This window comes from Hibiscus syriacus, unplaced genomic scaffold (genome assembly GCF_006381635.1).
Source record: "Hibiscus syriacus cultivar Baekdansim isolate YM2019G1 unplaced genomic scaffold, ASM638163v2 tig00110065_pilon, whole genome shotgun sequence".
Lineage (NCBI taxonomy): Eukaryota > Viridiplantae > Streptophyta > Magnoliopsida > Malvales > Malvaceae > Hibiscus > Hibiscus syriacus.
The window spans coordinates 2,805,908-2,877,996 of NW_024062585.1; the positions used below are offsets into that span (position 1 = coordinate 2,805,908).

Here is a 72,089-nt window from a genome sequence, read left to right on the forward strand (position 1 = left end):
TGAATATTTGAATGTTAGAAAATTAGCAGGTTAGTTTGTACAATAAAATAAAATGGTAGTAAGTTAGTAAGAACAATAAAGTAAAAGTTATAATGTTAATATGAACAATAAAATAAAAGTTAGAATGTTTGTAAGTTAGGAAAGTTAGCGGTTAGTAGAGTCCAGACCATAATAATGTGGATCATACCACGGATCGGGTCACCATAAGGTCGAGTAATAAATCAAACGAATTAATAAAAATAAAAAATAAAAAATAAGTAGGAGTTAGTAGAGTTTAGATCATAATAATGTGAATCGTACCCCGAATCGGGTCACCACAAGGTTGAATCGAATATGAGAAACAATAAATAAATGAATGAATGAATAAATAAATAAATAAATAAACAATGGTTAGAATGCAAGAAAATAAAAGTCAGTGGTTAATGTGCGATAAAATAAAAGTTAGTAAATAATACGAAACATACAAAGCATAAACCAGTGACCAAAACGTGAAGTAGTGCTAAAACTCGGGGGGCATATGAGTGATTAACCTAAAAATTGAAAATATACAATTTTTCCCATTTTTCTTTTTCTCTCGTTATTTTCACGCGACCAGAATGCTTGAAGCCCAGCCCCACACGTCGACGCCGGTCCTTGCACATCGGCTACCGCCCAACGGTGGCCATTCCAACTCCAATCAACTGATGAGGACCCAAAAACGAAGCTCCTAACCCCTAAGAGACTCTCCCTCCTCTTGCTCTCTTTGCGCGGTCGGGAAAGCCTAGTGCTGATTCCCTACACCAACATTGCTTGACCGTGATCCTATCACCCTTGCACGTCGGCCACCGCTCAACGTTGGCCACTCCCTCAGTTACATACTAGCCCAAAAAAGAAAGAAAAAATGCAGAGAAAAACAAAGTTACTTCGTTTTTTTTTTTGGGGGTTTGTTTTTGCTTACTTTTTTGGTTTTTAAAGTCCTAAAATTAAAAAGGTAAAAATACCCTTTTGATCCCTATATTTTGTTCCCTTTTAAATTTTTAGGACAAAATTAGGGTATTACACTAATTGAGGAGAGAGAATGAACTCACAAGGCTGACTCAACATTCTCATGTTTCCTCATACGAACCTTCGAACACCGAGTTTCCCCTCAATTGCACCCTTTCTATGGCTGTTGATTCACATTCCTGACGAATCGCAACCCCCACTTCATCTATGACATTTACTGTTGACAACTCTCTGCTCGTAGAGTTTATCTATTCCGACAACATCGGCTTCACAGGTCCCCTAACTTCCTTCTTCCGAACTTTCAATCATTTCTTTGTCAATCCCTTCAAAGCCGACATTCCTTTAGTAGATTGCTTAGAATTCGAGCCTTGAACAACTTCCCCAGGTCCCCTCCCGTTATTGTCACCTAGCACCCTTCGACGATTCCCCTCCCCTATTTGGATAGTCGTATAATTACCTTCAATCGCACTGGATTTGATTTGGATATTTTTCTTCGTCGATGTGTTAACTGCCAACTCCTTGTTCGCCACCTTTACGATGGAATCTGAATTTGTACCTGAACTTTCATCCACCTTGTGCCATTCCTTTGAAACCATTTCACTTCCTGTAATATTTGTATCCACTTCCTTATTCCCAACCACCTTATTCCCATCTACGACCTTGCCATTGCAGCTCCCCCTTCACCATTTTAAGTTTTTTGCATGGAACTGACTTGCTGGTTCAAACTTTTTGTTGCATTCGAATTCACCTGTTGGCTATCCTCTTCTCTTATAGCTTGAGAATTCTATTGGTTAGCATCTTCATCCACTGGTAAAACATTAAAGCGAGACCCTCCAGACATCCCAGCTACCATCGACCTCTTTCCTTCCTGGTTCGAGGTCTTCATGCTCTATACGATTTTTTCTTCCTCAGAGGAACTTGCATCCAAGGTCCATAAGGTTCAGCATGAGGATAATCGTCTACTTTCGAGTTGTTTTCTTTCGAGTTGTTTTACACCCCATCATATGTATTATTCTCAACCCCACATCCTTCTTTGGCATGGCCAAATTTTCCATAAGCGTAGCATATTGTTGGCAGCCCCTCGTATTCCACCAGCTGATACCGACCATCAATCAAAATATCTGGAACTAGTGGCTTATCCAAGATTACAATAATCGCAAGTCTCGCAAATCTCCCCATTTTCACTTCCGTTGTATTATAATCAATTTGCACTATGTCTCCAAAGATTCTTGCAATTGTTCTCAATAAACTCCTAGTATAATAGTGATAGGGGAGTCCAGGCAGCCGAACCCACACCAACAAACGTCTTTGGGTGATCCTCCAACATAGAAAAGTTTATAGACCATGGTTGCACCGTAAGGTAACACCCATACACCATCCATGGGCCTCATGCCAAAACATTATAGTAGTCATCTTTTAAGGCAAACCTGGCTATGAAGTATTCATTGTCTAAGTCAACCAATTGCATCTCTCCCACCAGCTTCCACAACACCTGGATTCTATTTAACAAGGCTCTATATCCAATCTTCTTACCTAAGAGGCATATCACCACCAAGTTCGACAACTTCTCATCAATGGATTGGCTGTCCACTTTGGTTTTCTCCGTTCCTTCCTAACACCATGTCTCGAAAGGAAGGTTTCTCTATATCCGCAACAGTCTTCTCCCCCTCGGCCATCCTAGATTCAGTCGGGTCCGGTATCACCGTGACATGATTAGGGTTCTCCCATGTAGCATCATCTACATCGCGTCACGAGCATTCAACATCCCCTCTGACGGCTCATTCTCACGGTTTTTCAGTTTTCCCCCACCGATAAATCCTCATCCGACATCGTTTGTCCTGGGCGCTCTAACGACGCTGGCTATTGCATACAAACAACATTATTAAACGAACGTCCGGATGGGATAACATGTTTGCCCTCACTAGGGTTTCCATTTTTATTGAATTATTAAATTTCTATAATTTTATTACATGCTTAATCAGTTTATTTAATGGTAGAAGATATTTTAATATTTTTTAAAGTATAATACTTAATAATATTTAATAAATTTCATTTTTAGAGATTTTAGTAATTTCTACAATTTTCAGTAATTTGTAAAAAAAATGTAGGTTTTTAATATTTAAATTGTTTTCTATAATTTTAATTTTAAATTTTGATAAAATTTAAAACTTTAGAGTATGTTAAATTTTTGAACTTTTATTATTTTTTAACAATTAATGGAATTTTTAAATATTTTAATAATTTTTTTCTTTTGAAATTTTTAAAATTTTGATTTGTTTATAATTATTTTAATTTTTCTACTAATTTTTAAAATTCTAATGACATAACAAAACTGTGACATGAAAGAAAGTCCGTTCCAACTTTATCAAATAACTAGCATGTTTACTGTTTAGTACCCAATTGAGCATAAAAAAGAATAAATAAATGGCATAATCAAATTTTCAAAAACAATGGGACACTTTGACCCCTTAAAAGTTGTTAGAAAAATGAATAAACTAACAGGATAGACAACCATGTGGCAAAGATGGAGATGGGTAAAAATGTCCAAGGATTTTCTTGGTGGACATATATGTGGGTAGTTTAAGACAACTGAGAAAAAAAAACTTCAGAATTTTTAATATTTTGACTTAAGATTACTTTTTTATTCTCCGAATTTATTTTAAATTTTTCTATTTTAAGAATTTACATTCAAAATTAATAAATATTTGATATTTTATTTAAAAAATTTATATTCAATATTCATAACTATTCCTTCCACCTATATATATAAAACAAATCTGACCAATACATTCGACATTTTATACAAAATTATCTTGAGCTTCTCTATTCCTCATTTTCTAATAGCCGATTTCAAACTCTGGGAAGCATCTGGTTATCTAATTCTCAGTCTGCATTTTCTATATCTTTTCGTCCATCATTTCCTTCCGTCGCTCATTCATTTTTCTTAGTATAAAGCAGTTTCTGATCCTAATATTACTAAACATTGACTAACATTTCACCAGAAAGCTTAAAATGTAAATCCGTAAGCTACTATCACATTACAAGATCGACTAATCCAAGTGATACTTGAAATATTAATCAATTAACCAGATATAATTAGGGATGGGCATGAGACCCAAACCGACCTGCTCGGGTTGGATTTAAAAAAATAGGGTTCAAGTTAAGTTTTTAAATGTGATAGTCGGGTTAGGTCGGGTTGGGTTTATTGTGAAAAATACCCGATCTAACCCAGAAAAAAATATAATTTTATCTTATATATTTAGAAATAATTATAATAATACTCATTTATATATTATTATTTTCAATTAAATTACTTTTTTATTGAATAAAAATAATATTTTATTATTATTTCGGTTGAATAGAATCAGATTCGGATTTTATTAACTCCTTGGCGGTGCCTAAGGTATAATCAGCTGAGCTGCCTTACGACTATAAAAGACCGCATAGTCTATTCCCTAAAAAAGTTGCATTTTTGCTTATATTATGACACAATAAATGAATAGCAGTCCGTCCTAATATTAAGTGTCAAAAAGAGTATAAAATCAGTACCGTACATTTTGACTCTGCAATAACTCGACCACAGCATACACCACTCCCTTTCCTGCTACGGAAATATCAAACCAGGTTCCTCAACCTTTCCGTTCAAAAGCTTGTCGAGTTCTCCTCGCAGTTTCTGCATGAAAACGATGACAACGATGATGATGGTAAGCAAAATAAACATAGATAACTATGAATGTTTAAAAGTGTTTTATGATCGCTTAACCTAGGACTAAACACTAACCAGAGATAACCATGTATGTATAGAAGTGTTTGAAGTACTTTTTTATACCAAAGAAAAGCGCGCGAGGGATTACCCGTATTAAGTATAATACACTCTTCGAAGCAGAAAAATGAAGGTACCCTCCAAGCATCTCAATACCCTCCAAGCACCCCGTGATTTGTCTACAAATCCTATGTCTGATAACAGATCAATAAACTGATTTCTCATCTCCTCCATTATCTGCATGGTTACCGGGGACAAAAAGTTTTACCAACAAAATGCTCTCTCTCTTCCATTACGTTTTGCATCTCTATATCCTTCAAATGCTTTCAGAACTGCTATATGGTCGCTACATGTAAAAAAGTTAAATATTTTCCAGTTAGTAACACGATAATAATCAAGTTTAGTTTGCAAATCACATATAACTCAGCAAAGCGACCTAACCTGCAAGAATCACCAGCGAAGGATCTTTTGGCTGCATCAGCTTTCTCTTTCCTATTTATTGGAAGAACAAATGGATCACGATGAGCAAAAGCAGCCGCAATTGTCAAGGCAGGATTCAGGCATTGAAAAATGGCCCCCATCAGAAGCATTTTACCTATGTTTGGGTCCAAAGGTAGAGTGCAAAGATGGCGACCTGCAAAAAAAATCAGTTCGAATAACATTTAGTATTTTTAGAGATGACATATGTTGAGAACAATGATTAAAAAGAGAAGAGATACCAAGAGGTGTAAGCTCCTCTGTATCATCCAAAGCTCCAATTGTTTAAGAAGCTCAATTGCATTTTCAACAGAAAGATGATCCGGCGGCTGAAGTGCCTTCGCTAAAAATGATCCCACAGTTCCAAGCTGCAAGCTTTTGATATGAAGGCATAACTCTTGCAATGGTTTGCATCGTGAATTAATTTTGGGTACAGCCTATAGCAAACTCCGGGTTGCACACGGCCAGCACGGCCTTGTCTCTAAACGACCGCACCAAGTCAGAAAGAAATCTTGGTAACAGATGAAACTAGCCAAAACTTGGAAATGTAGAGAATTACCCATCAACCCCTGAACTAGAAAATAAATAAATACCTGACGTGCTGAAGCCTTTGAAATCCATGATGGTAAAAGACAAGCCAGCTTGTTAAGAGCGTCATAACTTGTTTCCTTTGCCTTTCCACAGTCTATAACATACACAACATCATCTATGGTGATGCTACTTTCAGCAATATTTGTCGCCAAAACAATTTTTCTGAAAGACGGAGCAGCAAATTCAGAATTCAAAATGAGATAAAAGAGAACCAAAACAAAATGATGAAAACATGTAGAAAAGCACTGGCCATAGTGACAAGTTGGAAATATACAGCAAAGAACGGTATATGGATGTTGCAAAACAGGCAATGAAAACATGTAGCATGGCAAAAACAGCAGTTAGGCCATTAACTATGCGAAGAATCTTGGATGCCAATCTCAGTGTTACCATCATTCAGTATCTCCTGCATTGCTTTAGGAAAAGAATCCTTGCTACAGGTAAGGGCATATTAATGGTTTAATGCTTAGTTCTTTACATCATGTAGGATATAACCATGTACTTTGTATTTAGTATTTTGATAGGTCTGATTTATTTGTTTAGATAAGCAAACACCTAGCAGGGCCCTTATGTTGTAAATCCTGGTAGGACTCTACTGTTGTAACCCAGCCTATTTTAATAGGTCTGATTTATTTGTTTATTCGAATAACAGAGGAATAATAGAGAAAAACAAATGTCCTCTTTTCAGTAAATTCACATGGTATCAGGCTAGTTCCCGACCCTGTAATATTATGGCGTACAAACCAACATTTTCCTCTGAAATCAGTTCCAAATCGGACCAGCATTCATCACAAAATACCCTCTTCAATTTCTCACCTATAGCCTGTCATGCTAATACGGCTGGTGTTTCCACCACCAACAGTGACAACAATCACTTCACTAAGGAGCAGATTGGAGCACTACAAAAGCTTCTTGGGGAGATGTCAACCTCTCATGACCAACATTGTATTTTTCTCCTCTCCAACAAGACAAGTTCACACAAGTTGCATATTTAGAGTTTGTTTCTATTTCTTCATTTCGTTCTAATTTTTTTCAAATCCAATTATGTTGTGGCATTTTCACCTTGGTCATCTCAACTTTCAATATCTTTTTTTTTGATAAGATTTGAAGGCCTCATTAAAAACCACCTTCTTGATTAATGGAGCTTATGAATAAGCTCCTTAATCAGCGACAGATGGAAAAGAGCGCCTTAGAACTTTATTAAAATAAAGTAGGATTACAACCTAGATAAAATCCCATAAACCCTTACTAAGGCATAAAATTCAGCCTATACCAGCCTTTGCTAAGGCATCAGCATCCGAATTAGCTGACCTAGCAACCCATCTAACAATCCCCCCACAAACCCTAAGATTATCAACAATATCCTTAACAATAACAGCATACAAAACTGGATAAAAATCAACAATGTTAATCCAGTCCACTGCTATCTTATTGTCGCTTTCAACAATCAGTCGAACATTATCCCTCCCTTGAATAGAAGCGACGAAAATCAGACCCCTTTGGATAGCTTTGAGTTCCTTTAATGTTAGAGGTCCCGGACCATCAGGCTCCTGAAAAGAACCTAAAATTGCTCTCGAATGATCCCTTAAAATACCTCCTAGTCCGCTTTTCAACCAATCACTGGTGGTGGCAGCATCCACATTCAATTTTATGAAGCCTATAGGAGGAGGAAGCCAGGGTAATACAGAGGACTTCATGAAATTGCAGGATGAGTGTAAATCCCCTAAAGAAGGGTCATAAATTAAAGAGTCTTTAGGAATAGAGATGTCTTTATACTTAGCTAAAAACCACGAGGCAAGCCTAACCCTTGCTAAGAAGAACAGTTCTAATTGGTCCAGCTTTCCCCCTTCAAAAACAATAAAATTTCTGGTTTTCCAAATAGTCCAAATAATAGCCCCAGGAATGAAAGACCAAATTGTAGAATTAGACTTCAACTCATCCCAACATAATAGAAACATTTTAGCATCTGCATGAAGAACAGAACTGAAATTCCAAAACTGTAAAAATTTGTTCCATAATAACCACACTACTGGACAAGTAAAGAATAGATGCGAGGAAGACTCTTCAACCTTTTTACAAAGAGGACATAAAACATCATCAATACCTTGAACTCCTCTTTTAATCAATTCAGATTTAACAGCCAATTTTTGCTTCACAATTTGCCACAGAAATGTTTCAGCCTTTGGTGGTACTACTCCTCGCCAAACAATTTTCAACCAGAATTGAGACTCCTTTGAACCTGTAGCACAACTCTTAACACAAGAGCTGACTGAAAATATACCATCCCCCACTACCTTTCCAAAGCAAGCCATCCTTGGAATCTTTAGACAGATAAACAAGAGAAATAATGCTTCATCAAATTACACAATTTTTCCATCTCCCAATCATTTAAATTTCTTCCAACTTGAACATCCCAAAACCAACCCGATGAATGGAATTTCCCAAACTCACAGTTTTCCTGAATTATTAGCAGCAATCGAAAACAGTCTTGGGAATAGGACCTTTAACGGATAATCTGAAGCCCAAACATCATGCCAAAAAAGAATGTGTTTACCATCCCCAACTTGAAAATAACATAAAGAACGAAACTTTAAACCAAAGGAGTCTTGCTTGAAATAGTTATTAGTCACTGATCTCCACTGCCAAGAAATAGAACATGGAAGCTTACTATCGAAAAAAAGCCTTGAGGAATCAAAGTTAAATTTAGAACAAATAAACCTCATCCAAACAGATTTTCTTTCGTTTGCAAACCTCCAAGACCATTTCCCTAACAATGCTCTGTTCATGCAACTCAAATTACGAACTCCCAATCCTCCCTCATTCTTGGGTTTACACACTTCCTCCCAATTAACCCAATGAATTTTATTCTTACCAATGCCACCTCCCCATAGAAAATTAGCCATAATAGAATTGAGAGACTTAAAAATTGAAGTTGGAATCTTAAACATCGACAAAAAAAACGTAGGCAGTGAGCATAAAACAGATTTGATCAAAACCAATCTTCCAGCTAATGATAGAGTAGCTGCCCTCCAACCTGCCAATTTTGATTGAAAGTTCTGCACTACCAGATCCCAAATAAATGAGGAATTCTTTGTTGCACCTAGTGGAAGACCTAGATAGTTAGAGGGGAAACTACCAACATCACAGCCAATTGAATCAACCCAATTTTGAACCTCCTCTTGAGATATGTTTACTCCAAACAGTCAGCTCTTCTTTATGTTAACTTGTAACCCTGACATCCCCTCAAAAACTCTTAACACTCTCTTAACATTCAAAATCTGCATCTTCGAAGCCCCACATAAAATGATTAAATCATCCGCAAACTGTAAATATGATAGATTGACAACCCCTTCCTCCTTACCAACTTTCAATCCGGAAAATAAACCCTCTAAAACAACCCTTAGGATTAATAAATTCAGCAATTCCCCTACTAGATTAAATAATAAGGGATAGAGTGAACAGCCCTGTCGAAGCCCCTTGGCCATTTCAAACTCCTCCGATGGAACCCCATTAACTAACACCGAAATCGAAGCTGTAGTGACACATTTTTTGATCCATCCGATCCAAGTAGAGCCGAAACCCATTTTTTCCATCACCATGAACAGTATAGACCAATCAACAGTATCATAGGCCTTCTTGAAATCAACTTTAAAAACATAACCCTTTAACCCTTTTTTCCTCCAATAATCAATGCCCTCGTTAGCAATAAGAGAGCAATCCAAAATTTGACGACCGGGTATGAAAGAAAATTGAGTCGGGCTTATGATTTCTCCTAAACAACTTCTGAGCCTCCTTGCAAGACACTTGGATAAAATCTTGTAAACTCCTCTAACTAAGCTAATTGGTCTAAAATCATCTAGACTCCCATTATTAGTTCCCTTAGGAATAAGAGTGATGAAAGTATGGTTGATACCATGCTCCCATTCCTTTCCCAAATAGAATTTGTGAAAAAATCCATAATGTTACCCTTTAGCACATGCCAAAACCTTTTGAACAAGCCCAAATTCAAACCGTCCGGTCCCGGGGCTTTGTTACTATCACAAGACTTTAAAGTCTCCCACACTTCCTCCTCAGAGAAATCCTTCTCTAAAAGACCACTTTGAACCAAGGAAATTCTAGGAAAAGTCAGCCCAATGTCTTCAACATCTAAAGTAGAACTCTCATTAAAAATTCTGAAAAAATGATCTTTAACAGTAGCTTTGATAACATCTGGATCTTGAGTAAAAGTCCCATCCACTTTTAAGCCATTCAACGCATTTTGATTTCTCCTCACCGAGGCACAAGTGTGAAAGTATCTTGTGTTTCGATCTCCATCATTAACCCACCTCTGTCTTGAATTTTGATGCCAAATCTGCTCCTCAATTCTATATAGTCTCCACAGTTCTGATCTGCAAACACTTAACTCTTCAATTATCTCCTGTACCGAACTGTCAAGCCTCTGTTGTGCTACCTCCTCAAGTTTTTGAATTTTATTTTCTAAATCTGAAATAGCAGCTCCCGGGAACTTGTTTTTCTTCCCTGCCCACTGTTTGATGGCTAGTTCAGAGTTCTTTAAGATACTAAGAATTCCCGGTTTTCTCCTGAGCTTCTTGCAATATGTGATAGTTTGATTAACCATTTCATCAAAACCATCTTCTTCCATCAAATAGTTGAACAATCTAAAAGGCTTGTTTCCCCAATTAGATCCTCCATTATGTAAAAACACAACATTGTGATCTGAAATTGATTTGGGAATAAGCGACTGAGTAACCTCAGGAAAAGAAGCCAAGAATTGACCATCCACTAAAAACTTATCCAAACTAACAAATGTAGGATCATCTTGGTTATTACACCAAGTGAACCTTCCCCCTTCCATAGGCAGATTAATTAAACCTACAAACTGAATAAAATGAGAGAAAATCCTCATAGAGAATCTATTATGAGCTCTACCTATTTTCTCATCTTCACACAAATAAACATTAAAATCCCCTCCAACACAAACAAGCAGATTCTGTGCAGAAATGAACATACAATATGTTCTTCAAAAAAACCTTCTTTTTCCTCCTCTATTGAAGGTCCATATACATTAATAAGAACACTTCTGAACTGGTTAAATCTGAATTTTCCTGTAATCGCAATGAATCTCCTGTTTATACAATGGTCTTCCATCTCAAAGACTTTATCATCCCAACATAATAACCCTCCCGAGGAACCGATAGCTGGCAATTCAATAACCCCTTGGAAGCCATTTAACCCGTTTCTTCTTAGAAAGGACCTTCGTAACTTCTCATCTTTGGTTTCTTGAAGCCAAAGAAAAGAAGGATGAGAGTTTGAAACTAATCTTTGCACCGCTCTCTATTTTTCCTTTTTACCCAAACCCCTAATATTCCATGAAATTATGGCTATGTTATCCTTCATGATTAAAACTTGAAAAACCTCAAAATCTCCAATGTGGCTCCTCAAACGACCATATTACATCCCTTCTCTAAATTCAAATATTTTTCCAGAAAAGCTTCATTCCCTTTATTAAATGAAACTCCCAAAATCTGACTAACTTGCCATGTAGCGACTGCTTCATCTAATAGATTCAAAAAATCTGGAGATGATGTTGTAGAAATAGTGACTTGTTCTAAGGCATCCCTTAGCAACAATATTTTAACTCTTCTGCTGTTTAAGGCTGAATGAGAGAAAGAACATCCTGCAGGCTCACCATCTGCACCATTAACACCAATTTCCAAAACTGAATTTGGATTCATTCTACCATGTAGATTAGACTCTGTTATTTTATAAATCTGTTGACTAAAAGAGCATAACTGATCTTTAGCCGACTTTGAAACTGAAGCAACCCCATCAAAATTATTTCCTTTCTGAGCCTTCCCATGCCAAAATTTCCTCTCCCTACTTCTACTGTAAACTCTGCTATATCTGGGCATTCTCCTCTTCACTAAAGGCTCACTCTTGGAAGAGAGCGAGCTTTTGTGAACAAACAAGGAGCGACCTCTGGAATGGCTTTTAGAAGACTCTAAATTCGGAGCTAACAACCTAAATTTAGATTCTATAGCCTGCACATCTTTATTGCCATATGAATCAGAATTTTTGCTGGCCCCCTTAAGCTGCTTCTTACCATTGCTTTCCTCTGTTGGTCTTCTAATTTGGACTAGTTTACCAAACTTATTAATTGAGTATGCTGGCCCTGAAGGAAATAACTTAGAAAAATCCAGTCCAGACAACTCATAATCATCCGTTTGGGCCTGTGACCCATCAACCGAAATTTTTGAATTTCTAATACCCAAACCTACAAAGTCTCATTCTCTGTTGTTCCCAACGTTCTGAAAACCTGACAGTCCTTCTGAAAAACCCTTCCCATGTTTGGTAAATCTTGGAGAAAGTGTTTCCCCATCAGAGCCTGCTGAGCCGAAAGAAGCTCCCTCATTCAACCAAAAGTCAACTTTTTGTCTGCCTTTCTCTGCTGATTTGACTGGACTTTCCTCAGATTCTAAGAAATCCATATCTTCCTCATCCTCAAACCTCAACTCACCAAAATTTTCTCCAACTGCTCCGACCACCGGAGAATTTTTGAAAAACGGCTTTGAATCATCACAAATCGATCCAAACTTGATATTAATTCTGAACGATCTACCATAGGATCCAAGATTAATAAATTATGGCACATCAAAAAGGCTATAAAATCTCAAAAGAATTCTCACAGAAGAGATATCATCCCTGTTCTTAGTAGAATCATGAATTTCTACCTTATCTCCCCATCTCCCAACTATTCGTTCTAAGAATGATTCATTCCAGCATAGCAAAGGAATCCCTAATAGCTTAACCTGGCAAAAAGCCATAGGGATGCCATCCTTATTCAGTAATAGATCCAATCTGTCAAACCAAAAGCTTATCACATCTTTCTTCTTTGTCCATGCCTCCATCATCTCTTTATGCGAATTGAATGTCATTATGCATGAGTTCCGAGCATAACCCCAGCTAGCGATCTGAACTTCAAAGCCATCATTAAAGAGAGACTCCTTAACTGACTTAAAATCAATGGAAAGCTTAATAATCCCCGTTAAAGATCTTTTGACCCAACTTGAACTCTCAGACGAAATATACATTTCCAGAATATTCTTTCTTACTTTCTCCCTATGACTCCCTTCAGAATGAAACTCCGTATACCCCGTTGCATAATTAGCCAATAAAGCATCTTTATATGATCTGTCATCCCTAACACTCCTGCAGGAAAAATCTATCTCTTTCAACTTTGAAGGACCAATTGCAGATGAAACTGGAACCAGTTTAACTGGACTGTTTTTCCCCGCTATCAGTGGACGAGCATCATTGTATTTTGCTACTCCAACTGTAATCCTTCTCCCATCTATCAATGATCCATTTAGCATATCTATCGCTTGATTTAAACCAGATTCCCGCTCAAACTGAACAAAAGCAAAAGTCAAAAATTTATACTTAGGATTCCTAGTTTCTTTTGGGATGAAAACTCTTTCCACAGCCCCCTGAGACGAAAAGAGTTCCCTCAGCTCACGTCGAGATACTCTCCTACTGAGATTATCGACAAAGACCTCCCAAACCTCACCGAAAATTATCTTCCCTTTCAACTTATCTCTCTCTTCTTTTCTCTTTTCAACTTTCAATATCTTGCAAAGCTGTTTCGCAAGTTATTTGTCAATAAAGATACCAAAATATTTTTCTTGTGAAATATTCCAACTTGCAAAACATAATCATCAAGTCTACCCTAGTATTGAATGTAAACCCTGAACTCTATTTTCCATAATTCATAGTGACATTTAGGGCACTTCAAGAGTAAAAAATGTTAATGGGGCTGTATGGTTCCTCCCATTTATAAATGATCATCCTAGGACAACATTTCCTTATGAAAGAAAAATCTAAAACTTGTGGTATATTCAAATATTTTATACTATGGTTGAAACCCAATTTAAATCCTCAAAACAAACAAGGAAAGTGAATACTTTACCACAACCTTAGGATTATACTTTAGGGACAGGGATAATTCATGTTAGTTTATGTGTTAACACACCTCAACAAAATGAGAGAGTCGAGAGGAAACATAAGCATCTATGTCAAAATTGGTATATTTCTCAATATATTAACTATATCGTTTGTAGGAAAATACAAAATTTAAATATACACATTGCTGCCTTATTTTAGGTAACTGCTAAGCTAGGTAAGAAATTGATTCTAGGACTAATTCTAATCTCCTAAAGTTAGGGATTCTAACTAGTAGAGTATATTTACAAAGATCCTACACAATCTTCCTAAATTAGGAAGCTAATCTCTAACACTCCCCCTCAAGCTGGGGCATGGATGTCTTTCATCCTCAGCTTCTCTGTCAACTTCTGAAAATACTTACTAGGCAGACCCTTGGTAAGTATATCTGCAACTTGATTTCCAGTGGTCACATAAGGAGTACAGATCAGGCCACTATCAAGTTTCTCCTTTATGAAATGTTTATCCTCTTCAACAGTTTTGTTCTATCATGTTAAACTGGATTATGAGCAATATTAATTGTTGACTTGTTATCACAGTATAGGTTTATTGGTCCATCCCATTTGACCTTCAAATCTTCTAAAGTGATATTCAGCCATAGTAACTCGCAAATTCCCAAGGCCATAGCTCGAAACTTAGTTTTTGCACTTGATCTAGCCACAACATTTTGCTTTTTGCTCCTCCAAGTAACTAAATTTCTTCCAAAGAAAGTACAATACCTAGAGGTTGATCTTCTATCAACTATGAATCCAGCATAGTCTGCATCAGTGTAAGCTTCCAGAGTCAAATTTCCTCCTCTATTAAACAGAATTCCTTTGCCTGGTGTCCCTTTCAAATACCGCAAGTCACAACCCTTAGATGTGATTCCTTAGCATTGTGCATGAATTGGCTCACAACTCCAACAACATATGTTATGTCTGGTCTAGTATGTGACAAATAAATGAGCCTTCCCACAAGTATCTGAAATGCACTTCTATCAGCTGTTGCATCATCATCTTTTGAATATCTAATCTTATGGTTGACATCTATTAGTGTTTCTGCTGGCTTACACCTTAGGTTTCCAGTCTCCTTTAACAAGTAAAGAGTGTACTTCTGTTGAGATATAAAAATTCCCTGCTGTGAGTGCTACTTCAATTCCAAGAAAATATTTTAATCTTCCAACTTCTTTAACTTCAAACTCCCTTATCATATACTTCTTCAAACTACTAATTCCTTCAATATGATTTCCTATGACAATTATGTCATCTACATACACCAAGAGTGCAATCACTCCCCCTGAAGAAGAGTGGTTCAAAAATAAAGTATGGTCACCTTGGCTCTATTTAAACCCTTGTTTCAACATCACTTTAGCAAACCTTCCAAACCAAGCTCTAGGAGAATGTTTTAGTCTATATAGAGCCTTTTTTAACTTGCAAACTATTGTCCAGTACTTGGTCCAAATCCAGGTGGAATATCCATGTACACTTCTTTAAGATCTCCATGCAAAAAAGCATTCTTGACGTCAAATTGCTACAAATTCCACCCTTGAGTAGCTGCTAAAGACATTAGAACTCTTATTGTATTCAACTTTGCAACAGGAGCAAAGGTTTCAAGATAATCTATTTCGTAGGTTTGAGAATATCCATTTGCCACCAACCTTGCTTTATACCTCTCTAAGGAGCCATCTGACTTATACTTAACAGATAACACCCATCTACATCCCACTGTCTTCTTCTCTTCTGGCAGCTTTACTAAGTCCCAGGTTTTATTATTTTCCAGTGCTTCCATTTCATCCTTCACAGCCCTTTTCCAATTCTCATTTTCTAATGCCTCGAAAATAATCTTAGGAATGGTAATGGTGTTTAGGCTGGTAAGAAAAGCTTTGTGACTAAAAGATAGGTTTTTGTAAGTCATAAACAAGTAGAAGGATGTTTAGTGGTACATGCTCTTTTTCCTTTTCTACTAACAATGGGAAGTTCAAAATCAGAATCAGACATTATTGTCGATATTTTGATCAGGAAGAGTTTCAGAGTGTACCTCAGATTGTACAGGAGTAGGAGAAGGGGATGATTGAATCTGCATAAATATCTTCCTCTTTGAATAAACCAGTGTAGGACGAGTAGTGTTCTATATGGTTGGTTGTGGTGGTGGTGTACTGGGTTTTGGTTGTGGAGAATTAGGAACAATAGCAGGCTGAATAGACTGTATTTGTTGTGTTTGGTCGAAGTGTGTAGGTGTAGGGAAGTCAATGAGGGGTTGAAGAAGGAAAAAATCAACATCCTTATCTCCCTTGAATGTTATCTCCCCTGAAGATAAGGAACAATAATATAGCTCTCTTTTTCAACAAAGGTGACATTAACAGAGGTGTAGTATTTTCTTGTAGATGGGTGATAGTATTTATAGCCTTTTTGAGTAGAAGAGTACCCAATAAATGTGCACTTTAGTGCCCTAGGATCAAGTTTACTCCTTCCCTATGAGTGGATATGAACAAAAGCAACACAACCAAATATTCTATGTTTTAGGTTAAAACATGGGCTGAAATTTTGATAGAATTTTGTGAGGACTTGAAGAGGACTCTGGGATTCAAGGACTTTAGTGGGTAGTCTATTTATCATGTAAGTGGCATTTAACACAGCATCTCCCCAGTAAAGTTTAGGAACTTTGTTTTGAAAAAGGAAAGCTCTTGTAGTGGCAAGGATATGTCAATTCTTTCAGCTACACCATTCCGCTGTGGGGTGTTAACAAAAGATGATTCATGGATGATACCCATTTCCAGAAAGTGTTGGAAATTTGGTCATTGAAAGCCTTGATTTAGTCATAATCTGTGAGATATTCTAGGATATGTTTTCTATATAAATATAGAAAGTAAATGATGTAAATTAAAAAAAAGTAGGAAAGTAAGTAGAAGTTGTCAAATATTGGCTCTAATTAGTTTTCTTTTTTAGTTGTAATTTCCCTCTTATAAAAGGAGCCTTGTACTCATTCAAGAAATAAGACATTATTTCTTCATTATTTTCTAATTTGGTATCAGAGTCATAATCGTATATTAACTCTAAAACACAACAATTCCAAATTCACCATAGCCATGTTCGAAGTCGAGTCGGAAATCACCTCAACCCCTGCTGCGGCCACTATGCAACACCACTCCAATTCTCATTCCGTCCAAATCACCACCATCCGCTTAATTGTGACAACTTCCTCCGATGGTCACAATCAGTCTGGATGTATATTCGTGGGCAAGGGAAAATCGGTTAAATCACTGGTGATAAGAAGGCTCCTGCTGTTGATGATTCGCTGTACGCCACTTGGGATGCTGAAAACTCCATGGTTATGACATGACCGGTCAATTCCATGGAGGAGGACATAAGCTCCAATTACATGTGCTATCATACTGCAAAAGAATTGTGGGATAATGTTAGTCAAATGTATTCTAACCTGGGCAACCAATCTCAGGTTTTTGATTTGACTTTAGAATTGAAGATTCGTAAAGGAGATAATTCTGTCACCACATATTTCCATTCGTTGAAAAGGCTGTGGCAGGATTTTGATCTCTTCAACACATACGAATGAAAAAGTACCGAAGAGACTGTAATCACCATAAGAAAACTGTAGAAGATAGCTGTATTTACAAGTTTCTTGCTGACCTTAATGTTGAGTTTGATGAAGTACGAGGAAGGATTATTGGCAGACCTCCTCTTCCATCCATTGGCGAAGTATTTGCCGAAGTTAGAGAAGAAAGCCGAAGGAATGTCATGCTCAAAAAGAGGAGTATTGGTGAGTTAATTAAAAATTCTACTTTATTGAGTGATATATTTCAGCCTACAAGGCAGCAAACTACCAGCACAGGTTTGATGATAAACCACGGGTCTGGTGCAATTTTTGCAACTAACCCCGCCATACACGTGAGACATGTTGGAAATTCATGGCAAACCTGCTAACTGGAAAAGCAACAAGCAAGGAGAGAACAATCGTGGAATTCCTAATGCAAGTGAAGCTGGCTCAGGTCCCTTCAACAAAGAGCAGATTGATCAACTCTTGAAACTGATAAAATCCAATTTCTCATCCGGTATTCCTAGTGTTTCTTTGGCACAAACAGGTAGTAATCCTAAAGCACTTTCTTTTCCAAATTCCTCTCCGTGGATAATAGATTCCGGAGCCTCAGATCACATGACTAGTTTTTCTCATTTATTTAATACCTATTCACCTTGCCCTGGAATTGAAAAAATTAGAATTGCCGATGGTAGTTTTTCACCTATTGCAGGAAAATGACTCATTAAACTGATAGAGAAAATTAATCTCAATAATGATCTTCATGTCCCTAAATTAGCCTGCAATTTTTTTTCTGTCAGTAAACTATCTAGAGATTCTAATTGTTGCATTACCTTCTTTGAATCACATTGTGAATTTCAGGATTGAAACTCGGGGATGATGATTGGACGTGCTAGGATGATTGAAGGTCTTTATTACTTTGATGAAGTATCTATCAGTAATAAAAAAGTTCAGAGCTTTAGTGGTACTAGTTCAATTTCTGTTCGAGAAAAAATAATGTTGTGGCACTATAGACTAGGACATCCTAGTTTTCTTTATTTGAAACACTTATTTCCAGAATTATTTAAAGGGATTGATTGTTCTTCTTTTCATTGTGAAAATTGCATTTTATTCAAAAAACTCTATCATTCCCCTTATTTACCAAAAGATTATCAGGCCTCCAAACCTTTTTATTTGATTCATAGTGATGTTTGGGGCCCTTCTAAAATTACTACTATTTCTGGTAAAAGGTGGTTTGTTACTTTTATTGATGACCACACAGGGTTATGTTGGATTTATCTAATTAATAAAAAGTCTAACGTGAAAGATTTATTCAAAAAATTTTACACTCTAATTGAAAACCAATTTCAAACCAATATTAATATTTTACATTATGACAATGGAACAAAATATTTTAATGAGCACTTAGGTGCTTTTTTGAAAGAGAAAGGGATTTTTCATCACTCTACATGTCGGGATACCCCTCAACAAAATGACATTGCAGAATGAAAAAATAAATATTTACTTGAAGTAGCACGTGCCATAATGTTTACATGTATGTTCCCAAATACTTATGGGGTGAAGCAGTTTTAACAACCGCTTACTTGATAAATAGGATGCCTACTAAGGTGTTAACATACAAAACACAACTCGATTGCCTAAAATCATCTTTTCCTGGAACAAGGTTGTTTTCTGATTTACTTGTCAAAGTTTTTGGATGTACTGTCTATGTTCATGTTCCATGTCAATTTCGTTTAAAACTTGATCCACGTGCTATTAAATTCATTTTTTTTGGGTACTCTTCAAATAAAAAGAGGTATAAGTGTTTTGATCCTCAAACAAAAAAATTTCATATGAGTATGGATGTGTCATTTTTGGAAACTAAACCTTATTTCACAAAAAATTCTCTTCAGGGGGAGACAAGTGATGTAGAAGACAATTTTTGGGACATTTCTATCCCACTACCTAATGTCATTTATCCTACACAAAAACCACGTATTTCTGAGAGTGGTCGCTTTGAAAATACAAACTAATCAATGTGATTTGAATTCTGAGCTTCTGTTTTATACTAGGAAGAGATTTCATCTGAGAAATAAAGACTCAAATATCAACCCTACACGAAACCAATCTGAAGATCTGAGTTCTGGTGTCAAAACTTCATGTAATCCTATCCCTAATACACCTTTGATTTACTCCACTTTGTCCAACAATTCACCTAGTATTCCTGATCTTGATGTCCTTATAGCACTTAGGAAAGGTGTCCGAAATTGCACTCAACATCCCATTGCAAAATATCTTTCCTATCACAGACTATAAAAAAACCATAAAGCTTTCACATCTAGGATTTCACATTTGTTTGTTCCAAGGAATATACAGGAAGCATTGGATGATCCGAATTGGAAATTAGCAGTCATGGAGGAGATGAATGCTCTAAGGAGAAGTGGTACATGAGAGATTGTTGATCTACCCAAAGGTAAGAAAATAGTCGGGTATAAATGGGGTGTTTACAATAAAAAGTAAAGCTGATGGAAGCGTTGAAAGATACAAGGCGAGATTGGTGGCTAAAGGCTTTACTCAGACATATGGGATTGACTACCAAGAGACTTTTTCTCCTGTTGCTAAAATAAATTCTATTAGAGTGTTGTTATCTCTTGCAGTGAACTCCGATTGGCCTCTACATCAACATGACGTTAAAAATGCATTTCTCAATGGTGATCTGGAAAAGGTGTATATGAGCCTACCGCCGGGATTTGAGAAGAAACTTGGCAGTAACAAAGTATGAAGATTACATAAGTCACTATATGGACTCAAACAGTCACCAAGAGCTTGGTTTGACCGCTTTGGAAAGACAGTTATCAGTTATGGCTTCTTGCAGAGTCAAGCTGATCACATAGTATTTTATAAACATTCAAAAGATGGTAAAATTGCAATTTTGATGGCTTATGTTGATGATATTATTCTCACTGATGATGATGAAACAGAATTAGCTATTCTGAAGAAAAAACTAGCAAAGGAGTTCCAAATTAAGGAACTGGGAGCTCTTAAGTATTTCCTTGGGATGTAATTTGCAAGATCTAAGAAAGGCATATTTGTCAAGCATAGAATATATTCTTTATCTCCTTGGAGAAACATGTCTACTTGGTTGTAAGATGGTTGAAACTCCGGTTGAGCCAAACTTGAAGGTACAAGCTGCTAAGGTTGAAGAAGTAAAGGACAGGGAACAATATCAAACTTGTAGGGAAGTTGATTTACTTGTCTCATACACGACCTGATATTGCTTTTGCAGTTAGCATGGTAAGTCAATTCATGCACTCACCAGGGGCGGAGCATTTTTGAGGCCGTCTATAGGATCTTAAGATATATGAAAGGAACTCCAAGAAGAGGCTTACTGTTCAAGAAACATAGACATCTTCAAGTTGAAGTCTACACAGACGCAGATTGGGCAGGAAGTGTTACAAACATAAGATCAACATCTGGATACCGTTCCTTTGTTGGAGGAAACCTAGTTACATGGCGGAGTAAAAAACAAAATGTGGTAGCTAGTAGTGCTGAAGCAGAATTCAGATCCATTTCCCATGGAATCTGTGAGGTGATGTGGATAAAAAGGATTCTTGAAGAATTGAAGTTATCTTACTCGACTCCAATAAAGGTCTATTGTGACAACAAAGCTGCTATTGCTATCGCTCATAATCCAGTTCTTCATGATCACACGAAACATATAGAAGTGGATAAACATTTCATCAAGGAGAAAGTCAATGAGGGAATAACATGCATGGCATATCTTTCAACTGATGAACAATTAAATGATGTACTAACGAAGGGACTACACAAGATGCAATTTGGTAAGCTGACTAGCAAGCTGGCTATGGAAGATATCTTTAAACCAGCCTGAGGGGAAGTGTTGGAAATTCGGTCATTGAAAGCCTTGATTTAGTCATAATCCGTGAGATATTCTAGGATATGTTTTCTAGAAAGTAAAAGCTATAAATTAAGACAAAGTAGGAAAGAAAAAGCTGTCAAATATTAGCTCTAATTAGTTTTGTTTTTTGTTATAATTTCTCTCTATATAAAAGGAAGCTTTGTACTCATTCAAGAAATAAGACACATTATTTCTTCATTTTTTCTGAGTCAATCTTTAAAGAATTCCCCCTAATCCTTGTAGAGATAATACTCACACTACTATATTACTTGCATCGATTGTGTATACTTGCACAAATTTGCATGCCATAGCACGCACATTTACAAGCAATCATGTTTTTGACATTGTTGCCGGGGATTGGCGACTGCAGAAATTTTTAAAGTTTTGTCATAGCAAGTTTTACTTGTCACATTTTTTAGATTTACTCGTTTTTTTATTTCTTTTGTAGGTTTTTGTCGGTTCATGACCAGAAGAACTGCCGGAGAACCACTATTACCCGTTGAACCTAGAATCGATCAATTTTTCAAACAAAGATGACGTGCTATACGAGATCACTTTACCCCGTTTTTCACTAGATCTTCTATATACTCTAGAAAAACTTCCTCTGTTCCACCTTCCAACCGGAACATTATGATAGACACAATTCTAGACAAAGGATACAATGGACTCCAACGCCAGGATCCATTTGAATAGATTTCAATATTATTCTCCAGCAGCTTGTACTTAACCAACTCCACAGTTGGGACTTAAGTTTACACATCTGCTTCTTCCCCACTTGTAACTACCTTATCGAACTCCACTTCTCCCTTTAACATATCTTCTTCAGGAATATTTAATTCCCTATTTAACTAAGGAAAAAACCTACCCTTAGTATTTTCTTTTCCTCTAGCAGTCCACTTTATATTGTAAACAGGGCCCGCAGGAATTATTTTCTGCATAAGTGTATTAGAACCCAAATTATCATCCACTTGGGCTTGAGAGTGTAGGCCCACTCCTTTCCTCAACCCAAGTCCCACATATTCCCCTATAAGAGTTGTCCCATTTTCAAGAAAATCTGACAGCCCATAATTAGAAGTTTCCTTGTTTGACTTCCTCAGCAGAAATTGTCCCCCACCAACCCCTTTCAAACTACTCAACTGTCCTTGATCCAACCATGTATCCACCTTAATACTAGAATCCTCTGATAGCTTCTGACTTTCAATTGCTTCCAGAGATGGTTGACGGCCATCCTCCTCGAAAAAAACATATTCACTGTACCATTCTTTTGAATTTTTTTCCACCACCTCGCCGGGGAAATCGTCAGGTTTTGTAGTAACCGACCCTAATGTGATTTTGACTTTGAATGATCTACCGTAAGACCCTATCATGACTGATTCAGGGATATCAAATGGACTCGCCACCCTGATCAGAATTTTCGCCGACAATAAATTCAATCTATTATTTGATTCCTCCTTTATACATATGAACTTTCCCCACCTCCTAAAAAGTTTCTCCAGAAACACCTCATTCCAACATAAAAGAGGAGTTCTAATTAATTCCACTAGACAATACGCCAATGGCACACCCTCAATGTTCAACAATGAAGCCAGCATGTCAAACCAAAATAGTAACTCCTGTCTGTTTGTCCACACTTTTGAAAACTCTTCAGCCGATTTGAATGTAACAACACAAGCATTCCATGCATAACCCCATCTCGCTATTTTTACTTCCACTCCCTCATTCACCAAAGCTTTTTGTACTAATTCCTGTTCAAAGGAAGATTTGATTATCCCTATTAAGGACCGTTTCACCCAATCTGAATCTTCAGAGGGAATGTGCATCTCCCAGACATTCCTCAACCCATTTACATCCTTCACTGACCTCTCCCTATTCTCCCCATTATCTGTTTCACTTCGCATTTTGATATATGTTGTCAACACGTACTTGTATATTTCTCCATATATTGACTATCATTTGTAGGAAAATACATAATTTAAATACACACATTGTTGCGTTATTTTAGGTAACTGCTAAGCTAGGTAAGGAATTGATTCTAGGACTAATTCTAATCCCCTAAAGTTAGGGATTCTAACTAGTAGAGTATATTTACAAAGATCCTACACAATCTTGCTAAATTAGGAAGCTAATTTCTGACAATCTGGTAGAAGTTGCTAGGTCTACCATGTTGCGCATGAGTGTTCCCAAACACTTTTGGGGGAAGCCATCCTTACTGCCACCAATAATTATTAATAGAATGCCTAGTAAAATCTTAGAATTCAAAAGACCTCGTGATGTTATCCTAGAGTAATTTCCTCACTTCAGGTCTTTTTCTTCTGATCTTTCCCTGAAAGTATCTAGTTGTTCCACGTTTGTTCGCATCCACCACCAGCATTGAACCAAACTGGATCCTAAGTATATCGAATGCATATTTGTAGGTTATACTTCCAATAATAAAAAGGGCTACACTGTTATTCCTCTCTCACTCAGAAAATGTATACTTCTATAGATGTCACATTTCTTGAAAATCAACCTTGTTTTACCAAAGCTAAGATTCAGGGGAGAGTTCAAGGAATTTCAGCTTTGGCACAACCTTCAAAATACTCAATCCACATGTATTCCTTCTTCCAATAAACCAAAAACCAATAAAAAAATACCCACCTTCATTAAAACCAATAGATTTGCCTTCTCAAGACTCTCCAACCAAAACACCATCAAAATCAACTCCACAAAAGAAAACACCATCCAAAACCCAAATTGAAACAAACCCAAATTGAAACAAATCAAGAACAATGTGTATTTAAAAGGAAGGGTCGACCTACAAAGAATATAAAAGACATATACATGCAAGAAATTGCCAAGAACTTGAACTAGGTGCATCTGCCTTAGAAATTGACACAGGTATGGAATCTTTACATAGTGAGATTGTTGTTCCTTTTATTGATAATTCATATCCCATTTCTCAGATAAAGGGTGTCCGAAAGTACACTAATTATCCTATTTAAATATAGTAATTGACACAATTATGGAATCTTCTTCACATAGTGAAAGTGTTGTCCCAATAATGATAATTCATATATGTCTATTGCTAAGAGAAATGGTGTTCACACACTCATTATCCTATTAAGAGGTATGTAGGGTATGAAACATTACTACCATCCTATAGACATTTACTACGTTTCTTGATAGCATACAGATTCCAAAGTCAATCCAGAGAGCATTGAAAAGTCCACGGAAAAAGGTTGCTGAAGAAGAGATTAATGGACCATGGGTACTCACTAAACTACCAAAAGGAAAAAAACAATAGGCTACAAATGAATATTCGCTGTCAAATACAAGATTGATGGGAGTATCAAAAGATTCAAAGCAAGACTAAAGGTAAAAGGGTTCACCCAATCATATGGAATTGATTATCAGGAGAACTTTGCCCATGTTGCTAAGCTAAACACAATTGAGTATTACTATCATTGAGATACCTACAGTTTTAGAGAAATCCTCAATTGGTTACAAAGTTTGCAAGCTAAGGAAGTCATTTTATGGCCCAAAACAATCTCCTCGTGCATAGTTCGACATGTTTACCAAAGCTGCAATTAACTATGGATACATTCAACTTACTGCTGATTTTGAAATCAAAGATCTTGATACTCTCAAGTATTTTCCGGGGTTGGGATTGCTCGATCAAAAGCAGGGATTATGATACACTGTGGACTTGCTAAAAGAGAATGGTATGCTTGGGTGTAAACCAGCACAAACACCCATGAATCCCAACCCAAAGCTAAAAGACGAAGCACCAATTAATGAAGAACAATACCAATGGTTAGTGGGAAAGCTAACAGATGGAGGAGTAAGAAGCAATCAATAGTTTCAAGTAGTGCAGAAGCTAAGTTTCGAGGACTTGCACTGGGAATTTGTGAAGGAATGTGGATTCAAATATTATTAAAAGAATTAAAGTTTGACTTCAATAATCAATTTAAGGTGCTAAGGTGATAACCAATCTGCCATAAGTATTTCTAAAAAATCTTGTTCATCATGACAGAACCAAGCATGTGGAGATTGATAGACAATTCATTTAAGAGAAATCGATAATAGGATAGTCAAACTTTTATCAAAAAATAATAGGATAGTCAAACTAAGCTATGCTCCTACTCAACTGCAACTAGTTAATATTCTCACCAAAGCTCTTCCAAAAGTTAACTTTGATAGATTCATGTCCAACCTAGGATTATATAATAAATCCTCTCCAATTTGAGGGAGTGTAGGATATAACTAAGCTTCTTGTATTTAGTATTTTACTTTGTATTAAACTTGTATTTTAGGTTTATCTAAGTAGAAGATAAGATGGTTATCTATTTAGATAAGTAAAGATCTAGCATGATTCTTATGTTGCAACAAGTCCTAGTAGGACTCTATTGTTGTAACACAACCTATTTTAATAAGTCTGATTTGATCTGTTTATTCGAATAACAGAGGAATACCAAAGAAAAACAACTCTCTTCCTGGTAAACTCTCTCCTCTTTTCAGTAAATTTCATAGGTCATTATAGCCATACTTCTATGACCATAAAAATAACAAGAGAGGATATCATGATTGTAAGATGAGCAAGTTTATAAATAGTCTCATGTTACTTGAAAAATATAGTTAAAGTATATAACTAGGAAAAAAGAAAAGAAAAAAGATGATTCTATTTGCAAAAGGACAAGGGGCGCCCTACAACTTCAAGAATTTATTTTTAAAAAATAATAATATCTAAGAAATGCTCACCGCTTGTTAGGTGGAGGACGCTCAAATATCTCTCGTTGATTAATGGAAGGCATAGAACCATGTAGTGGAAGAACCAAAAAACTTGCTAAGGTCCCCAAGAAAGTTGTTCATTTTAATCTTGTCAAGGATCTTAGAAATGTCATCCCAGCCCGTGAGGAATACAAGAATAGCTCCATCAACTTCATAGCGGCAAATATGTTCAATTGTGGCCTCCGCCTAGAAATTTCCAACAATTGTAAATATGACTAGGCACAGAAACCGAATAATATGGCTTAAATGGTTTTGCAAAAATGATATTGTAAAAGCACCAACATATGTTCTCTTTTGAGAAAAAGGAAAAAGGTATTTTGTTTCCCTGTACCATGAAAATGGCAGGCCCAAAAGAAAACCAATAAGAAAACAATCATCCAATCAAATGATAATTAAAAGGTTCCATTACATAAAATTTTCTTTCAAGCACGGGGCAGGTTCCATACTTGCTGACTTCAGAAATTACATACCAGTCCCAAATCAATCTGTGAACCAGACCATGCTTCAAGTGAATGTCTTGTAGCTGCACTGTAACTCTTATATTCAGAATCAATGTCAACATCCTACATAAGAAAATGTCATGAGTACCTAACAAAATTAAAGAACAAACTTCCTAAACTTTAAGTGGGTTGGGTTCTATTTACAGAAGAATAAAAAGGGTACAAATTTAGATTATCCAGATAAAAGCACTAACATCCCTAGTTAATAAATGCTGAACTGCTAATAATGGTAGTATGAACTAATAACAATGAGAAAATGGAGAGATTGTGAGATAAAGATAAAGGCACAAATAGACAGAAACCGAACCATCTGAAATGAAGGTAAAAGGTGCACTCACAACAACCACAATTACCATGCAAGTCTAGTAAAGCATAAAATGAACAAGCTCTAAATATCTAATAAACTTAAAATAAAATGCTTAATTGTTTCCATAGTATGGGGTGAAGGAAGGCATTAAGAAAAGAAGCACAAGAGTGCAAGTACTTGAGAAGAAACCAGTTAGCTCGCCAAAACCCAAAGAGTAAAGTGGTTTCAGGCCATTCCTATAAGTAACCTGGTTCGGTTAGACCCATATCATGGCCAGTAAACTTATGGATTACTAGTAAGTTAGTTCATTTTTTATATTAATTTAAAATTTTAACGGTAAATGGCAGAATGGTGACACTTATAAATGTCTAGTCTGACTTAGTGGCAGCATAACTAGGTAACAACCCTTTGGTATTATTGTAAAATTAAACAATTAAAAATAGAATGGTAATGATTGAATTTATGATTGAATACGTACCTCAAATAGTGAAGTTAAATTATCTTTCTTCAAATCAAGCTCTTTTCTTCTTCTTCGTGAATTGCCCTGATCAAACTCGGATTTAATATTATAACGAGTTTTCTCCAGCACATCTTCTAGAAATAACTCTGCCACAGGAAAAGTCAACCCCTGGTTATACAAAGGTAGACGGTGTGTAAAAATAATAGAAGCAATAAACACAACATTTCTAACAATGAAAACTTCATCTCTGAATGTACCGGTATGTGAATAGTTGGAGCATTTCCAAAGTATTTAGAGAACAAATCAGCATTGATGGTTGTGCTCATCAAAATAAGACGCAAGTCTGGACGTCGAGGAAGGTCACGCGAAATTATTAACAAAAAGTCCTCATTCATGCCTCTTTCATGAATTTCATCCACTAACAAATGACTCACATCATTTAAATCTGGGTCCTGAACCTGCAGTTTCAGAAAAACATACAGAAACGAAAAACAATGTCATAGATGGGAAATACATCTAGCTGGCCGGAGGAAATTTCACATGAAGCAAACAAAATTCTCTAGTGCTTTTTAAGCACCCCATGAAAAGTCATGGAATAACCAAGAAAGTTTTTTTGTCAGGCCCCGAAAAGCAAGGTTTAATCACATCAAGAAACATAAAGCAAACAGAAGATCTAGTTTCAACATCCAAAGAATTCACTGGCAAGATGCATTTCGCATGACAGCATGATTCATTAGTGACAAAATACACTGAGGAAGAAAATAAAAACACTTTGCTTGTGACAGAATAGCTAAACACAGCCAAGCAATAACAATCAGAATTCCGCCAAAAAAACCTTCAAAGTATCACTAGAGCTTTGGAAGAGAATAATGTAACACAGAGAGATAAGAACTTGAATTAACAGAAAATGAGGATGTTATAGTACCAACTGTCTGAGTAACACTCCAGTAGTGCAAAACAAGAGCCGTGTTTGAGCAGACAGCTTTGACTCTAGGCGAATCTGATAACCAACTGTTTCACCGAGACTCTCTCCCCTTTCTGAGGATATTCTAGCTGCAACAGATATGGCAGATATATGACGTGGCTGAGTACATATTATGTTGCAATCAGCACCCCTCAGAGATGATATCTCCTCTTCTAAAATAAACTGAGGAAGTTGTGTTGTTTTACCACAGCCTGTTTCTCCTGAAACCACTAAAACCTGTAACATTGAATAAAATAACAAAGATCAGAATGAATGTATCTTTAGCAGTGGAAACTACAAGGAAAAAATAGAATTTTAGAATTATCTTATTGATCATGTGTAGGTCAGTGTCTAAAACATGAAAACAAAACCAACAGAAACAGAGGATGAAGGATGAAGGAGACACAGGGAAAGCAATATTGACCATGAAGAGGAATCCAAAATCTAGAAACTGTGGAGTTTTGAAACTCATCATTGACTACATTTTTCATGTCCTCTTCTTATAGTTCCTTTGGAGTGTATGCAAGTAAGCATACTTGCAAGCTCATTAGGCTAACTCATTGAATAATTGAACTAGGTTTATTCATCATGGAGATAAACTTGAGCTTCAATAGTTCAAGTGGTGAAAGTGTGAAATCAAGTTGATTTTTTTTTATAGAAGATGAAATCAAGTTGATTTGGAGCATTTAAATACTTACGTAGTTGATTTAATAAAATTGCAAGCCTAGTTAAATTCCTTTTTAATAACTTTAATATTTAATATGCAGATAAAGATATAGCACAATACTTTATCCTATAATAGCAGTTTTCATGTAATTAAACAGCAACAAACAAAGCTTAATCAAGTCACACTAGTGGCGTCAAGTTTTTTTAGTAATGCTTGAGCACAGCTTGATTTGAGTTCAATGAACAAGAATTCAATTGAGCATGAACTAAAGCTTTTTACTAGCTCAGCTTGGTTTTACATGAAGTTCCTCAACTCTTATAGTAGCTCTCTTTGAAATTTACATGCAAACTTTTCAGCATATCCTCCAAGAACACAAGCATGTGTATAAAGAGCCTATTATTTTAGCGTATGAATATTACATACCAAAACAACTAATAAATAACTTCATAATACACTGCACATAGAGAGACTACAATTTTAGTATAGGCTTTAACATACCAAAACATCTAATATATAATTTCATAATAGCCTAATAAGAAAAAAGGGGCTATGAAATATATATGCGCTGATCAATTTGGACCATCTAGCACGTGGAAAGCTCTTCCTTTCTTTCCATTAAGAAAAGGAATGTGCAATTACATCAAAAAGGCTCGAACATATACATAAAAAAATTGTTACACTTCTACAATAGCATCTAGTTATCACTATCACCTCTTTTCTCCTGGTTTACAGAATAAAACATGCCATCAGCAAGCTAGTAACACCAAAGAAAGAAAGTGATGCTATCTGAATTCAGGAGAAACTGTTTAACAAGTATTAGACTTGATTTTCAGCAACAGCTTTTAGAAACTCGGCTTTCACTTTGAATGCAGGTAGTTTTTCTCTGAAAGACCGCATCACCTTCACACTGTTACTTACCTATACGAGATTAAATAACGTGTAAAATATTTAAGTAGAGCAACCTGAACCGCAGGGACATATAGATTTAACAAAAACGATACTCCCTCTTTCCCAGTAAAGCTGTCCACTGTTGACTTTTTACTCAAACTTTTTTTAACTTTGATTCATTATTATTTGAAATTTATTATTGATAAAAATATGAAAAAAAAAATATTTTAGAAACCTTAAATCAAATATTTAAAATAATCATGGTCAAAGTTTAAAATTTGAGTTTTTAAAAGTTAATAATGGACACATTTAGTGGGACGGAAGGAGTATAAATAGCATGCCACGATTAGAATACACACATTCAAGTTTTCCTGCTTTTTCTTGAGTTCAGCACTGAATTTTTCCTTCGAAGAATCAGTTCACTTGTAGCAACTAAATCAGTTCTTTTGGCATCGGGCATAGGCTTTATGGCTTCTCTACTAGATGCCACTCCAGAATCATCACCCAACCTTGTGTTCTTTGAGATATCCAAAAGATTTCCAACTCGCCTCTCAGTTTCTGTAGACATTTGAATCTGTACAAAAGTTGGAAAATGAGAACTTATATGAACGTGCTCAGTAAGCATACAATGACATAAAGAATACAGATTGTACTCAGTTTTAACCTGTTTCTGTGTTGATCCATGGCGTTCATCAAGATCTGCACGATAATTTGGCAATGGAACTTTACTAACCAAAAGAGCCTTCCCTTTATTATATGCATGACTTCTTTCCACAAATGCAAAATCAAGGGTGGGGTGGGGATTGTAACAATTAAGTAAAAAAATTAGTATATATATTGAATGAAAAGCAACCACTTTACTTCGACAAAATGATAGAGAAAAACAAAATTCAAACATAAATATGATGCTATTGAGAAGCGGTTATAGAACACATACAAGTAAAGACCTAATTCGTAGGCCATATCAAAAAGAACTTGTTGGTCAGAACGGCTGAAATTTCGTTTAAAGATCATCTCTTGCTCCTGTCCTTTTTTCATTTTATTCATCTTATCCCACCACTCAGCCTCATCAAGAACTTCCATCTAAACAAAAGCAAAAGTATATTTAATGATAATAATAATAATAATAAACTTCCTTTTTGTATTAATTTTAGGGTAAAGTATAGTAATGGTCACTGAACATTTCTGAAGCTTGCATTTAGGTCCCCCAACTTTTAAAACTTGCAATACAGTCCCCCAACATTTATTCCGTTTGCAATATGGTCCCCCAACTTAAACCACCGTTAGAAATTAGGGTAAATTATAAAAAGGTTATTGAACTTTTAGACACTTGATTTAAGTCCCCAACTTTTAAAACTTGCAAAACAGTCCTCAATTTCATTCTAAACCCCAATTTCCAAAGTAATTCAATTTCATTCTAAACCCTAAATTCCAAAAATTCAATTAAATTCAATTATGTCAGATTTATTATATTTAATTTCATCTTATTTCATGTGATACGTATTTTTTATATAAATATAGTATAATTCTTATCTGTTGAAGAAATTTTTTAATTAAAAAAAGTAGTTAGGATATAGAAGAGGTTTAAAATAATTCGAATTTTAAATTTATAAAATGTTATTTTGACGTATAAATAAAAGTGTAAACTACTAGGTTGACAACTTAACTATCTAGCCCTTTTACTTTTGTCATCGATCTTTTAAATTTATCAATCATACAACATAATTATTTAACTTTTCAACTAAGCCATAGTCGTTACCAATTGATACAAATGAAGTGGCAGTTAAAAGGAATTGACATTATTTACATTCAGTCTTTATTATTTATATAATCAATTTGGTTCTAAATTAATAGAATTAATAAATTAATCATTTAATTAGGATCTGACATGTGTTAGCACATGATCATGACACGTGTCATTGGTGACACATGTCACCACCTAATTATTTATATGCTATCAATTTGGTCCTAAATTAATAAAATTTAATAAATTAATCATTTAACCAGGATCATGTGTTAACACATGATCATGATATATGTTATTGGTACACATGTCACCACCTAATTAGAAGAAAATTAAGTTACAAAGAAGTAAAATTTGGGTCTTGGCAAACTCAAACCTGAGTCACGCAAATGAAAGATACAGGGTGGAGCTACTAAGCTAACACCATCGTTTGTGTAAGAGATATACAATAATACATATACTAATAGTATGACCAATGCTAGAAAAAAAAGAATATAATGGAAAATGGAAATAATGAGATTTGAACTTCGGCAAAAAATTTGAAAGCAATAAATGATGGGAAAATATTATATTTTTTACAATAAAAATATTATATTTGATAAATTGTTTGATAGATTTAATATATTTTTTAAATATTAGTTGATACAATATTTTAAAAGAATAAATTTAAGATTTATATTTTTAAACTAAATTTAATAATTATATTTTTCATATTTATAATTCATGATATATATATAATCTTAAGTTGAGTATTTCTAATATAATTAATAATTTTAATTTCTTATTAAAAATAAAATATTCAAAAATATAAATGATTCATACATTAATATATGAATATATTTTTTTTTTACATCTAAATAAAATATACATTTATAAATATATTTTTATTCGTATATTGAAATATTTTGATTAAAATAAAATATTTTAAATACTAGTTTATACAAGAAAAATAATATATCAAAAATATAAATGATTCATACATTTAAATATAAATTGAATCATTTATATTTTCTATACATCTATATTTAATAAGAAAATAAAATTATTGGGGGACTGTTTTGCAAGTTTTAAAAGTTGGGGACCTAAATTCAAGTGCCTGAAAAGTTCAATGTCCGTTTATATAATTTACCCTAATTTTTTAACAGTGATTTAAGTTGGGGGACCATATTGCAAACGGAATAAATGTTGAGACTGTATTACAAATTTTAAAAGTTGGGAAACCTAAATGCAAGCTTCAGAAATGTTCAGTGACCATTACTATACTTTACCCTTAATTTTATTACTCAATTTTTTATTCTTACAAAGATTTACTTCCAACCAACAGCAAATGATAAAAAGTTAAACTGTTAGGATAAAAACAAGGGAAAAAAATAAATTTTGATACACTAATATTCAAAGAATAATTATGAATGTTGATATTTAAAAGTTGTATTCAGGGATTTAAATCACGGTTCGAAAATATGATTTCGTACGCGAAATAAGAGTTTTGCGACCGCCATAATCAGAATAAACTCGAAATGACCGAAATCACGACCGCGATTTGAAACTCTTGTTATATCTATTAAAATTATTCAAAATTGCCGAGATTTTACCTATGTATCCAAATGTCAATCAGAAAACAACCAAAAGCAGAGGCTAATTACATAATGAGCACACTTAAATTAGCAGCTTAAACCTTCATTGCACAATTTCAAGCAGCCAAAAACAAAACTTCACAGCATTTAGATACCTCAGCGGCCTTTTGACGGAGGCACTCAGCACGCCAAACCGGGTCCCACCAGCGCTGCTCGCCACCACGACCTCCGCGTCCGCCTCCCCCGCTTCCACCTCCTCGTCGTACACTGCTGCGACCGGAGTTGGGACCGCCGCCCCGGCGGCCACCTTGGTAGTTAGGGCGATAAGACATAGCGAAGGATGAAATCTGGAGTGGAGAGAAAGGAGAGATCAGCTTAGGCGCGAAAAGGGGGCGATTGAAAAGAAGCCAAGTGGGAATATTACTAGTGCCACTGCCAAGCAAGCGCAGGGACATTTATATACGGTCGACCGAAGAAATGGAACTCTGCTTTATACGCATGGATGGATCGCACAGTGGGAAGTGGGGCGGTTAGTGCTTTATCTGTTCAAGACCTCGAAGCTACACTTGTTGGATGCGTTTTAGGGATTGGATTCATCACCATCCAGATCCAATTTTCATCCTAGTGAAATGTTGATTGTGGTTGAATGTAACAAGGGTTTTCAAATCGTTAATTCGATATTGATCTAACTGAATTATTTAAAGTTAAATCAATTGATTTTTTTAATTATTAATTGAATTGAAATCTTTTAAAATTTTATTAACTAGGTTGAAACAAAGTTTATTTAATTGTGTCTGTTTTTGTATTAACCAAAATTTATTCAAATAAATTAATTAGATTAATTTGGCTCTAATAAAGTTTTTTAGGTGTAATACAAAAATAAGTGTCTGAATTATGTATTAAAAACGTTTTAGTTTTAAAAGAATTTTTCGCTAAAAATAGGTGTTTAACGTTTTCTCAATTATACTTTTAAGTGTCCAACATCTATTTTCTAATTTCTTAATAATAAAATAGTATTTTTAATTAAAAAGAAAATTTTATTTTTTGAAAAAAAATTCCATTTTTACTGAAATTATAAAAAAACTAAAAAACTAAAATATCTCATTTCAACCCCATTACCAACCGTTGTCGACCATCTCCAGTTACCATCGTCATCGTCAAACAGTCACTACCTTTGCCACCTACCCATTAATCAATTGTCGTCTTTATCGTGACCAACAATCCCTAAATCTAAATCCCTAATTCTCAATTTCAATTTCCTAACCCAAACGATCGATGTCTGTTGCGTGTTGTGGGTACTATAAATTATATGCAAATGATGTTCAAGTATACACAATCACAATAAGTAATAAAGTGATGAGTGAGTATTGTCTCCACAGGGACTGAAGGGTTTTTAAAAGATTGCTACAACTAGGAATAGGTGTCACTAACTAATCTTAAGTATCTAAGTCTAATGATATAAACAATGAAAATATGCAGTGGCAAATTGTATGAACATATGAAAAAAGTTTTCGATGCAAGAAAAGTGTGAAGTGAACTAAGCAGATAAATTTTGTCGTGATAAGAGAACAGTTTATAATGAGTAAAAATGAAAATGTCAGGGCAATGTAAAATGGTAAAAAAAATAGCAAATAAATGGAATAACTTGATAATTCTCACAAGGGAAACTACTTCAGAAATGATTGGTGGGGAGACACTTAAGGAGCTGAAAATTTATCTCTCTAGCTGATTGAGTCTATTAATGCCTTACTTGCTTGACGGAGTTTGGCAAAAGTGTTCTCACTATCTCTAGTCATAAGAACCTAACAAAATAGAATGTCACGGTATCTCTTCTCAGTCTCAACTATGGCATCTTACACTATTGATGATGCACTACCCCTCTTAGTCGTTGAAATCCTAGCTTAGTCTCTCTCAAGTACTAAGTGATTAGGCTATAATGATTAATTATATCTCATTGTTTATGTTATTCTTACTCAAGTTTCTCTCAAACACTTAAGAATTAATGGCTAGATTTCTCTCGAACATCTACTCTTCATCTAAGAAATGGACACGTTCATGCCTCCTATAATATTGGAAGATGAGGCATACATAAACAAAACCAGTAAAATCAAAAGATAAACATTAATCAACCATTAAAACAAAGTTTTCAAGCATCCATCAAATGAACCCCACCAAATTTAGCTTAGTTCATGGCGGGGTTCGAATAAACCATGGAAAATATCCAATCATTCATTCAACCAAACAACCCAAATAAGTTTTCAATATTTAAACAATGGAGCAAAGTTTGGAGAAGAAAACACTCGATGTGCACGGCTGGCGCTTTCTCAAACCACCATGAAATACATAAACAAAACCAGTAAAATCAAAAGATAAACATTAATCAACCATTAAAACAAAGTTTTCAAGCATCCATCAAATGAACCCCACCAAATTTAGCTTAGTTCATGGCGGGGTTCGAATAAACCATGGAAAATATCCAATCATTCATTCAACCAAACAACCCAAATAAGTTTTCAATATTTAAACAATGGAGCAAAGTTTGGAGAAGAAAACACTCGATGTGCACGGCTGGCGCTTTCTCAAACCACCATGAATGGCTATAGCGTGAGCTCCTTTCGAATGCTTACGCCACTTTCCTCGAGCTTCACCAATTGAGGAACACCAAGAAAAATGGAGGAAGAAAAATGATGGAGAGAATGGAGAAGATTATGATTTTTCAAGTTTGGTAACTGTCATTTTCTCTAACTTGTGTGGTGTCTTTTTATAATAAACATATCTAAGGGTATTCTTGGGTTTTTTACACTCAAAATACCCATCATACCCCCAAATTCATTCCTTGGGCATGAAGCTTATCTCTAGAGGTGGTAGTGGACCTCTTCAGGTAGTTTCAAGCAGCAAACACGTGCTTTAACATCTATCCTCTTGTGAAAATATTTTTTGTCCTTTTCTGCACCAGAAATGCAAGGCATTGTAGTCTGCTTCAGCAACATATGATGCCGCGACATTCTTCTCAGCTCACCCTATGCTCCTTGTTTCATGCACATCACTAACTAACCACCTATTTCCCATCATTTAGCTCCTTAACAAAACAAAATAACACAACCACAAATGCAACTACATGCAACTGTATGAATCTAAAATGACCTATATGAACCCTTAGACAAACAATAACTTAAGTGAAAAAGGTCCTTGAAAGTAGCTTTTTTAAAAAGTTATCACACCCCCAAACTTAAGTTATTGCTTGTCCTCAATCAATGAATAACAATTAACATAATCAAAATGTCATGGCAATTTTCAACAATAGGACAGTCAAGACAAAAATAGAATTTCAACCCTTGGAAAAGTTAGCTTCAACATGCTAGACATATCAATAAATCAAGTATTTTTCCCTAGGTCAAGATTCTTTGTGGTTGTGTGTGTGTGATTGTATCCAATCTATACTTGCAAATCTAGGCAATTTTCAATTGAGTTCCTTAGTTTTGCCATGATATTTACTCATTCATTAAGCAGATTTTACTCCTTTTCCCTTAATACACATTTTATTTTCTTTTTTTACGTTGCTACGAAGGGAGTCAACTCACACCTACCATCCCCACTCGAGGTGAAAAGGAGTACACCTTCCACCTTTGAGCTAGTTAGGTAGAGTCATCACGTGACTACTTTCATTCACTCGTTTGTACATGGCTGCCATTTATTAAAGAGAATTCCAAGCATTGCCACGGCAAAGAGGAGTGCCCCTCTACAGCTATGCCGAAACATTTATTCATGATTAAACAAAATTCAGACATAAGGGAGTTCTTTAAATAGTGATTTATCATTTAAGCATAATACCATATTTTAATGCCAAGGCTAACCAAAGTTATTTCATAAAAACTTCTTAAGTTCCTTAAGTATAGAGAACATACAAATCGTGTAAGAATAATTCACAAAGCATCAAGCCCTAGAGTCAGTTCTATCATTCTCAACAGTTATTTACATTCAATTTCTAGCCTAACAAGTTCATCATCATCAGATATCATCAAAAACTTTCATCTAACTGTCCTACTATTTACTGATACCATATCATAATGTTATTCTTATACTATCATGCATATGTTCTACAAAGAACACTACCTCCACCAAACTTCAGAGATACATTATCCTCAATGATTAAGAGAAATAAGTTAAAACTAAACTACATGTTATGAAATTTAATGCAATGCAAGGTACCTTGTCTTTCTAAGATGGTGGTGGAGTTGCGCTAGTAGTGCTAGTAGTACTACGCCTGGTGCGCTTCCTCAGTGGGGGTGGGGCTTGCTTCAGGGTCAGAAATGGGTTCAGCAGGTGGTGTCCTAGGGCCTTCAGTGTTCTTGGATGCATTGCATTTAGCTTTGTCGTGGCATATTGGTTTGCAGTAGCCTGTGAAGTTCCCTCATCCTTGTCATTGGCTTTGTCCTTTTTGAATCCCAATATCACGGGCAGCTCTGCATTAGTATTGCCTTTCAACCTAAATGAGATTTCATCATATTCATCCTCCATAACACCCTTCGTCTTAAGTGGATGCAACATCCATGGGGGCTTTACCCTTTGGCAACCATGCATAGGACTTTGTTATACTAAAAAGAACTAATATTAAAATTAAAAAATTAAGAAATAAAGTAAAGAAAAATAAACAAACAAACACTCACGAAAAAATAAAACTTCTATAACATAAATTAAATAGGGTTGAAGGGATGCAAACTTCATAACATCAAGAATTTTTATGGCAAACGTTTATAACAAAACCTTGTTGCGTTCGATTGGAGCACCAGTATATACCAAAATGCTCCACACATATAACACCACCACCTTTAGTGTAAGCCGATATAACCTAAATTGTATGACCTTTGCAGTAGTCTTCTCTCCTCTTGAGTGTTCTCTACATAAAGCTAACTGGTAGTGGAATAAGATCTCTTTTTGTGCCCCTTTTCTGTGGCATCTTTTAATCGATTGGGCAATAAAATCTTTGAAGAGGTATGGGTCATCCCAACGATAGTAGCAAACATCCTGCATCAACCTGTTTTTGTCCTAGCTATTCAAGTAAGGAAGCAAAACAACACTAACGAGAAAATTGACAATGACATCATACCATAAAATTACCGCGACAAATAATAATTTCTCATTAGGGAATTTTTCCTTAATCTCTATTTTATTCCTTAATTCTTTCAGAATTTCTAACCTTGATAAATGGGTAGTTACTTGGGGGTTAGGACGAGTAAATTCATTGAAATCCAACAGTTCAAATTTCGTACTTGGTCTAGCTATGAGTAAGCTAGACTGACTCATCTCCTATGGAATATCCTTAAGCTCATCTTTGTCTTCTTCATCGAGCTTCAAGTAATCACCAATACATGAAAATTATCGTGGCAAAATTCTACAGCTTCCATTTGGTCATCAACTCCTACTGGTGGGGGTTTTCTTTTGCCGTGGCATTATTTTGCATGCCATCATTGGGTTTACTCTTTGAATCTTCAGCTTTTCTCTCATCGAAGGTGAGTCATCTTGCAATTGAGATTCTTCATGCACAATCTTATAGATGGGTTCTCCGAGTGTCTTCCCCCAAACTTAATATCTTTGTAGATCTGGGTGCCACTCCTTAAGGTGGATGTACCATAATGCTCATTATCTTGAGCATTAGTGGCTTCAGTATCACTAGGTAGATTGCCTTGTGGACGAGAATGTAATGCAGTGACAATTTGGCTAACCTGACCCTCCAAGGCCCTCAGATATGAGTTGCGACATTGAAGCAAAACTCCTTTACTGTGTATTAAGGCTTCTTGATTTTTATGGATGTAGCATGGTCTTTCAGCATGGTCTTCGTGGTTTCTATAAAATCTTGAATCATAGCCTCCAAATAACTTTTTTGGATGAAGATAGTACTCCCTTATTAGAATTATGTCATTGCATATTCATTTGAACACCTTGGGAGTCACTGAAGTTCTGATGCCTGGCGTGTTGAATAGCATTGTTGGTTCCTTGTCCCCAAGAGAAGTTTGGATACTGACACCATCCAGAATTATAGGTGCTAGAATAGGGGTTGTTATTGCCTCGATTTTAGTCTCCTACATATTTGATGGACTCCAAATTGTCGAGCACTCACTCTCATGGTGATTGCCATGGCATAATAGACATACTGAGTTGGTTGTCTTCACTTCTTTCACCTCACTTGATCTTTGTAGATTCCTCAACATATTGGTGATGGCAGAAAGTTGAGTGGACACAGAATCCTTTGTATCCGCATCCAACATCATGAGAATGGGTGCATTGACTCCATTATAGAATATCACTACTTGAGTCCAGTCGTGGAATCCATGGTTGGTGCACTTGCGAAGAAAAATTTTGTATTGGTCCAAACACTCATACATAGACTCTTCATCACCTTGGAGAAAATATGCTATGGCATTCCTAATATGGTTGTTTATATTGGGTGGATTATGCGATAGAATTTTTTTCCACAAGTCTACTGATAACTCCATAAAAAGAATCTATTTTTAATCTTTTTACTTAAGTTATTGCTCATCCAAACAAAGTGATCATAGCATATTAGTTGCATTTAGGTTATACTTGCATGTAGTGGATAAGTTTTGCCTAGGCAAGATTTATTTGGTTTGAGTGATGTTGTTGAGGAGAAAGGGCTTGTGTGGATTGTGTGTGTGCATAAATTAACTTAGGAGGAACATTTCAGCCGTGATAAGATATTTTGCAAGGGCCAATGGAACACAGAAGACAAAGACAGTGAGGAATAGATTTATCTTGCCAAGGCAAGATTTATCTTGAAAGTCTGAAGTGGAGCTAACGAATTACTCATGTCACCTGCCAGCTGTACTACTAACCTCACATGCAATCAAGCCCACAAGATTCTGACAATATCCAGATGCCTTTCCATTTATAGATTGGATAAGAAAATGCAGGTATTTAGGGAATATTTAGTTATGCGAAACCCTAGGAAATTTCCCTTTATAAATACCCAGTCATAGCCACTAAACGAAAGGGGGAAGGAAGAAAAAAACTATTTAAGGCGTGGACTAAGCAGCTGCAGTACCTACCTTCCACCGTTCTCCAACCCGACCGTCGTTAGTGTCCTCAATAGCCAAGCTATAGCAGAGCGGCGGTCAGACCTTGAGAGAAATTGGCCGCCAAGGCAAACGCGGTGCTCATCAGAGATATCACGGTAGAGCTCTTGTTTAGGAGTGATTCTTCCTTTGTTTTTAATTTCTTTAATTTGCTTTGGGGTTTGTATTAAACGATGATACTCATGGATGACTATTTAACAACACCATGAATTGCTTTACTTGCTGTTGGTTGTTGTTGTACCAAGACAATTATTTTATGGTTTATGAATGACGCATTATGACTTTGCTTATGTCTATTTTGTTTATTGTTTTAATATTTTACCTTGACACTGATATAAGGCTCTTTTGATGCCTTAGCAATTGATTGTGGATCTAGGAAGGAAGTAAACAACCTGTACAAGTGAATGGCTCAAAAGAGAGGGTTAAGGGTGGTAAACGTATGGATAATAGGTGGGCTGCTTGAAATGAGAGATGGAAGCGGAAGATGGTTGATATGGCTATGGTTATGGCTTATGAAACAAAGGGATGGTTGTGAGGATAATATTAAAGAAGACTCAAAGAAGAACCAATGCTATAGAGAGCAAAGACCCAGACTTTATATTGCTTCTTCAAGGGGTGGTGTTAAGGACTTTCACCCACTAGTTATAAGAACTAGGAACCAGAAGTATCAAGGTGAAAAGAAAGGGGTTGACGCCACAAGTATAAAAATACTTGATAAGTCGATAAAAGTCACCAGGACTTAAAGAAGAGAATAATCTCACTTATATTAATCAAAAAGGTCTGATTACAAACGAAATATAATGGCCTATTTATAGTTTTTAAAGGGACTTGGTCGAATAGGTACATGTTGGTTCGGCTAGCCCTTGTACCTTCCTAAAATGTCATGATTTTTAATGAAAAAACAAGACTTTAATGAAAATACATGCTCTTAGCCGAATGGTTATGTGTTGGTTCATCCCTAAGGATGATTTGAATGTATTTGGAAGTTATTTGGGCGCCAAAATGAAGAGGAAAGAGTCTTTGGCCGAATATGAAGCATCCCTTGGTGTTTTGGTGCCAATTTGATGTCACATGAAGTGTACATGCTTGAATGATGCACATGGCAGCCTACATGAATGCACATGGGTCTTCTTGCTATGCTTTGATGAGGTTGTAACCATAGGATGATGTTTTGAAGTCCATGGAATGAAGATAGGCAACAACTAGGCGTGAATTAGCTTCCAACGTGTATCTAGATGACATGGCATCCATTGGGCAGCCTAGATATGAACTAGCTTCAAGTTAAGCTAGATGAGTGTCTTGGTACCTAACTAGGTGAGTTATAGCTTGATGAACTCAGGCTAGTTAGCTTTGGTCTTCTCAGCTCCTCAGCTATTCTCTCAGTTACTTCCAGCTACATCTAGTCCACTTTTCACCAATTTGGTCCAAATCTCTCCTCCAACTAAGTTCAGCTACATGCTAGCTCCTCCAGCTAAGTTGAAGTTCTTTATGTGATGAAATGAGCTGCCATAATGTTCACGAGCTAGTGTGAGCTGCTATGCTTGTCCTTTTAGCTAACCAAGCTACCATAATATGCCTTGCTTTGTGTTTCACCTATAAGAATCACCAAACAAATAAAATAAGCAATGTGTGAGCTTATTTAAGGTAAAATGTATGCTGTCGTGAGGTGTTTGAGTGGTATAAGCTATGAATGCATGTCATGAGCTAAGTACATAATGATATAACATATGTAAGCTAATGTGTAAGACCTAGGAGCTAAAATGAATGCATATGAGCTAACAAATGAATGATTAAGCATGCTGCCATTTCATGAATGTAATGAATCATGCTTAAATGGATGTAAGATTAATCTGACATACTTATAACATTGTGTATCAATCATAAAGATCTGGGTATATGTTGTATGTATCAATATCATATAACACGGCATTCATAAATGATAAATGGAAACATGTAATAGTAATATCCTAAGAAATTATATGTAATCATAGCATATATTTGAATGATATGAAAGACTTGATCAACTAAGCATATGATGGAAATAATAATATGATAACTTATACTAACATGTGAATGCATGCTTATGATAGAATAGAATGTATAAATGATATAATATAAGATAGGGTAAGAAAGAACTCCCTTAGAATCAGCAATGAAAAACATTCATGGTGTGATTAAGTCATGGAGAAAATTGGAGCTAGTTTGGATCGTATCATCCTCCCCTTCTATTTTAGGCGATTTGTCCTCAAATCGAAGTAGTTTCTCATTGAAGACCTTCTTGATGTTGGAAGGATTGAATCCTCATGCTTTCCTCCAATAGATAATTCACACAAAATGCTCAACCTCTTAGCTTCAAATATGGTAACTTCACGTCCTTTGATGGGAGGACACAATGTTTGGGAACCATCATATGTCCTTTGAATGGAAAAGTCATATCCCTTCACGAAACAACTTGATCCTTTTACTTTATTCTTTAAACCATCACAATGCTTGGAAAGGACCTCTATCTCTTCAATTCCTCTTTTTAATTCACCATGCTTGTTGGTGAAAAGGTTTGTCTCCTGGTTGGAGTCATCACGTCTCTTGGTGAAAATAATTATTCTTTGAATTACTCTTTGGTGCTGATTTAAATCATCATGTCCTTTCACCATTGTGCCTCTACAAATGATTGCCTTTAAGGTTGGTAGTATTTCACCATAAGGACAAGTTGCTGCAAAACAAATCAAAGTTAGTAAATGAAAAACTATTAACAATATGAATGGAAATAGCAAACCATGGAGGATGTTTAATGGGTGTTGGTTGCTTGATGATGAAAAATTCCATTGGTTGCTGAAATCTCTTCAATAGTTGGAATGTACTTGGAGTCTGAATGATCTCAACTCTGGGTACTTCAATTGGCTCATTCTTTTGAATTTCAAGAGGTACATCCTTTGAAATGTCAAAGGACATATCTTGTGGATCACCAAAAGTCACGTCTATTGATTCTTCAAAAGACATGTTTCTTGAATCTTCAACTTGAAGTGACATGTCTATTGGATTGTCCTGCACGTCAAAAGAAAGAATAGGAGTAGGATTAGATAAAATATGTTCTTCACCCTCATTTTTCTTTTCCTCTTTGCTCCCATATTCAATCCTTTCATTTTGTTCATTTTTAACTATCTCCACTCTTTTCTCATGCAAAAATTCTCTTTCAACTTTCTTCATGGCTGTAGCTTTCTCCCATTCCTCTATACGTGATTTGAGGGTAACCTAACATTCATGGACTTGATTGGGAAGCATAGGCGCCAATATGATTTTCTTTCCATGATGTTGGAAAGAGTACTTGTTAGAAAATCCATCATGGGTAGCCTTCTTGTGAAACTGCCAAGGACGTCCTAATATAATGTGGCTTGCACTCATGGGCACCACGTCACAAAGGACTTCATCATTGTATCTTCCAATTGAAAAAGGAACAATAACTTGTTTGGTTACCTTGGCTTCCCCCACATCATTGAGCCACTAAAGTTTGTAAAGATGAGGATGCTTAGAAGTCGTTAGACCTAACTTTTCCACCATGTGAGTACTTGCTATGTTTGTACAACTTCCTCCATCAATGATCACCACACAAACTTTATCTCCCACGTGACATTTTTTATGGAAGATGTTTTCTCTCTGTTTATCATCTTGACTTTGAATGTTCAAAGTCCTTTTGACTACAAAGATGTTGGATGGAAGAGACATGTTAGCAAATAAAAAAAAAACGAGATGTGTGTAGGACCTTACCAGAATGTACTCTCACAAAGCCTCACGAGTCACTCCAAGGAAACTTGAATGTCACTCAATCCACTCGTGTTTGCACTTTAGGACTTAATGGCTTTTACTTGTCCTCTTCTGATCTCACACACTCTCCAGCCTTTTTCATCTCGATTATCTTGTCTCAAGTTCTAGAGAACTTTACTCAAGACTGTATCAAGTAAATTTTACTTGTTTGACGTCGGCTGCAAAAGGGTTAGTAGGAAGGGAAAACAAATATAATGAAAGGGTGGCTTAGAAATAGAAATAAAAGAACAAAAGGGGTTACTTACACAAGTCACTTCACAACCTTCTATCACCACAATCAATTTAAACGGCTTACTTGAATTGCTTGGTGATGAGAATTGTTGATGAGTGCTTCAAATTCTTTCTTTTCTTTTTCTTTTTTGAGTGCTGGATTTTTTTCTTTTGAGTGCTTCACTTTGTTTTATGATTTTTTTTCTTGATTTCTTTGACTTTGCACTTCACTTGCACTTCTTTTTGTATTTTTCTTTTTGTTGTTGTTGCACGTTGCTTTCTTCCACCAAAGCTCTGATTACCACTTGATATTAGGCTCTTTTGATGCCTTAGCAATTGATTGTGGATCTAGGAAGGAAGCAAATAACCTGCACAAGTGAATGGCTCAAAAGAGAGGGTTAAGGGTGGTAAACGTATGGAGAATAGGTGGGCTGTTTGAAATGAGAGATGGAAGCGGAAGATGGTTGATATGGCTATGGTTATGGCTTATGAAAAAAGGGATGGTTATGAGGATATATCTTAAAGAAGACTCAAAGAAGAACCAATGCTATAGAGAGCAAAGACCCAGACTTTATATTGCTTCTTCAAGGGGTGGTGTTAAGGACTTTGACCCACTAGTTATAAGAACTAGGAACCAGAAGTATCAAGGTGAAAAGAAAGGGGTTGAAGCCACAAGTATAAAAATACTTGATAAGTCGATAAAAGTCACCAGGACTTAAGGAAGAGAATAATCTCACTTATATTAATCAAAAAGGTCTGATTACAAATGAAATATAATGGTCTATTTATAGTTTTTGAAGGGACTTGGCCGAATAGGTATATGTTGGTTCGGCCAGCCCTTGTACCTTCCTAAAATGACATGATTTTTAATGAAAAAACAAGACTTTAATGAAAATACATGCTCTTGGCCAAATGGTTATGTGTTGGTTCGGCCCTAAGGATGATTTGAATGCATTTGGAAGTTATTTGGGCGCCAAATGAAGAGGAACAAGTCTTTGGCCGAAATAGGAAGCATCCCTTGGTGTTTTGCCGCCAGTTTGATGTCACATGAAGTGTACATGCTTGAATGATGCACATGGCGGCCTACATGAATGTACATGGGTCTTCTTGCTGTGCTTTGATGAGGTTGCAACCATAGGATGATGTCTTGAAGTCCATGGAATGAAGATAGGCAACAACTAGGCGTGAATTAGCTTCCAACGTGTATCTAGATGACATGGCATCCATTGGGTAGCCTAGAGATGAACTAGCTTCAAGGTAAGCTAGATGAGTGTCTTGGTAGCTTACTAGGTGAGTTATAGCTTGATGAACTCAGGCTAGTTAGCTTTGTTCTTCTCAGCTCCTCAGCTATTCTCCCAGCTACTTCCAGCTACATCTAGTCCACTTTTCAGCAATTTGGTCCAAAGCTCTCCTCCAGCTAAGTTCAGCTACATGCTAGCTCCTCCAGCTAAGTTGAAGCTCCTTATGTGATGAAATGAGCTGCCATAATGTTCACGAGCTAGTGTGAGCTGCTATGCTTGTCCTTTTAGCTAACCAAGCTACCATAATATGCCTTGCTTTGTGTTTCACCTATAGGAATCACCAAACAAATAAAATAAGCAATGTGTGATCTTATTTAAGCTAAAATGCATGTTGTCGTGAGGTGTTTGAGTGATATAAGCTATGAATGCATGTCATGAGCTAAGTACATAATGATATAACATATGTAAGCTAATGTGTAAGACCTAGGAGCTAAAATGAATGCATATGAGCTAACAAATGAATGATTAAGCATGCTGCCATTTCATGAATGTAATGAATCATGCTTAAATGGATGTAAGATTAATCTAACATACTTATAACATTGTGTATCAATCATAAAGATCTGGGTATATGTTGTATGCATGAATATCATATAACATGGTATTCATAAATGATAAATGGAAACATGTAATAATAATATCCTAAGAAATTATATGTAATTATAGCATATATTTGAATGATATGAAAGACTTGATCAACTAAGGATAGGATGGAAATAATAATATGATAACTTATACTAACACGTGAAAGCATGCTTATGATAGAATATAATGTATAAATAATATAATATAAGATAGGTAAGAAAGAACTCCCTTAGAATCAGCAATGAAAAACATCCATGGTGTGATTAAGTCATGGAGAAAATTGGAGCTAGTTTGGATCGTATCAGACACTGTAAGAGCTTTCGAGAGATTGCCTAGGGCCTAGGTAAAAAAAGTGTGGACATTGTAAGAGCGTCGAAAGATTGCCATTTGTCTAGAAATTGATTCTTATATTCGAAAGAAGTAATACAGATCTACGTGACATTATCAATTTTCTTGTTAGTGGTATTATACCTCCAGATTTATCTAGCCAGGGCTGAAAAAAATTCAGACATGATGTGCGACACTATTACTGGGATGAACCATTCTTATTCAAGAAATGTGGCGACCAAATAATAAGGAGATGTGTCCCAGAAGAAGAACAAAATGAAATTCGACTTCTTTGCCACTTATCCTCGTATGGAGGACATTTCGGTGGAATGAGGATTGCAGCGAAGGTTCTTCAATCCGGTTTCTATTGACCCACCTTGTTCAAAGATGCACACGAATTCTATAGGTCATGTGATAGATGCCAACGTATGGGAAACATATCGAAGAGACATGAGATGCCATGGGAAAACATTTTGGAGGTTGAACTTTTCAATCTGTAGGGGATATACTTTGTGGGACCCTTTCCCTCATCTTTCGGTGACCTATACATTCTCTTGGTAGTAGACTATGTGTCCAAGTGGGTAGAAGTAATAACAACACCTAATAATGACTCTAAGACCATGCTGAAATTCTTGCACAAGAATATATTTACGCGTTTTGGAACACCACAAGTTTTATCAGCGATGAAGGCACACACTTTGACAGCAAATTAATTTCAAAGATGCTGAAAAGATATGGGGTTTGTCATCGAATTGCCATGGCAATAACCCCAGACCAATGGGTAGGCCGAGGTTTCTAATTGGGAAATCAAATAGATCATTGAGAAAATAGTTAACCTAAATTGCAAAGACTGGTCGCCAAAGCTAGATGAAGCACTAGAGGCCTATCGCACAACTTTCAAGACACCGCTAGGAATGTCCCCATTCAAACTAGTCTAAGGAAAGGAGTGCCATTTTCCTTTGGAACTTAAACATAAAGCATATTGGGCTATCAAGAAATTGAACATGGATGCTCAACTTGTTGGAGAAAGAAGACTTCTGGAACTGAACGAAATTGAGGAGTTCAGAGCTCTCACTTACGAAAATTGCCGCCTATACAAAGAAAAAAAATGAAACAATGGCATGATAGAAAAATTTTGCCACGGTAATTTTATTCTGGACAACAAGTATTGCTTTATAATTCTCGACTCAAACTGTTTCCAGGCAAGCTAAAATCTAGATGGTCAGGACCGTTCATCGTACACCAAGGCCATAGCAATGGAGTAATAGAAATCAAGAACCAAGATAATGGATCCATCTTTAAGGTGAATGGTCAGAGACTGAAGGAATAAAAAGGAGCACCAATCATGCATGATAAACTGGCATCAACAACATGATCCCAAGATTTTGCTTTACTTGCCTAGGTAACAAAAATCATAATTAAGTACATAAATAACTTAAGTTTTTTTTTATTATGCACGGGTTATTTAGTTTTATTTTATTTTTTGTTTCTTTATGGCATGCAAGGCACATGTGGCAACATGGGGATGAATCTCACGTATGTGAAGAAGAGAAACCTTAATCTAAGAGGTTTTGGCGACAAATTATGAAATGAGAAAGATATATTTTCCCTATTTTATATCAATCAAATATTATGTCATTAAAAGAAGTTTTTTCCCTTCATTTTGATTGTTTTACCCCAAATAAACCACCCATTAACTTCCCTAAAAAATCAACAATCACTCATTCATTATCGTTCCCACAATTTATCTTCCTTCAATTTTTTCATTCAATCTTTTCTTCCACACTACCACCACAATATACCGTTACAGCAAAAACAATGGCCATATCCAAGAAAAATCCAACCCCTCATCCAGATTTGAGCGTTTTCAAACGGTTGAAGATGAAGTAAGGTTCAAAAACCTCCAAAAGCTGAAGCCCATAACCAAACAAGAACGAACAGTCCCCAGTTCTTCACACAACATCTGTTCCTAAACCAGACCAAATCCAGTCTCAAGCACCACCTGCACAGCCCATCCACACTGAAGAAAAGCAATCCCTAGCAAGTGCCCCAAGCACAAAAAGATGCATTAAGAGAACAAAAGGTCGTGTCCTTCAACCATCCCATCTCATATTGCATCGAAAGATACGAAATCCAAGAGTTCCCTCCTCCAAAACGACACAGAACACATGTCCAGTCAAGTTACCCCACCACAGAAAGTTCATACTTTTCCCTTCTACATTAACATTTGCATTTAGTTTCATGTAGTTTTATTTTTCATGCATTGAGGACAATGCATCCCTCAAATTTGGGGGAGGTGTTGAGTCTCACACTTTTTTAATAGCAATTGATGATAATTGGTTGAAAATTTTGGTTTTCATAGTATGAGTATGTTCAGTATATTGTTTGGAATAAATTGAGGATGCTCGATGATAAAAGCATAATTTAATTACCTAGGCCAGAATTATTTTACAAGACTGTCGAAAGGATAAAACCAACCTTAGGCTTGATTCTTTTCAACCTATAAACATTATTGTATGATATATTTGCTTAAGGTGCTTAGTAAATTTTTAAGAAGGAACTTTCTGCATGCCGAGACATCGAAGAATTATAAAGCTTAAGTTGAACTCCTTAGTTTGGTGGAATAAAAGGGACACTCCTCTATGTAATGGCATAACCGAGAAACTCCATAAAAATTAAAGGTTTCCTAGGCATATGAGTGAATGAAAGTAGTCACAGGATGACTCTACCCAACTAGCTCGGGGGTGGAAGGTATGCTCCCTTTCACCTAGAGTGTGGAAGGGTAGGTATGATGAGCTGACTCTCCGTTAAAAAATAAATAAATATGAGTGGAAAATGTATTTAACAAATAATTTGATGCCTTGACAAAATAGAAATACTTACTTGAAGTTTTCTAATTACGTTAATACATAGAGTGATTACAATCACGCATACACACTATCAAGGAATCCTGACTCAGGAAGGTATTTGAATTATATGAAAGTCCAGCATGTTGAGGCCAAACTTTTTGTTGAGAAAATTTTATGTTTTATACTAACTATTATTCATTCCTTGAGGACAAGCAATAACTTAAGTTTATTGGTGTGATAACTCCATAAAAAGACTCTATTTCTAGTATTTTTACTTAAGTTATTGCTCGTCTGAACAAAGTGATCATAGCATATTAGTTGCATTTTAGCTACATTTAAGTTATACTTGCATGTGGTGGATAAGTTTCGCCTAGGCAAGATTTATTTGGTTTTACTGATGCTGCTGAGGAGAAAGGCTTGTATGGATTATGTGTGTGCAAGAATTAACTTAGGAGGAACATTTCAGCCGTGACAAGATATTTTACAAGGTCTAGTGGAACACAGAATACAAAGACAGTGAGGAACAGATTTATCTTTCCAAGGCAAGATTTATCTTTGAAGTCTGAAGCGGAGCTGACTAACTACTTATGTCACCTGCCAGCTGTACGACTAACCTCACATGCAATCAAGTCCCCAAGATTCTAACAATATCCAACCACCTTTCCATTTACAACTTGGACAAGAAAACATGAGTATTTAGGGAATATTTAATTATGTGAATCCCTAGAAATTTCCCTTTATAAATACCCAGTCATAGCCGCCAAAAGAAAAAGGGGAAGAAAGAAGAAAACTACTTCAGGCATGGAGTAAGCAGCTGCAGTACCTACCTTTCACCATTCTCCAACCCTACCATCCTTGGTGTCCTCCATAGTAAGGCTATAGCAGAGCGACAGTCAGGCCTCGAGAGAGGTTGGCCGCCAGGGCAAGACCCGGTGCTGGTCAGAGATATCACGGCAGAGCCCCCTGTTTATGAGTCATTTTATCCTTTGTTTTTAATTTCTTTAATTTGTTTTAGGGTTTGTATTAAACAATGATACTCTTGGATGACGCTTTACTTGGTGTTGGTTTTTGTTTTGCTAAGACAATTATTTTATGGTTTATGAATAACACATATGACTTTGCTTATGTCTGTTTTGTTCATTGTTTTAATATTTTGCCTTGACACTGGAAGAGATTCCGAGAGATCAATTGGGGCCTAGGTAAAACAAGTGTGGACATTGTAAGATCGTCAAGAGATTGCCATTTGTCTAGAAATTGATTATTAGATTTTAGAGAATTAAGACAGATTTACGTGAACAATGAAATGGATCCGGGATGGTGATGTTCTAACCTCCTACCTTGGAGATGAGGAGAGAGTTTCAATCGACTAAAAGGGATAGATGCTTGAGTAGGATAGACAACGATTATAGTTCACGTTGAGAGGAATTGCTACAATAACAGTCTAACAAACAAAGGGTTGTAGTTAACAGTGAGTAGTATTGCCATAACAACCATCTAAGAATACTCGATAATCCTGTTAGGCATCCTAAGCATATCATAACAAATCTTTCCAGACTTAGAATAATTTCTTGTCACAGCAAAAGACTAGCCTGAGTGCTTTGTAAAAAGTCTGAATATGTGAGATTGTTTTGAATATATTTGAATCAACGCTTTTCTTGTATATTTTTACATTGTTACTTTTGCATATTTACTTTGCCTCGACCAAACTTTTCCACAACCATACTTCATAATATTTTCTTGCTTTAGTTTATTTAATCTATTACTAATTATTTTTTATTTTGACAAGAACACATGAATTAGCTCGTGACATCTGGTTCTAGTTGTGGTGAAATATCAAAATCCCTACCAATCCCTAAGGAGACGATAACTCTTACCCTTTATTACTTGATTCGACTTTGTATACTTGCACAGATTTGTTTGCCTTAGCATATACATTTACAAGTGATCATCTATCCAGGATCTTATCGAGCCGAAAGTACTCCATTAAGCCATGCCCTGCCATGATCTTTCAAAAAATATGGAAATAACTTCAATTTCAACACATCTTCATGCACACTTTGTTGTCAAAAGGAGTCACAGACCCCAAAAAATGCTCGAACATATTGCCTTGCATCCTCATGAGAGCACCACCAAACTATCCAATTAAGTCCAAAATGTTGAACATAACCGGTTTGAGCTCGAAGTGGGCTTCCTGAATGTTGGGAGCTACAATAGCAGGTTTTAGGTCGTCCAAGGTGGGAGCTAAGTGATCTCTAACAGTTCGTGGTCTTGCTACATTCTTTGCATTTTTATTTGCACGATATTTAATTCTTCAGGTTCCTCCACTTCATTTTGAACTTCATATATAATTCTTTGAGATCATTGAACACATATTCTTTAATGGAAATTTTTTTGATCTCAGGTTCAAAATGAGTTAATGGTTCATTTGGACTTCGACATGTCATGCAACCACACAACACCTGAAAAGGGTAAAGAAAAATAGCGAATAAATCCATAAAAGAAAAAAAAAGATAATGCTATAACAAAACTTTTAAAAAAACCAATTGCTAATCCCCGAAAGAGCGCCCAAAACTTGTTGCGTGTTGTGAGTACTATATATTATACGCAAATGATGTGCAAGTATACACAATTACAATAAGTAATAAGGTGATGAGTTAGTATCGTCTCCATAGGGATTAGAGGGCTTTTAAAGATTGCTACAGCTAGGCATAGGTGTCACTAATTAATCATAAGTATCTAAGTCTAATGATATAAACAAGGAAAATATGCTGTGGCAAATGGTATGAACAGATAGAAAAAGTTTGTCGAGGCAAGAAAAGTGTGAAGTGAACTAAGCAGATAAATTTTGTCGTGATAGGAGAACAATTTATAATGAGTAAAAATGAAAATGTCAGGGCAATGTAAAATGGTAAAAAAAAGTAAATAAGTGGAATAACTTGATACTCCTCACACAGGAAACTATTTCAGAAATGATTGGTGGGGAAACACTTAAGGAGATGAAAACTTATCTCTCAAGCTGATTTAGTCTACTAATGCCTTACTTGCTCGACGAAGTTTGCTAAAAGTGTTCTCGCTATCTCTAGTCATAAGAACCTAACAGAATAGAATGCCATAGTATCTCCTCTCAGTCTCAACTATGGCATCCTACACTATTGATGAAACACTACCCCTTTTAGTCGTTGAAATCCTAGCTTAGTCTGTCCCAAGTACTAAGGGATTAGGCTATAGTGATTAACTATATCCCATTGTTTATGATAATCTTACTCAAGTTTCTCTTGAACACTTAAGACTTAATGGCTAGATTTCTCTCGAACATCTAGTCTTCATCTAAGAAATGGACATTCTCATGCCTCCTACAATCTTAGAAGATGTGGCACACATAAACAAAATAAGTAAAATCAAAAGATAAACATTAATCAACCATTAAAACAAAGTTTTGAAGCATCCATCAAATGAACCTACCAAATATAACTTAGTTCATGGTAGGGTTCGAATAAACCATGGAAAATATCCAATCATTCATTCAACCAAACAACCCAAATAAGTTTTCAATATTTAAACAATGGATTAAAGGTTGGAGAAGAAAACACTCGGTGTGCACAGTCGACGCTTCCTCAAACCACCATGAATGGCTGTAGTATGAGCTCCTATCAGATGCTTACGCCACTTCCTCGAGCTTTACCAATAGAGGAACACTAAGAAAAATGGAGGAAGAAAAATGGTGGAGAGAATGGAGAAGATTATTTTTCAATCTTGGTAATCGTTCTTTTCTCTCTTTTGTGTGGTGTCCTTTTATAATAAAAATATCTAGGGGTTTTCTTGGGAATTTTACACTCAAAATACCCATAAGGCAGTTACAAGAGGCAGACACGTTCTTTGACAGCTATCATCTTGCAAAAATATCTTTTTGTCCTTTTCTGTGCCAGAAATACCAAGGCATTGTTGTCTGCTTCAACAACCTATGATGTCGCGACTTTCTTCTCTGTTCACCCTATTCTCTTTATTTTCTGCACATCACTAACCACCACATATTTCCCATCATATAACACCTTAATGAAACAAAATAAAACAACCACCACAAATGCAACTACATGAAACTATATGAATCTAAAATGACCTATATGAACCCTTAGACAAACAATGACTTAAGTGAAAAAGGCTTTGAAAGTAGACTTTTTATAGAGTTATCACTGGCCATCTCCTGTCATCATTGTCATTGCCAATGGTTGTGTTTTTGATCGGAATTGCATAGTGGTTCGAATGGTGACAGCGGTGTGACTTGTGGACGTCGGAATCAGCCAGAATCGAGGTAATATGAAGGTGGTGGCTTAAAAAATGACAAAACTTTGAATGTTTCTCTACGGTTAAAGGTGGCATGTTATGACAAAAAGATAACGGGGATTTGATCGGGGGTCGACATCGGTGTCGATGATGGTGCCGGTGATGGTCACCGTTGGTCGGCCGATAACCCTATTGAAAGGGGCAGGGGAAAGGGTGAGAGAGCTCGTGGGGCTATTGTTTTTTTACAAAAAAAATATTTTTTTTAAAATTTTTCAAATTACCAGAACGTCTGGACACCTAAAAATATAACATTTGAATCATTAACACCTTTTTTTTTGTATTAAGCCTTTTTTAAGTTAGATTAAAATTTGATTGAGTCTGAAAAATTTATGAAATAGTTAGGTTTTGATTTTTAATGGATTTGAACTTTAAATATATATAATCTGTTAAATATTTAATATTTTAGATTTATTAGGTTAATTAATTAATTTTAAATCAAATTATTGTTAATCAAAATTTCTAAATCTTTTTAGATGTTAATTAAAAAAACATCAAATTAATTAAATCTAATCAAATTTTGATTCCATCGATTAATCTGATTAAAATCGAACAATGAAACCCTTAAATAAATTAAACTAATTTAGGAAAATTGATCATTGGGTTGGATATTGTTATTAGAAAAATATATATTTTATTAAATTATTTTGAAAAATTAAATTAAAATGTGCTGATTTAAAATTAAAAGTTTGTATTAATTTTTTATTCAATTTTAATTGAATTTTATATTTAATATATTGTATTTTATAAATACTATAAAATTCTTATCATCTGTTAGAAACGAAACACTCCTTTGTCGCATAAATTAATCTAAAGGAAAGGAAGTAAGCATGATGTAGATGTGTCAAGCATCATACACTTTCCCTCGATTTCACACGCAAGATTTATACGATGATTGATCGAGGGGCAGAGTTAACAAATTTGTTTTGGAGTGCCAAATTTAAAAGAAATTATTTTGAGATATTAATTTTTTTTTTTAAAAAAATTGTCGACACTCATTTTCGTCTGTCGCCATTATATAATATGTTATGTATATTATATAATCTAAACATTTTTTTATTATATACATATATTATATTACATTATACATATTATTATTATTATAATGTTTTATTGGTTTGGTTTTATGACAAGCCCAAGACTAACACTCAAACCCCGCATGACCAATCCAACTGCAGACCCGGATCCAACTGGAGCGACCCGAACCGATCCAATCTGTAACTCGAATCAGTTTGGGTTTCAAAACCCTAACCTTTCACCCCTATATTTCCTCAGTGCCGCACCTCCATCTGCAAACTGCCGGTCAGCTCGAGGACTCTTGGAGAGTTCTAATTCCAACAGCAACAACCCATCTCCCGAGAAATCCGGTGCACAACCAAGTAAAAAAAGCAGAAAAGCAAATTAGTATTCTAGTTCAACTAAGAGTCTAATCTTACTGAAAACAATTTGCTTGTAAATCTATAAATTCATGCAACATAAATGATTGAAGGGGGATGAACCATTCGAGAACCATACACCGAACAAAAACATAGAGGAGCTTTCGAAAAAATATCAAGAAAAATAGAGAATGCTCGAAACTAAAAACAGAGAGATAACGAAATAGAGAAGAAAAAAGAGAAGATCTTACCTCGGTTTGAAGAGGAAAGCCCGAAGGTCACCGGATTTGTTTTTCCCGAGAGTAGTAATCTTAATCGATAAAAGGTAAGCAATTTGAATCGAATGTTTTAAATTTCAATTTAAATTTAAATTTTGCAACTAAGACAACCAACAAATTAAATTGTACAGAAAGGGCAGTTCAAGGGTGCTAATCCTTCCTTGACTGTAACCGACTCCCGAACCTGACACATTTATGGTAAAACACATATCAGGTAAGATAGTGTCCGATTGACCTAAGCATTGTTTTTAAATGATTGGTGGAGGCTCTAATATTTTTATTGAAGTCGAAGCCCAATTCCAGGCCTATCTAAAAGACGGATGCGACAGCTTGGTGACTCTACTGGGGACAGGTAAGTGAGTCAAGCCGAAATCAATTTCCGGTTGTCTTTTTTTGCGAAAATTTACATGTTTAAATTTTAATTTATTTATTCGATTCTTATTGTTTATCTTGGATTATTTTTCAAATAAGTAGTTGTACTGACGTTTTTTCAATGATTTCAGATTTTTGAAAAAGTTTTCATCTCTGGCTCTATACCCGAGCTCTGAACCCTTTTTAAGTGGGGGTAAAAGCGACGCCTTCATGAGAATTTATTCTCCATGAGGGCCTAGCAAGTAACCTTCGAGATTCATATACTTTATGTCTTCGTGTGAATTTATTCTCCATGCAGACATAAGAGAATGTATCCTCTCGAGTTTAACTTGGTCCACATAAACTAGTAATGGGCTTAGGACTGAGGGTCTAACCAGCCCAAGGGGGCACCAGCAAGGAGAACTCGAGTACCTTCCTTTAGAACCTAAACCAGGAGAATACAAGGACTTAGAGCCCACCCCAAAAAGTTATTTCAAAACCTAGGTTGTCTTGAGTTATTTCCTACTTTACTTTATGTTCAAAGCGTGTGAACTAGGAAAATATGCGGTTATGACTTGTTCAAAATTAACATGTGGGATAAAGATCATGTCCGGGTAGGAAAATAAACATGTGGGGTAGATATCATGTGGGTAGGACTTTTTATTTTCATTATTGTTTTGATTTACCTCACTAACTCTTTTCATTTTTGTTCTCTTTCATTTTATATTCATCATCTATATCATTCAAAAGAGGTGTTGGTCCACAAAAACGTGTTTGTTAAATGTAAATAGTTTGCATTAAAGGACAAAGGGGTTGTAATACAAGAGATGAAAAATGCAATGGATAATATGCAAGACATTATTTGTCACATTTAATTAAGAAGACGTGGTGCCCACAATCAAGACATTTAAAGTCAACTTTTCAAAAACGGGTTGGCAAAGGTTGCAGGGAATAGACGAGAAAAAGGTTATTGACCTGGAGAGTCCCTTCAAAGACAACAAGAACAAGATGAAAAACGATAACTGAAACTGGAGACCATTGTTGACGAATTCAAGAAACAAGCAAATGAACTCCAAATAGCTCCTATTGATAGAGGGCTCAAATGGCATTTCCGTTAGGGAACATGCTTAGCAGAGAGTGAAAGCTAGAAATGTAGCCATTCGAGATTTCTTGGAACAAGTACAAAAAGATGCTCGACACTTGCACGGTTTAGGCAGAGAAGCCGGAACGATTCGACAGGGTATTCAACCGGTGACAGACGAAGGCAGGAAATGAGTTAACCTATTATAAGCTATTTGGGGTATAGAATACTTAGTCAGAATACACCTTTAAGATGTATTTCTCTCTTAAGAAATAACACTTTTGTCCCAATAAAGATTATTTATAGTAATAGACACATTGTAGGATCAGTGCCTCGAAACCTTATGCATCATGCATTCTTGCATATTTCACATTATTTTTTCTTTTCTTTTTCTTTTTCATTACATTCACATTAACTAACAAGAGATGTCTCATAAAAAAAGAACTAACACTGGATACATCGCTCAAAGAAAAGGCAATTAAAAGAGAAGCTTTGAAAGTAAATTGAAGATTACCTGAAGCGTGTATGTAAAAATATCCAAAGTGATGAATGAGATACTTGTGCATGTTGGTAAGATTGAGAAAATACAAGAGCAACTCATAAAGACCCAACATGAGATGATTGATCAAGTAAAAAGGTTTTAGAAGGAATCAAGAGAACAAATGACCAAATTAATGGACATGGTAAATGTTGTGATCCATGGAGAGAAACCACTAGTTGATCCCGTTTTGGATGGGACTATGAATGCTAGTGTTGAAACTGAAAATCAAGGACCTATTAAGGAGCCATATATTTCTGGCCAACTCCAAAAATCAAATATGAAAGAACTAATGAGGATAAAATTTCCCTTGTGATAGATAAGATTCACTCAAAGAAGGGGGTATTAGAAGATGACCAAATGTCGACCAAGAAAGCTAAGAATGATCAACCTCTCATGACTAGAGGTTAACCTCTCATGATTAGAGTTTCTAACCCTTTACAATCATCCAGTCAGGACACTCAAGTTCTATCTATAAAGCCATTGTCAAGTAGTCTCTCGTCATGGGGACTAGATGAGAAGAAAAATAAAGTGCAAGGTTTTTAGTTCCCTCACTTCCACTTTTTGATTTTAAAATTACAATAAAAAATGCTCACAGCCGGATTGGTTACATCGGGATATGCCCAGCCACAGTGACCCCTGAATGAGAAGTGGACCTATAAGGAGATTCCTTGGATAAACCAAAATAGAACCCATATTGTTCAGTTAAGGTTCCTAGCAACCTTGAGGATCCTTTAGAGTAAGCAATTCAAGTGTGCAAGGTATAAGAGAAATGTATTAAGGTCCAAAACTCGGAAGTCGTTGCTTCACCAGAGATTAATACAGGCAATCCATGTGGGGAACATAAGGCCCAAGAGGATAAGAAATGAAATCCAAGCAAAAGGGCTTCCATGAATGTAATTCGAGACTAACCCGTGGGTTTAAGAATCAATGGGACAGATGAAGCTTTGAAGACATCTCAAATATCTATATCAGATTTCCTAAAGGCAATAGGGGTTTTGGGCAGCCTAGAAGGCCTGACGAATATTATGCCAGTCACAGCTACAATATGCGTTCGGGATCCAACCAAAACTATCAGCACCAAGGAAAAACGTTTTGGATCTAAATTTGGGCTCAATTTACAACCAGGAAAGGAAAAACTAATGAATCACAAGGAAGTGGGATTTTCCCAAGAAACTGCTCAACAGGAGGCAGAAATTTGTGTGCCTGAGGGTACATCAAAAGGAGCCCTGAGAAGTAAAACAATTGAGAAATGGGGACCAAGTGCAGATGAAGGCCCTAATCCAATTAGACACTCAACGTTCTGGAAATAGTGGGGCATCCTAATGAGGCTTTATTCCATTTTGCAGCATCTTGTTTGAACTTGTTTTTTAAACTTTCTCATATTTCTTTTTGTAACTTGTTTTTGAACTTTCTCATATTTCTTTTTATAAGGATATTTAAATAAATTTTTGCTGAGCATTAAATCAAATTTACAACTTTAAATTTTTTGAATACCAACTGAATTAAAAAAACTATGTAAATGATTCAGAGTTACAGATCTTTGACAATGTGACATGATAAAAATATTGGTAAAACAATGACCCTTAACTTTACCCCATAAGATAAGCTCGAACACCATACCATTTTCTTGCAAGAACCGACATAGCCTTCTCCTCTCAAAAGGGAATGAACAAGAGGCTTGGTATTTAGGTATGCATAAAAGCGGATAACATGGGGCATCTCTTGTGTATGACATTACTATATTTTTGTTGAGGATGTTCAATGTTGATCATGATCTTCACAGATGGAATAATCGAGTAAGTGAATCTAGTTTAGGTTAGTTACTTAGAAATTGAACTCTAAAGATGAGATTTCTTGACTTCCAACAATACCTGGACTGTACCATGTTTTTCTTGACAAATTAAGCAATTGGATCCGTATACCCTGATTATAATATTATATATATATAATAAAGCTTAAGTTGTCCCTCTAGAGTAATTGGTTAAATGCCCCAATTTTATGGATAAGATTCAGCTAGCCTGATAAAGGTGATTATAATATTTATACAATAAAGCTTGAGCTGTCCCTCTAGAGTAATTGGTTAAACTCTCCGACTTTATGGATAAGATTCAACTAGCCTGATAAATGTGATTATAATATTAAGCTGTCCCTCTAGAGCATTTGGTTAAATGCCCTCGCTTTATGGATAAAATTCAGCTAGCCAGAAAATGGAAAATTAAATCAAATTTATCTAAATAAGGAGTTTTGGTAAAAATGGACTAAGGGAGTTAAAGAACACCTGTTATAGTCAATTTCATACGAGCACTCATGAATTTCATTGTTTAGACCGATCTTTTTAAACTGCCTTTGTTAGAGGAGTCTACAAAGCTTGAAAAATGGAAGATTTTAGAGAACTGAAATAGAAGGTCTAGTAATTGATTATGCTAGTTGCGTCATTCTTTCCGCATCTGATTAAAATACCAAGCCAAGAAATAGGGGCATGTTGCAATGTTCAACAGGACCGAGAAAAATGACATTTTGGTGGCCTAAACCTAAGAAATTAGGAAGCCAACTCATCAATTTGGATATTTGTCAAAGAGCTATAAGTCTGAAAGCATTAAAGAACTATTGATTCTTTTGATTTTCTGTGAACTCATGTTTATGATTTGATTCGATTGTGAGCCTGAATTAAGGGACAATGTTTTACAAAATTCTTATTTTCTCTTATCCTTTTTTCTCTCCTAAAATAAAAGAAATGAGAAAACATTTTCAAACATGATAATATCAAATGTGAAATGTCCTTGAAATTGTTGAGGCTCATTTTGCCTCTATTGAAGAAAGAATAAACAATGCCAAATTTCGAGCATTTCATATTCTTGAAAACAATCAGTCCGAGTGATCAGATAAAATTTGTAAAACTCCATTGTGACATTGTCAGCAACATAAGAAGAAAATGAGGCATGATCGATTCCAATGACTAGATCGGCAAACAAAGAATGAGACTCCATCCAGGAGATAAAACAAAACTAATTCATGTTGTATGCATATTAGACATACTTAAGAGCATCACATTTATCATTTTTCGCATACAAATTTTTTTGCAGCTTTAGAGTCAAGTTTCAACTTCAAGATGAGAGATACTTGATTCAAAAGAACATTCAAAGATCGATGGTGGTTACTTATCACCACAGTGAGGAGCTACACCTAAACTAACTTGACATATCGAAAGATCGACATATCTTAGAATCAACTTCAGATGGGTTCGAGAGCCAATTCAGAACAGATCCAGTTCAGCTTAACTCGACGACGAGTGGCTAGCTTTCAGTTAACGTCTTCAAGCTAGACTTCAATTCCACGATGGATGATATCTGGTTGACAGAATTTACCAATTGTCTTTCGCATGAAAGGGAGTCATCTAAAGAATTATGATCGGTTTAGACCCGCAAAAGGGGGTCATCCTTTATTTAGAGGAAATTTATAGCACAACTTGAGTCGAGAAAAGATGTTTGTCAACAAACAACCCTGCAGTTCATATTTCGAGTTAGATTTCAACTTCACAGCGAAAGATATCGAACTTGAAAAGATGAAACTTACACAAGATTAAATTTTAATTTCACAATGAAGGATATCCAACCAAAGCCAATTTGGAAAAACACTACAACTCGAGATTGGATTTCAACTTCACAGCGGAGGATATCTAACTCAAAGCTCAACTTCACAACGAATGAGCCATCCATGATTTCAACTTCACGACGAAAGATATTGTACCCAAAAGATTGACCCAACTTCAGGACAAAAGAGTCATATGTGACACAACCAGTTTCATTTAGAGTCAATTTCAACTTCACAATAAAAGATATTGAATTCAAAAGAGATACAATTTACAATAGTGGATTTTAATTTCACAACGAAGGACATCCAATTTAAAGCTCAACTTCACAACGAATAAACCATCCACGATTTCAACTTCACGACGAAGGATATCATGCCCTAGTGGATTGACTTAGTTTCACAATAAATGAGTCATCTACAATAATAGGGGGTTATCTCCCAAGCCTATTACAATATTGTTTAATTCGAGAAAAGCTATCTGCCAATAAAAACCTTTGAGTTTGATTCTATTTAGCTAAAGGGTATATCAAATTCACAGAATAACTCAAGGCAAGAAGGGATATCTGTCAACAAAATCCTTCGAGTTTGATTCCATTTAGCTCGATGACAGCGAGGAACTACTTCCAGTTAAAGTTTAAGCCGAGGTCTTTAAGTCAAGAAGAATATCCGGGGCAATCTATTAGCCTAGTGCCGCATAACTTAAGTCGAGAAAAGCTATATATCAACAAAAACTTTCGAGTTCGATTCCATTCAGCTTGAGGGCCTATAAACCACATGGTAGTGTCGATGAACTACTTTCTAGTCGGTTTTTCAAGTCGAGGTCTTTAAACCGAGGAAAAGACCAAGGTTGACTATGATTTGGCAACAAGAAGCCACATTCTGATTAAAATTCCAAGCTACAGTTTTAATTTCATGAAGAATTATATCATTTCAAGACTGACTTGACTTCACGACGGATGTGTAATCAGCAACACAGTTTAACAGGGAGCTATTCCTAATTTCAATATCAGAGTCAATTTTCAACTCCACAAGGGAGGATATTAGACTTCAGAACCCCTTAATACCGAACGAACATTTGTGTCCTTTTATTTTTGTCCTATTTTTCGTTACACAGAAAAGGATAAAGAAGGGCAGTTGTCGATACTCATTTTCGTTCGACCATATTATATAATATGTTATCTATATTATATAATATAAATGTTTTTTATTATTATATATACATATATTATATTAAATTATACATATTATTATTATTATTATTATAATGTTTTATTGGTTTGGTTTTATGACAGGACAAAGACTAACACTCAAACCCAGCATGACCAACCCAAATGCAGACCCATATCCAACTGGAGCGACCCAAACCAGCCTAATCTGTAACCTAAATTAGTTAGGGTTTCAAAACCCTAACCTTTTGCCCTTTTATTTCCTCAACGTCGCGCCTCCATCAGCAAACCAACGGTCAGTTCGAGGACTCTTGGAGAGTCCTCATTCCAGCAGCAACAACCCATCTCCCCGAGAAATCCGGTGCCCAACCAAGTCAAAAAAATAGAAAAGCAAATTAGTATTCTAGTTCAACTAGGAGTCTAATCTTACCGAAAACAATGTGCTTGTAAATCTATAAATTCATACAACATAAACAATTGAAGGGGAGGAACCATTCAGGAACCAAACACTGAACAAAAACATAGAGGAGCTTTCGAAAAAAATACCGAGAAATATAGAGAACGTTCAAAACTAAAAACAGAGAGAAATAACGAAATAGAGAAGAAAAAAGAGAAGTTCTTACCCTGGTTTGAAGAGGAAAGCCTAAAGGTCACCGGATTTGTTTTTCCCGACAGTAGTAATCTCAATTGATAAAAGTTAAACAATTTAAATTGAATGCTTTAAATTTTAATTTTAATTTTCGCAACTAAGACAACCGACAAATTAAATGGTACCGAAAGGGCAGTTCAAGGGTGCTAATCTTTCCTTGACTGTAACCGACTCCCAAACCCGACACATTTTCGGTAAAATATAGATCAGGTAAGATGGTGTCCAATCGACCTAAACATTATTTTTAAATGATCGATGGCAGCTATAACGTTTTTATTCAAGTCGAAGCCTAATTTCGTGCCCACCCGAAAGACGATTACGACAATATTATTTTAAGGTGTTAAATTTATAAATATTTTTTAAAAAATTGGGTGTCATATAACATACCTCGTACAAGGTTGGCTTCGCCAGTGTATTGATCTGCACTTTCTTTGCAGTATATATGTCTAATCATCCATGATCCATCCTTCACTAATTAATTTCTAACAATCCAATAAAAGAGTATTGGAAGTTTATGGATTAAACTATAAATTCTGGAAAAGTTTAGAGACTAAATTAAGTTTAATGTGGTTTTGGGGAAAAACCAAAAATTGTAAAAGTTTGAAGGGTAAATCTACAATTCTTGAAAGTTGTAAGATCATAATAATTTTTTTGGAAACATCAAGGGTTTAACTTCAAAGTTTTAAAAGTTTTGAGGTGTCGTCCAAACCTTAAGAAAATATGTGCCTTTCTAAGAAATTTGCCCGATGTTTGCCTCTGCTTCACCACCACCTCAGGGCTCAGACTGTACCTTTCTACTTGGATAAGGTACGAGCTGTTTTGTCTATTCAATGCCACTAACTTCACCTTCCACCGTTTGCAACGCCTTTCCACCACTACCCATAGGTCGTCGTTCATCTTTTACAGCCCTTTCATTGAATCTCCATCATGTTTTCGGTTAATCCCTTCTCTCAAGTATCGACCTTTAGTTTTTGTGACCCGTGGTCATTTTCCGAGCAGACAATCAACTCCTAAATTGTTTAAAAAATCGTTAATCCGAGAATAATAATAATGATAATAGTAATGATATCATTATAAATAAAAATGTTAAAAATCAAATTCGATTCATCTTAGGATTGTTAGAAACAATTCGAGACAATAATCATACCTGATAAAATAAAACAAACGTTTTCAAATTCCTTAAATAATAAATAAAAATAAATACAAAGAAAAAACACTCTTTTGTTTGATTGAGCAATTGATCGAAAACAGTTGATGTATGTCGCTACATAGTTTCCTTAAGATAAAATTTCAGTCACTCCTTTGGTGTTCAAGATCGTTGGTCGGTTGTCTCCAAAGATACAACAACTAATAACCAACTACAATAGCATATCCGCATAAATTACAAACTATCATTTGCCTTTGTCTAGCATCGGAATATTAGTGGAATAGAAAGATTTTTCTTTCAACTTGTTGATACTTTTGAACATTTAAAACTTGTGTGATGTAAACATGTGTTTAACCTAGAAGGTTAACACAATATTATAGGGGATTCTCAAAGGAAAAACGATCCTTCTGAAACTACAATATTGTATTTCAATTGAATACAAATTCGTAATAATATATTCATATTTTAATTGAATATAAATTTACATATAATATATTTGTATTTAATCAAATATAAATTTATAAATAATATATTCCTATTTCAATCAAATATAAATTCATAATAATATATTCACATTTTAATTGAATATAAATCTTTAAATAATAGAATATTATCCTATTAATATTTAAATTCTAAAGAATCAACATAATATATTTTTAATTCGAAATATTAAATAGATATGTTATATTTATGGAAAATTCAATTATTAAATTCATCAATGAATTCAATACATTTTTCCAACAATCCCTTACATGAATGAAATTGATGATTTTATCAATGTTAAAAACATTTTGACTCGATGTGGTGATAGACTCTACAATCGATAGTTACATATGATAGGTAGTGTCCTCCTTTGAACCTTCCATTTTGACCATATATTTACTTTACTAGTTAAACAATAGACGCGTCCATGAATTGTTTTGTCATTTGTGTAAACGATGATATACTTCACATAACTACCCCTCTGACAAGAATTTTAGCTCTCATAGGTATGTCCTTAAACCCATGAACATTGCCTGGTTCTACAAGAGTTTGAAAGAACTATGCCAAATAAACTCCTTGAAACGACTCTACTTTACTCTCACATAGATGACTTATGTTGCTCAACTACTTGAAGCAAACAATGGTCATTAAAAGCTTGGCGTAGCTTGTTCCACTGTGGTCATTGTTTACATCATAGGAATCGACTTGAGATGAGAGAATCCCATAGTGACCATACATGGTTTATGCAATTATGTTGTCCATTTGAGCCTAAATCTTGGGATCTCCTATCAAATAGGTAGGGATTTTCTTTACATATAGCCTTTAAATGTCATGGGCTATAGTCTCATTCTTTTAGATGTTTTCTCAACTTGATCTTGATTTAATCTTTTGGTTAGTGGATCTGTGAAGTTATCCTTTGATCTTACAAAGGTTTAACATATTCACCACCACTATCACTTCTTTCCAGCTTAATCTATCTATTAAGTTGATTTGTAACTTCATGTTTATGGAAAAATAATTCTTTTCTATAACTTAGCTTATAATCTTTTAGTAAATACACATAGCAATATTTTTGCTATCATTAACGGAGGTAATAAAAACTTTATTCTTCTCCGTCTGTGTCATTATTACAGATTTAAAGAACTTGATTACTAAAATTTCCTTAGTGTCAGCATCTTCCATTTCATATTTATAGTCTAATGTCATTCATAATTCTTTTGTTGATCTTATATATATTATACACTTTATATTGTGTATCTCACAATCCATTCAGGATGTAGTTCCAGCATAGGAAATCAGAATGCTCCCAACCTTTAACAATAGTAAATGCGATAAATTTAAGTTAATAAAATAAGTATTATACATTAGATAAAAATTATAGTAAATGCTCCCGACCTTTGACAAAATATGGAGCATAGGAATTCAAAATGCTCCCAACCATTAACAATAGTAAATGCTATAAAAATATAATTTAACTTAAATTTATAATATTTATATTCTCAATTTTGAAAATATATATATATATTTTTTATCTAAAACCATTAAATATATTTTATTCTAGACTCAATTTTAAAAAATATTTTATTATTATTTTTAATTTAAAATATTTATTTTATTCTTATCTTAACTTAGAAATATATTAATTTTTATTTTAACTTAAAAATATATTTATTTTTATTTTAAATTTTAAAAATATAGTTTATTTTGTCTTAATTTAAATATATTCCAAATATATATTTTATTCCTATATTAGCTTATTAAATATATTTTATTCTTACTATAACTTATTAAATATATGTTAAAAATATTTTTAAAATAAGAAAAAATAAATATATTTTTTGAAGTTAAAATCAAAATAAAATATATTTTATTTATGGTATTTGTGTCTGGAGCAAACTGGGTTGGGAGGGTCGCCCCCATAATTCGCCTCTGCAAAACCCAATCTGGATTAGCAGGTTGATGAATCAGATACTAGTGATTAATTCAAAATATATATACATTTTAAGTTAAAATAAGAATAAAATAGATATTTTAAAGTTTTTTAGTTAATCTAAGGTGATTATAAAATATTATCTATTCTAAATGCTTTCAACCATTTGACAATGAATGCTTAATCACCCTGTTGCAGTTGTTGGTGCTCGAACTGATGAACTCTATGAACAACAACGATTCCTTTAATTATTGAGGTAAGTTGGTTCGTGGAAATATATTTTTAAGTTATGATAAGAATAAAGTTAACATAAAAATAAGATTAAAATATTTTTTAAGTTAAGATAAAAATAAATTATATATAATAATTTAAAGTAAGAATACAATATATTTTTAAAAGTTAAAATGATAATAAAAAAAATTAAGTTAGATAAGAATACAATATATTTTTAAGTTAAAGGAATCAATGTTGTTCCCCGAGTTTACGGGTTTGAGCACCAGCGACTGTAATAGGGTGATTGAGCATTCATTGTCGAATAGTTGAGAATATTTAAAACATATACTACTTTTTACAACACCCCCAACCCATACCCGACCAGGATACGAGTCTGAGGTGTCACATTGACTTTTCAAAACATAACATTCATGAAAACTATACTAAACTTTAAACTTTTATTAACACAAAAGTTATACATACATAATTGAGTTCGAAACATTACAAAATTCATCAGAGCATACATAAATAACACCTTTGTACATGCCAACTATTTGACTCAACAAAATACCTATTGTGTATTTACTTCTGATCTGATCTTCGAGTGAAACTATGATGCTCTGTAAATTCTAATCTTGATCCTCTTGCTCCTCTGAACCTATGTGTAAAAACATTTACATGCTAAGTCATAGACTTAGTGAAGCACTTTAAACTTTAAACTTTTATTAACAAAAAAGTCATATATACATAATTGAGTTCGAAACGTTACAAAATTGATCAGAGCATACATAAATTACACCTTTGTACATGCCAACTATTTGACTCCACAAAATACCTACTGTGTATTTACTTCTGATCTGATCTTCAAGTGAAACTATGATGCTCTGAAAATTCTATTCTTGATCCTCTTGCTCCTCTGAACCTACGTGTAAAAATACTTACACGCTAAGTCATAGACTTAGTGAGGCACAAAACTATCATAATACATTTCTTATAAATGCGAACATGCAATGCAAATATTCAACTCATAATATCACTGTCATGTCATGATTGCCTTCCATTACATATGAATCATAATAACCAATATTAACATAATATCGTATAAAATATATACATACTCTTTATATTATTTATAGGCCCATGCATATTTTGAGAACTTAAGGTATGCGAGTACCATGAGGTTGTGGACATATGTTGTCACCACAGCTCGTATAAGGGTCCACTAAGTGGCATATGAAATATATCCCGAAGGACCTATGAATATGTCCTGAAGAACCTATGAAACCCTCGACTCTTGGCATGCCAATTATACCTATAGCTCTCACCTCATATAACATGGGCTTTATTGTTATATTTCATTTATTCATGTACTCTTGTCATATCTCTTATAATCACATCTATCTTTTCATCTATCTCATATCACATACATGCATAATCATCAATCTCATATCATATAACATATGTTATTGGAATATGTTCATAGAAATCATATCTCATTTATCAAATAACATTTACATATATAGTTGATGCATGTACGTATAATGATCATCATGTATGAATGTTTATAACTATTGAACTATGAAACTAACATAGGGAATATACTTATCACAAGTCTTATTTCCATTGAATTATGCCTAAAGTATGCACTCACCTTGGCCTCACTTAGTTTCCAAAACCACCTTTTTGAATCGAATCATAATTCAGTGATCAATCCGGAACTTGCTTGTGCTCAATATCTACACAATCACACATTCAAAAACCTATAATTATACCTTTAATTCCTTAAACTAAAAGAAAAGTCTATTTTCAATTTCCCTTTGAAGAGGTATCGATACCCACTATAGGGTATCATTACATCCCTTCACTGGGGTATCAGTACACTGCCTAGGTATCGATACCCAAATTACATTCAATAATTTTTTGTTTCAAGGGGGTATCGATACACTCCTTAAGGTATCGGTACCCTTTGAATATCTTCCTGAATTTTACTCTTTAGGTATTGGTACCTGATGAAGGGGTACCGATACCTCTTGCCCAGAAAATCATATTTTAAGCACGAAATCAATTTATTTAAGCTCAAACACTTCATATTTCATCTCTTCACATATTCCTAACTCACCTACTCATACTCAAACTCATTTCTACTCATTAATCACCTCTTTAACCTCAAAATAATCTTGTCCTCCATATATAATTCAAGAATTACACCAACTTTGCAACATATTCTAATTCCAATTCTAACACTTCATACGCTTTAATTAGATTGATGACAAGTCAAATTTGGCTTCCAATTCTACTTATCAACTCTATTCCAAGTTTTCATTCACAAACTCTTAATCTTTAATCTCTCCTAACTCCTTCACCTTATGGTTTCAAGACAACCTAAGCTTTTCTAAAGCGTATTTATCACCCAAGGATCATAACCCAACTTTAAATTCAATAATAATCAACAAACAAAGAACTCACCTTTTTCCCTTAAGGCTCACGGTTGAAGAGGATGAAAAAGAATAGAGTTCTCTAGAAAGAGTTTCCTTCATCATTCCTTACCCACGTGTAAATATACGTCGCCACTATCACATTTTTAATTCATTAAATGATCAAATAACCATTTCGCCCTTCCAGTTCTCCTTCTTTGCTATTTAATCCTATACAATATATACAATATATGTCCTTGAACTATTCCATTTATCTACTTTAGCTAATAAATTCTGAAATATTTCACTTTAGTCACTAACCTGATCTTGAGGGTGTTACAAATCTCCCCTCCTGTAAGAAAATTCGTCATCGAATTTTTCACTGTACTAATAGATGAAGTTACCGTGTACACCTCTCCTATTCATATTCACATATTATATCTTCATTTAATTTTTAGTGTTATCATAAAATTGACTTTCATCATCTAATCAAAGAGAATATAATCCTTCAACTATATTTTAAACTTTCTTAATACATATAACTAAATCCTTATCTTCTTACTACAACTTTAAATCTTCATCATAGTTGATTAAAACATACACTTTTCGAAATCAAACAATCTTTCTACCACACTATACACTCTTTTCCTTACTTATATATCAAACTTATAATCTTCATTTCCATATGACCCTTGTCATATTTGTTCTTTTAAATTCCCTTATTTATTTATTCCTTCCAAATTAATATCTCCCTATCTCATAGATCATATCTTTTTCCTTATGCTTCCATACTTCTTTCATTTCACTTATACTTATCCTTAACAATGCTCTTCATTGTATTTTTATAACTCTGATGTTAACACTATTTGCACAACCTTATTCTTGGTGAAATCTTTATTCAAATCACAACATACTCATCCCTTTTTATCACCTTAAACTTTTATTTTAATCCTTAACTTCCGTCAGACATACAAATCCTTTAACCTTAATATATTCACTATCACATTACCTTGTTATTCAACCGAGTTCTTTCAATCAAAACGTAAACCTTTGTCAAACCATCTATATATATATATATTCTTTCCAATAAAAATAACTCATCCTCCATTTCTTTAACTAATCAAACATTTATTATTATTCATACATAATACAATTTCGTTGATTCAAATTCAAACATTCCATTTACCTTTGTCTTATAAACTAATCACTAATGTACACATTCTTAAATTCCTCCAAAACTATATCCCCATTACTTAAGAACGATAGAGATTATAATTTCCAATCCGTCTGAACTAATTAGCTTTACCCTTTTCAATCTACAATCGACATTTGCATACTAGCTATATAACTAGTCCATTTCCAGTATTACTTCAAATCCGTCGAAGAGTAACTCCATCAGATTAGCAAGAAATTCAATTCCTTGAATCCATATGAAACACCCTCAACATATCTTATTTACTTGAGCATCGTGCCTTAATGGATTTGTATCTACAATATTACTACACATAACTTCTAACTGAATTCTAAATTTTCTCATCAATTTACTACTCATTTATGAATATGCAAGCCCAGATAAACCAATATCATAACACATTTACTATACAATAGAAATATACATGCTATTAGTTCTGGATCATCAAAGTCTTCATTGGTCTTGAGGTTATAGACTCTAGCAGTGGAACGTAATTCGTGTTGAGTAGAAGATTATGTCTGATTTCTTCCACTACCTCTACCTCGTCCTCTCTGAGACATCGAAGCAGCTCGCTCCGACTGTGTAGACTCCCCGACCCTTAACGAGCAATCCTTCATATAATGCCCTATTTTTCCACATCTGAAACAAGCTCCAATGACCACTATACATTCCACTATGACTTCTTCCACAAAACTGTCATTATCTAATTTGACCCTGTTGTGCTCGCCCATCACATGAACCTCCAGATTTAGTCTGTCTCATTCTCATCTGATTTAATTTACTAGCAGATAATGCCATCAATTATGAATGTGCTTGAAATCAAAACCATAATCTCTGCATCTCGTAGGTGGTGTAGAACTCGATGAAGCCCCAGTTCTCTTAGAAGATTGAGCTCTCTACACCCCAAACCATTCATCCTGGGCACTTTCAAGAGCTATTGCAAATTTACTGCCTCTTCGAATGAGGATAAATTCAACACAATTAATATCTTCTTCAATCTCGGGCGCAAGCCCTCTACAAACCATTCACACCCATCTTTCTTGGTTGAAATAAACTCAGCTGTAAAATGACTTAACTTGTTAAAATGTCATTCATATTCATACACAGTGTGATTCATCTGCTTCAAACTAAAGAATTCTTGTTTCATTTTCCCAATGAGCTAATCTCCTATATACTTATGCTTAAATTCTTCTAAAAACAAATACCATGTTAATTGGTCACTTGGCATTCTCATAGTGACATTCGTCCACCAGATTCTCTCTTGCCCACGAAGCAAGGAGACTACTCCATCTAACTTGTCCATATCAGATCAATGAAGTCCATCCAACATGATCTTTACGTCATAGAGCCAATGTTGCGCAGCAACATGACATTCTTCGGCTTCTCCCTTAAACTCAAGAGCTCCTAACCCTTTCAACTCATTTGCTACATTCATCATCTAAGTTGAGGAGGTATGAGGTTGGAAACGCGTCAAGATGGCATCCAACATCCTGAAGAAAATGTCTTGGTCTTCCACAGGTACTCAAGAAGGGGTCTGTTGTTCTTCATCTTGCCTGGCCAAGGTAGGTGAATTACTACTCTCAGCTAATCTATCATCTCTCACTTCACCTCGGGAGCTATCTTGTCTGGACTTCTAATAAGATATGACCAATTAACTCTATTAGTAAAATAACATACTTATTACTCATATCATATCACAAGTTATCACTACTATGTTGGCATGTACACATTTAAAGACACTATAGCTCAGGTTTATGCGTAGAATTGGCTAAACCTTAGCTCTGATACCATTAAATGTAGCACCCTAACCCATACCCGACCCAGATACGAGTCTGAGATGTCACATTGACTTTTCAAAACATATACATTCATGAAAACTATACAAAACTTTAAACGTTTATAAACACAAAAGTCATATATACATAATTGAGTTTGGAACATTAGAAAATTGATCAGAGCATACATAAATTACAACTTTATACATGCCAACTATTTGACTCAACAAAATACCTACTGTGTATTTACTTCTGATCTGATCTTCGAGTAA

General features: G+C 35.1%; 1 pseudogene; it reads right to left on the bottom strand.

Moving 5' to 3' along the window:
• Positions 1-4,972: 4,972 nt before the first annotated feature.
• LOC120214530 lies at positions 4,973-33,588 on the bottom strand (annotated as a pseudogene).
• Between the last annotated feature and the right edge of the window lie 38,501 nt (positions 33,589-72,089).